At 42.4% G+C, this 60,948-nt stretch overlaps 12 protein-coding genes across 15 annotated transcripts; 6 read left to right on the top strand and 6 right to left on the bottom strand.

Moving 5' to 3' along the window:
• Positions 1 to 793: 793 nt before the first annotated feature.
• On the top strand, positions 794 to 3,642 carry LOC115760344 (ras guanine nucleotide exchange factor Y). Of its 2 annotated transcripts, XM_030701635.1 has the most exons (3): positions 794 to 850; positions 929 to 1,399; positions 1,459 to 3,642. In XM_030701635.1, the coding sequence occupies exons 2-3, from the start codon at positions 960 to 962 to the stop codon at positions 3,620 to 3,622; spliced, it is 2,604 nt and encodes an 867-aa protein (XP_030557495.1). In that variant the 5' UTR covers positions 794 to 850; positions 929 to 959; the 3' UTR covers positions 3,623 to 3,642. The 2 variants fall into 2 exon arrangements, with proteins under 2 accessions (XP_030557495.1, XP_030557486.1); XM_030701626.1 differs by having other exon boundaries at positions 807 to 1,399.
• Positions 3,643 to 3,659: 17 nt separating this feature from the next.
• Positions 3,660 to 6,135, bottom strand: LOC115760352 (tetratricopeptide repeat protein 4). Its single transcript, XM_030701645.1, has 2 exons — positions 5,449 to 6,135; positions 3,660 to 5,386 (listed from the first exon to the last, which is right to left on the bottom strand). Exons 1-2 carry the CDS (start codon positions 6,076 to 6,078, stop codon positions 4,826 to 4,828), a joined length of 1,191 nt encoding a protein of 396 aa, XP_030557505.1. The 5' UTR covers positions 6,079 to 6,135; the 3' UTR covers positions 3,660 to 4,825.
• Positions 6,136 to 6,501: 366 nt separating this feature from the next.
• Positions 6,502 to 7,953, top strand: LOC115761832 (sister chromatid cohesion protein DCC1). The gene is made up of 3 exons (XM_030703780.1): positions 6,502 to 6,563; positions 6,621 to 7,760; positions 7,821 to 7,953. The coding sequence occupies exons 1-3, from the start codon at positions 6,520 to 6,522 to the stop codon at positions 7,918 to 7,920; spliced, it is 1,284 nt and encodes a 427-aa protein (XP_030559640.1). The 5' UTR covers positions 6,502 to 6,519; the 3' UTR covers positions 7,921 to 7,953.
• LOC115761821 (ATP-dependent RNA helicase DDX24) lies at positions 7,929 to 10,762 on the bottom strand. Its single transcript, XM_030703767.1, has 5 exons — positions 9,233 to 10,762; positions 9,048 to 9,167; positions 8,533 to 8,985; positions 8,289 to 8,472; positions 7,929 to 8,235 (listed from the first exon to the last, which is right to left on the bottom strand). Exons 1-5 carry the CDS (start codon positions 10,653 to 10,655, stop codon positions 7,962 to 7,964), a joined length of 2,454 nt encoding a protein of 817 aa, XP_030559627.1. The 5' UTR covers positions 10,656 to 10,762; the 3' UTR covers positions 7,929 to 7,961.
• A 497-nt stretch (positions 10,763 to 11,259) lies between these two features.
• On the bottom strand, positions 11,260 to 11,917 carry LOC115758653 (actin-related protein 2/3 complex subunit 4). Its single transcript, XM_030699394.1, has one exon. The coding sequence runs from the start codon at positions 11,833 to 11,835 to the stop codon at positions 11,329 to 11,331; it is 507 nt and encodes a 168-aa protein (XP_030555254.1). The 5' UTR covers positions 11,836 to 11,917; the 3' UTR covers positions 11,260 to 11,328.
• Positions 11,918 to 12,310: 393 nt separating this feature from the next.
• Positions 12,311 to 17,887, top strand: LOC115761862 (VWFA and cache domain-containing protein CG16868). The gene is made up of 5 exons (XM_030703859.1): positions 12,311 to 12,731; positions 12,788 to 13,556; positions 13,693 to 14,361; positions 14,420 to 15,013; positions 15,293 to 17,887. The coding sequence occupies exons 1-5, from the start codon at positions 12,423 to 12,425 to the stop codon at positions 17,347 to 17,349; spliced, it is 4,398 nt and encodes a 1,465-aa protein (XP_030559719.1). The 5' UTR covers positions 12,311 to 12,422; the 3' UTR covers positions 17,350 to 17,887.
• Positions 17,888 to 18,303: 416 nt separating this feature from the next.
• On the top strand, positions 18,304 to 20,168 carry LOC115761442 (phosphate carrier protein, mitochondrial). The gene is made up of 4 exons (XM_030703212.1): positions 18,304 to 18,438; positions 18,806 to 18,997; positions 19,062 to 19,826; positions 19,888 to 20,168. Exons 2-4 carry the CDS (start codon positions 18,823 to 18,825, stop codon positions 20,052 to 20,054), a joined length of 1,107 nt encoding a protein of 368 aa, XP_030559072.1. The 5' UTR covers positions 18,304 to 18,438; positions 18,806 to 18,822; the 3' UTR covers positions 20,055 to 20,168.
• Positions 20,169 to 21,536: 1,368 nt separating this feature from the next.
• LOC115762106 lies at positions 21,537 to 22,188 on the top strand. The gene is made up of 2 exons (XM_030704211.1): positions 21,537 to 21,549; positions 21,613 to 22,188. The coding sequence occupies exons 1-2, from the start codon at positions 21,538 to 21,540 to the stop codon at positions 22,186 to 22,188; spliced, it is 588 nt and encodes a 195-aa protein (XP_030560071.1). The 5' UTR covers position 21,537.
• A 656-nt stretch (positions 22,189 to 22,844) lies between these two features.
• On the bottom strand, positions 22,845 to 23,555 carry LOC115762685 (pro-resilin). Its single transcript, XM_030705011.1, has one exon. It carries the CDS (start codon positions 23,553 to 23,555, stop codon positions 22,872 to 22,874), a length of 684 nt encoding a protein of 227 aa, XP_030560871.1. The 3' UTR covers positions 22,845 to 22,871.
• A 25-nt stretch (positions 23,556 to 23,580) lies between these two features.
• LOC115758400 (casein kinase II subunit beta') lies at positions 23,581 to 24,499 on the top strand. The gene is made up of 2 exons (XM_030699046.1): positions 23,581 to 24,213; positions 24,280 to 24,499. The coding sequence occupies exons 1-2, from the start codon at positions 23,663 to 23,665 to the stop codon at positions 24,365 to 24,367; spliced, it is 639 nt and encodes a 212-aa protein (XP_030554906.1). The 5' UTR covers positions 23,581 to 23,662; the 3' UTR covers positions 24,368 to 24,499.
• Positions 24,500 to 50,867: 26,368 nt separating this feature from the next.
• LOC115761108 (dehydrogenase/reductase SDR family member on chromosome X) lies at positions 50,868 to 54,474 on the bottom strand. 2 transcript variants are annotated; one of them, XM_030702739.1, is made up of 5 exons: positions 54,227 to 54,474; positions 53,046 to 53,249; positions 52,868 to 52,975; positions 51,455 to 51,836; positions 50,868 to 51,389 (listed from the first exon to the last, which is right to left on the bottom strand). In XM_030702739.1, the coding sequence occupies exons 1-5, from the start codon at positions 54,231 to 54,233 to the stop codon at positions 50,987 to 50,989; spliced, it is 1,104 nt and encodes a 367-aa protein (XP_030558599.1). In that variant the 5' UTR covers positions 54,234 to 54,474; the 3' UTR covers positions 50,868 to 50,986. The 2 variants fall into 2 exon arrangements, with proteins under 2 accessions (XP_030558599.1, XP_030558608.1); XM_030702748.1 differs by having other exon boundaries at positions 54,236 to 54,474.
• Positions 54,475 to 55,296: 822 nt separating this feature from the next.
• On the bottom strand, positions 55,297 to 60,401 carry LOC115758442. Of its 2 annotated transcripts, none has more exons than XM_030699114.1 (4): positions 59,482 to 60,401; positions 56,133 to 57,425; positions 55,696 to 56,066; positions 55,297 to 55,626 (listed from the first exon to the last, which is right to left on the bottom strand). In XM_030699114.1, the coding sequence occupies exons 2-4, from the start codon at positions 57,016 to 57,018 to the stop codon at positions 55,453 to 55,455; spliced, it is 1,431 nt and encodes a 476-aa protein (XP_030554974.1). In that variant the 5' UTR covers positions 57,019 to 57,425; positions 59,482 to 60,401; the 3' UTR covers positions 55,297 to 55,452. The 2 variants fall into 2 exon arrangements, with proteins under 2 accessions (XP_030554974.1, XP_030554965.1); XM_030699105.1 differs by having other exon boundaries at positions 55,297 to 55,629; positions 59,482 to 60,387.
• Between the last annotated feature and the right edge of the window lie 547 nt (positions 60,402 to 60,948).

Raw genomic sequence — 60,948 nt, 5'->3', positions numbered from 1 at the left:
ACAAGTGTGCGTGAATAACAAAAAAAAAAAACAAAGTGCGAAAATTACTACATATATGCAGGCATGATTCACGCCCACGCATGCAGCGTGTGGAGAAGGCGCCGCTGAAAAAAAATTATAAATATGTATATTGTCACCTTTTACTCACCCACAAAATGCAAGGTATTTTAGTTTTTTTTCGCACACTTTATTTGAAATATATGTTGTTTTAATAAAATTAGAAATGTTTCAAGCGCGCCATGTTGATCTATTTTTAGCAAACGGTTTCGAAACTTTTTATCAACTGCGACCAATTACACACTCTCGGCTATTTTTCTATTTTATATATTTTGTTTCTATGCGCAGACTTTGATTTCGCTTTGCGCTGCTGCTTCTTGGACTGTTACCCCGCCTTCTTGCAACTTCTGCCGCTGCCTTCTGTTGTCGACGCAGCTGCTTTCGTTGCGTAAATTGTGCGAAACCGAAATGGCTTTCAAAATGTTTACGAATCTTTGATTTAATGATTGACGAAGACACGTCTTTGATTTATTTATGCAATTATATATCTTTGTTGAGAGACGCGAACTCGTATTCTAACACGAACGTTATGATTGATTCGGAATAAACGACAGAAACGTCAACGTTCCACAGAAAATTCACAAAACTGCTGATAGTGTGACCGCAGTTCAATTCGCTAAAAATACCACTTGTATATTTTTATGGTTTGCCCGGTCACGTATAAGGCAAATATATCGTCCATCACTAGAGCCAATGTATACTCATTATATTTTCTTGGATGTGTTTTTGGGCAACACTTGGCTCCACCCTCGCCGTTATTAGCAGTAAAACGAAAAAAAATCGAAGAAAACATGTAAAGTGATAAAACGCAACCAAAAATCAGTAATTTCATTATCCATTCATCACAAACCAACACCCATACACATCACAGACGCACACACTAACCACTGAGCCCCTAAAAAATGGATCACAATGAAATATCTATGTGCATGGACGTCAAATTGGATACACATGACAAGCGCGCCATTGCGCTGCGGTACAAGACATGGACCAGATGTCTGGTCAAGATCGAGGCCATCAAGTGTGTGCCGTGCTTTCTGCGCCTTAGCTTTCAGAGCCTGGCTACCGATGAGGAGCCCCAACAACAACAGCAACAACAAAAACTGTTGAGCGTTTCGGTCAATGTGCCCGGGGTGAACATCAGCCTGGCCACCTCCCGCACCAAGCAGCACTCGTACGGGCTCTTCTGGACGCAGAATCGTCGCGATTGTTTCATATACTTTGCGCTGGAAACGGAGGTTGCCTGTCGTCGGCATATGAAGTGGATCAAAAAGTCGATCAAAAATCTTGAATTGTTTAGGCAGATCTTTCTGGAGCAGCGCAGATTCAGCCGTGACACAAGGTTAGAGTTCAAGCATATTAGGTTTTAATGTTAAATTATTAAATAACTGACAATTTTAGCGCCCAAAAGGCACTGCGCCCCTTGCCAAACGTGCCCGAATCCTTTTGCTTTGACCTGGACGCAAGTAACTTTTCGTTTTCCGCACGCGTCTCGCAGATCTATGAGGAAATCTTTGACGGGAGCCGCATCTCACGCGCATCAATTGCATCAGGCATTTACGAGGAAATGAACCTGGCGTCCGTTTGTCCGTCTGCAGCCGTCGCGGAGAAGCCACCTGTGGTGCCGCCTCTGCCAGCGCATCGGAAACGCATCAACACGTTTGAATGCCAGCCGGGTGAGATACCGCGCTCTAGCACCAATCCCGAGTCTGAGCTGGCCAAGAAGAAAAAATACAAAAACATGTTGGACAATTTCTTTGGCCAAAAGCGTCGATCGGGCAGCGCCAGCGTCGGTGAGCTCCAGCCATCCGGGCAAGCAGCGGAAGAGCAGGAAGAGCAGCAGCAGCAACAGTTGGCGTTGTACGAAAATGCACCGACACCAGAACCAGCGCCAGCTGTGAAACGAACATCCAACCTTAAGAACGCACATCGTAACAGCTTTTCGAGCCCAGATTTGTCGCAGCTCAACTTTCTGGACACCTTTGGCGAGGCATTGTCCAGCGATGAACTGAATATCAGCCTCGAGGACTCGGCCATTGAGCACGATTCACGCCATGTGCTGCTCGCCCAAATCGCAGGCCAACTGAGCAAGGCCGACTCGCTGGCGAGCCTGAATGTGTCCGAGCAGCTGCCCCACAACTTTAACTTCTCCGCCTGCAATACGTCCACCATTAATCTGATTGGCGCCAACGGCGCCGTCTCACAGATCCAGCAGCGAAATAAGAATGTGTTGGTCGAAGAACTCAATGGCTACTGCGTCATGGCGCCCATCGCTCAGAAGAAAGCCGGCGGCGGCGGCAGCAACGCGGCGATTGAAAAGAAGCCCAGCGGCAGCACAGCATCCACCACATCCGGCTACTCAACGGGTTCCTACTGCTCATCCACGAGCAGCTGCAACACCGACGAACAAGCGGCCAAAACGACAAACGTTGCCGAGCCGCCAATTGCAGCTGAGGCGGCACAAAACGATACAAGCGACATTTATGAGTCCATGCACATCACTTCACTCAATAGCAACAGCGTCTTAGCCGAGCATCTTTATGAGAATCTGCTGGCAGTAAAGGCGTCACAGGAGCTTGAGCAGCACCCGCTCGGGCTGGGCTATGGCCTGAGCACCAGCACACCCACCGAATCGCCGCTGTTGCCAGCGCTGCCGCCGAAGCAACAGACGCCCACCGCCGAGAAGTCTGGACAGGAGGATGAGGACTACTATCAGACACCTCGCAAGTCCATAATAAGCGTCGATGATAAAATACCGTCCTATTATCCGAACAGCTGTGACACGGTCAAGTCCAAGCGCCGTAGTCCCAGCAGCGCCGAGGCAGCGCCGGGAGTTCGTCATTTGGTCAGCGCCAAACTGCGTCGCGAACGCAAGGAGAATCTGTACATATCGTCACCCCAGCAGATTATCGAGCAGCGGCATAAATCAAGCCAGCCTGCAAGCACTTCATCGGCGTTAGCCAAGACTAAAAAAGACTTTAACAAAAAGACTGCCGCCCACAAAATCTCCGAGGGTGTCTATGTCGTCACCCATCCGACAAAGCGCGCCAGCAATGGCATTAGCAACTACAACAACAACAACAACAATAACAATAACGATTTACAGGCCGTGAACGTTGGCGAGGAGGAACTGCTGCAGCTGGTCATGCTGCAAAATATTGATTTCAAGTTTGACGACGGCCAAGCGCCCGAGGCCAGCACCAGCATTAAATCCAAATCGAAATCGAGTCAATTGGAGGACGAGTACGAGCATTGCTATCAGGCAGCAGAGCGTGCAACGCGCATGCTACAAAAATATGCCACGCTGGCCAAGTTTGGCAACTCGCCCACCAAGCAGCAGCAGCTGCAGCTAAAGGCAGCCATGACCCAATCCCAATCGGCGTCCAATACGCCCAACGAATTGCAGCAGCAGCAGCTGCAGCAGTTGGCGCCGCCGTCCAACAGCCTGAAGAAGTTTGCCTCGTTGCCGCGCTTCAAGAAGATTGACTTCTCGCCGCTCAAGATGCGTCTGAATAATGTGCTCCAACGGAATGCGACACCAGCTGCTCCCGCATCGCCTCAGTAGCAATAAGCATGTTTGTTGTTGTTCTTGTTAGTAGGTAGCATTAAGTTAAATGTAAACGCTAGTATTTATGTTCTCGCATGTGATTTGCCGCCTCTAAATGTGTTTTAAGTTTTAGCTTTTACCTAGTACGATTGTATCAAATACGCTCTCAATGCAGCATTAGTCTAGCATTGGTCTGATTTGCCACAAAATATTATTGCTTAGCTTACAAATAAGTACACCTATATATAAGCAAATCATATCATTCATGAAACTAGTATATTCCATATCTGATATCCGATGTTGTGTCTCTTGGTTTTTTGTCTACAAATGCGAACGCGTGTCTATGTCAAAATATCAGATCTAAGAATGCTCAATTATAGAGTTATATTGAAACGCTTTTATTCATATATACACAAACTATTGTTGACTTATTCTACAAACGAAATTAGCTTATTTAGATGTTAAGGCAGCTGCTTTAGGCTTCGGTTGTTCAAATCCTTCAGCTCAATTTTAAAATGTGCGCTAGTATTAAGTCCATATTTGCCGATAAACGCTTTACATTTACAACACATTCATTTATATTCGAACTAATCTAGTTAAATTATTTAAACATAATCCCGGCAAGTGCTTGTCAAAATGTTAACCGCTTTGAGTGGCCGCCCTACGCTTTTTGGCTTTGCAAACATATCAACAAATTGTTAAACTAAATTAGTTAGAATACGCGAAAAGATAATTCGGCCCCTGCCGAAAATGTTCTAATTTTAATATATACACTTATGTAGTACTAGAAGAAATTACCCGGCTTCGTCGGGTCATATGTATCTATGCTGCAAATGCTTCTGTAATTTGCGCCAAGCTCAGATCTTCCAGGATTTTCGAGCTCATAGTGCATTCATTTAGCCCGCCGCGCTACGAAAGCGATATACATGCATCCTACTCCTTAAATACTGGATAAAGAATTGAAAAAGTCCAGATTATACAAAAGAAATGTTTATTATACCATATAAAAATATGTGTCATAGCGACATAAGGCGTTTTAGCTTCTTCTGCAAGGATATTAACTATGGATATTGAAAAAGCTTCTTTATAGCGCAATTAAGGCTCAATTGTACCGTGACTTATATATAATAAACTTTATACAAATGAAAGTTAATAACAATAAAACTTAATCAATGCTTTGTTCACGTACAAGAAACAATAACTAAGATTCTTTCGCTCCACTCAACTGTAGACCAGAGGTCGTCGTTGTTGATGGATAAACTCCTGTTCGATGCGCGTGTCTTTGGGCACCACATAGAAAAGCAAAGCGCCGCCCGAGACGAAGAAGCCCTTCTCGTTTATAATTTCGCGAAGTGTCTTGCTAAGCGTCACCTTGTGCACGCAGCCAGCCTTGCGGTTCTCATAGTAGACATGGACATTGTCTGGGCGATAGCTTAACGTCTTATCACAGGGCAGCGGCTCGGCAAAGAGCGTGTTAAGGCAATCCAGCATGGTGGCCGTCTCTGGCAGTTGCTGTTGGAAATCGCTGAGTAGAAACTCTGGATAGGAGAAGGCGGCGGGCCAAATCAGGGTACTGCCATCATCATCCAAATGCACTGGATAATCCTCGAGTGGCAGAAACTTGGGACGCAACAGATCCTCGGTAATATTTGGACGTTTATTAATTGGCTGATCATCGAATTTAGTGGCACGCTGCTCCAAGGCATCTCTCAGTTTGAGGAAACGTGTCAAACGGCGCTTGGATTCGGCAGCTTCCTTGCGCTGATTGCGCTCTGCATCAAGCTGGTGTGGGTGAGTGTACAATGTTATGCATTTCTTTGTGGCCCTTCACTATTGAAACTCACCTTTCTCATTTTGTTCTTGTGTAGCAGCGCCTTGGCATCCTTGTGATCAATGTCCACTTCGAGCAACTCCTCGCAGAGCTGGGTGCACACATCGAACTTCTCGAGCTCATAGGCACATTGTGCGGCGCGCCAGCGCGCCTTGGTGTAGTCCGGCTTGTAGAATAGGGCACGCTGTGCATCGCTTAGCGCGGAACGATGATTCTTGATGAAGTAGTGGGCCGCCGAGCGATTGTTGTACAGCACGGCCAGGACATCGGGATTCTCGCACTTTGTTTTGATGCCCTCGCTAAAAGAGTATACGGCCATGCGGAATTTCTTGTGCTTCATGTAAAAGTTTCCATCCTCTTTGTAATTGAGTGCTAGCTCTTCCAGTGTGTTCTCCTCCGGATCATATTTGAGCTTTTGTAGGCCCTCAAACATCGGGTGCACCTCATCACCTGGCTGTGGAGTTCGTTTCATGAAAAACGGATGCTTGTCCATTTCCTCCTGCCAGCGATCTTCCGGCCATCCCTCCTCATAGCGTTTCTTCTCCAAGCCATCAATAAATTCATCAAGCTGAGCATCCAACTGCGCAGCGAGCTCTAGCCTTTCCTCATCTGTCCAGTTCTTTTTCGTCGCCAGGTTCTCCATTTCTCTCTCTTACTAACCAATTGCACATGCTGTGCGCGTATAAGGGCTGTCGATAATCTATCAAAATATATCGAAATGATGCGGTATTTTTCCGCATATCGAATATCGTTGTTTTTGGCGTTCTTTCCTTCGGTCACACTAATTTGCGCTTACCAGTGGCGATTAATTTAAAATGTTGTAGAAGTGACTAGTAAAAAACCTCAACGATGCTAATTTATCTTAAGTTAATAACAATGTACCAAATTATTATTTATTTTTCCAATTGTACAATTGATTTTTTTTGTTATTTAATAGTAATTTTGTTTTTATATGAAAATACTTTATACATATATTTGTATGGGTTTTAAAAAAGGCAAAAATTGCCACGAAAGTATAAAACAGTGTGGCAACGCTTTATTGCAACTGCAATGAATGAAGAATTTTTGGCGCGCAACAGCTGAGATGGAATTGGAAGACATGGAAGTGGATGAAAATGCTCCGCAGCGGTAAGTTTATAAACAAAGACAAATCTCATGATATCATTCGATCATGTCTGTTTCCAGCTATGTGCGGACCGCGGAAGACGTTAAGGCTATTGTTAAGCATGCGAAAATGGACGAACGTCAGCTCACACAACTCACACAGGCTTTGTACTATCCCGGCGCCGAGGTGGTCAGCGATAATTTGCGGCTACTGGAGCTAGACGAGCACATGCTGCAACAGATCCGCACCGGTCAGACGCTGCATTTCAAAGGCGGCCTGCATGAAAAAGTTGTGCTTTGCACGGACGAGCGCACATACGATGTTAAAGGCGCCGAGATCTCAAATAGCCTGTTGTTGGTGCCGGAATTAAAGTTTGCAGCAGCTACAAGTACCTCCCCACTGAAGAGTCCGCGTACGGGCAATGCCAATACGTCACTAGAGCGCAGCCTCAACGACAGCGCCGATGATGATTTGGATGTGCCGCGCACTTTGGAACAGAGACAGGTGCTCACGATATTCCACGAATACTTCGAATGCCGCGAAATACGCCCACGTTACCGCAAGCTAGGTGAACTGCTCCAGCTAACACGCTACTCCGGGCCAGAGAACGAGTACTGCATTGAGCGCAAGCTGCTGTTCAGTTTCCAGCAGCTGTTGGACACAGTCCAGTGCAGTCGTGCCCAGTTTGTTGAAGGGCTAAACCAGTACAGGGCTCTGGAATTCGATGGCCACATACGTATACTGGACTACGAGTACGAATATCGCATTATCAATTTAATGCTTGGCGTGATAAGCGAGAATTCCTGGGCTCTGGATGAGGTGGAACGTGAAGAGACAATTTACGCACTGCAAGGCATTGCTCCGGAACCCATTGTGGCTGGGCTTTTTGATGTGTACACAAAACCAAGTGATCGATGCCCTAACAAGTTCAGATACCAGGAGTCGCTTGTGGCACGCATTGTGGCACAGAACATTCTACAGCCAGGCCTGCGTTTTCGCAGCGAGGAGTTCATGTGCACCTGGCAGGATGCATTGCCCGAAGGAATGACCTGTAAGCTAGAGTATCTGCGGGGCTTAGGCATCTTGGACAGGGAAGGTGTACAACCATGCGTTCGTTCCCTAGCCGAGGAGCAGCTGCCATCCAATATTAACGATCGCATGCGTGCCTTGTTTAAAACAAAACGCAAGTGGACAATGGATGAGATGGAGCCGTACATAGAGTAAGCAGATGATCTTTCCGTGTCAGCCGCCATCTAATGCTTGTCAATTTTTTTCTGCAGCTGCTTTACCACGCCTACATTATCTGTGTCCACATTACTGGCCAAACACGCTCGCTCTCTTACCGAGGGTGGCATACGATACTTTGTTTCAAAGCATTGAATACATCAATTTATTTGTACAGTAAACTAAGTTATATTAGTTTATACATTGCGTTTGCGTTTGTTGCGCTGTTTCTTGGCAAGCTTCATGTCCTCGATGGCCGCCTTCATTGTTTCGACAGCACTCTTCCCATTGCTGGTAGCCATATCTGAGCCTGAGAGAAGCTGACCCGTGCTGGTGGGATATTTAAAGCTGAAACCCTTGGGGAAAATAGGCTTCGATAGCAGGGCGGCTAGTTGTGCACGTACTGTATCCACATGCACGCGATTGCGTCTCCTCTCAATGATAAACGGATCCTCGTCTTGATCGCTGCCACTGTAAGGTAAGCGGATTAGAGTATTGGCTAATATCAAAACAGATTTACATACGACTCATCGTTATAGCCATCAATAATCATGTCCATTTCCTCGGCGTGCTTTTTCATCCAACCCTCCTCGCTTTGTGTGCGTCGCAGCTTTAATTCCTCTTTGTCCAGTTCACGTGCTAGATTAACCCGCTCCTTGACCGATCCCATAAAGCGCTCAGAGATTGGAAAAAGAGGTAGATCCTCGGCTGCAAGAAACAGGTTTTGTTGAATCAACATACCGACCACACTCAATGTCAGCCACCTACTTCTTTCCAAGGTTTTGTATAACCTTACATATGTCTTGACCTCGCCAGGTTCCATAAACATGACCGTTATACCATGTTTATTGGCACGCGCCGTGCGACCCGACCGATGCACATAATTCTCGCTGGTGCGTGGCACTTGGTAGTGTATCACATGCTCAACATTGGGTATGTCCAAACCACGGGCAGCCACATCGGTGGCTATCAGCAAACCCATCGGACTATCACGAAAGCGTTCCAGATTTTTTAGGCGCTGCTTCTGTATCATGTTGGCGTGCAGTGGCAATGGATTGCAATCCAGCAAACCGAACAGCGTGGCCAGACGCTTAACGCAGTCAATGGAGTTGCAGAAGACAATGGTTCGACCAGGATGACGTTGCACAAAATAGTACAGATAATAGTCCTTCTCATCAATTGCACACAGCAGCCTACTTTCGGTGAGTGTTTGTGCCGTTTCTGTAAGATAAGTTTTAAGTGATACTGAAAGAAATTTTTTGGAAACGGCGCTGGCCACTTACGTTGACTGCTGGTAATGTCCACAATCTTGGGCTGCGATATGCCCAACTCTTCAATTAAGCTCTCAATCTTTTGATCCACCGTTTGCTTGACAAACTTGGGACGTTTAGCCAGATTACGTTCTACAAGTATAAAGCCATTGATGAATTAAAAATATACTTTGGAATTTCAGTTCTTTTCTGCCTACTTTGCATATGCTCGGGTAGATCGTGTACGAGCGTTAATGTGGCGGAGAACACAAAGTTCTGGCGCAGCTTTTGGCGGTCCCCATCCGCGTTGAGTACCTTGAGCAGGCTGCGCAGCTCCTCAAAGTGACCCTTCTCCACCATGCGATCGGTTTCGTCTATGCACAGAAAGTTAACATTTTCAATCTTGTTCAGGTGCTGATTGCCCTGCGCATACAGTTCCCAGAGACGACCCGGCGTGGCTACCACAATTTCGGGGCACTGGCGCAGCACGCGCTCTTGCTTGGCCACAGATAGGCCACCAAAAATGGCTGCCACACGAATGCCCGTATATTTGGCCGCTGCGACAAGATGATTCTTCACCTGCACGGCCAATTCACGGGTGGGCGTCAGCACCACAGCGTAGAGTGGACGACCCATGCCCTGGTTGTGCTCCTCAGCATCGCTTTCTTCGTCACTGGCACCAGACACATAGTCCAGCTCCTCTGGCGGCGGTGTCAGCTCGTGGTTGTGATTGTCCTTAGACTGTGGCGGCCCTTCCACTTGTTGAGTCCCTTTAACCTTCGGCGCCTTGCGAATACCTGAGCCGTCGTTGCGCTGCTTCAGCTCCATAATGCCCGAAAGTATGGGTATGCCAAAGGCAAGTGTTTTGCCGCTTCCAGTTTCAGCAGCGCCAAGTATATCCTTCTTGCCATGTATAGCAGCAGGCAGGGTCATGGCCTGAATTTGGGTGGGCGCCTCGTAGCCTTGCTCCGCCAAGGCGCGCATAATTGGTGCCGGCACGCCCATGCCATTCCATTTCGTCATATCTTTCTCATCTTGCGGGTTGCAGGGTATAAGTTGTGGCACTTCCTCGTCTCCGGAGCTTGCCTGCTCCAAGTCGTCGCCATCCGGCGCCGGCGGTCGAAGCAGCGCAAAGCGATCAGGCGCATACTCTTCATTTGGTGTGAATTTTGAATTGGTTGACTTGGGCTCTGAATTAGGTACAGCCTTTTTTTGTTTTCGCAGTTCCTTACGCTTTTCACGCTTCTCCCGCTGCTTCTGAATGCGCTGTGCACGGTGCTCTGCCATGCGAGCTTTCTTACTAGACTTTGATGATCTACTAGTCTCATCCTCAGCTTCGCTATCGCTTTCGTCATCGGTAGTGGAAGGTTCTGAATCATCCTCGGGTTTTGATTGCTTGCGTTTTTTGTTCTTTTCATTACCCCTCGTGCCACTCTGTTTCTGTGTTGATTTCACAAGCGCCGCATCGTAATCCTTCAGCACCTCAAGGCCAATCAGGCCCTCGTAACCGGTAAAGTCGTTGGATATCACGTGGCCCTTGATTTTCACCTTCTGCCAGCCTTTTGCTTTCGTAGCTGGGTTATCTATTTTGACTTTCTTTTGCTTTGCATTTGAGTTACTTTTACCTTTTATCGTTACCATTTTTACATGAAATGAATTTGAGCCCAGAGTTCGATCTGGCGCAGTCCGCGTGTTTCGTTTGTTGATATTCTATTGGACAGGGCTGTTATGTGCTATGTGAGTGTTGAACAACGTGTATAGCATAAAAAGGCGCAAATTTTGAAAGCTGTGAATTGTAAATGTTTAACAAATATTAACAGAAAATAAATAAGCTTTTAGGCTTAAATCCGAGATGTATTTTTGTCTTTGTCGAAAACCAAGGTTAGTTTGCTGATATTTATGACCTTTACTTATAACAATACTTCGGTTTTTTATGACCGTGGGAGGTCTTCATGTTTTCATATAACCTTTAATATAATATTGATCTAAATACAATTTTCGTTTACCTATTACAACGCCATAAAGACATACTCCTTTATGTTATAATTAATAAACTACCCACATATTTATTATAAACTGAATGTGTCCGTCAACCCGACATAGTTTGGGGCGGGGTCCTATCTATATCAAGATACCATTTTCATATCTCAAACTTTCCAGCTGCCTGCAACTGCCGAAAGATACCATGTATGAGTGACTTATACAGAATTGACTTAAACAATTGTTAAAACAGCTTATCGAGAGCTACAGGAAAACACATTTATTTATTAAATCAGTTATGGAATACTATTGTGATATATTGCTCAGCTTAACATTAAAAACGTTTCAGGAATTCCTCAGCACATGTGCGTGCTCGCGCATTCACCGCCAGCTTCATTTCGCTGATTTCCTTGTCGATTTCCTCCATGAAACTGATGACAAAGTCCACCAACTTGTGTTTGTACATTTGCTCCGTATGGAAATTTGTTATCAGAAAGCTAATGTCATATCCCTCGATTGGCTTGCGTCGCAGTATGATGAAGGATTCTGCGCGACGCATCATGAAGCGTGTAAACTTGTGGCACAGAATGCGCTCTATTTCATCTGCCTGCTTGACGGCAATGCTGACCCGCACCGAGTTGATGGACGGCTCAATTCGCACCTTTTCCCTCTCATTACGCGACACGACGATGGGCGTGAGCACCAGTTCTTTGCTGGAACAAATTTCCACCTCCGGCTTGTTGTGCCGTTCCACAACTTGCGATGGAAAATCCTGCAGACACATTGCAGCAGTTAACGAATGCCGTACAGCGGTCAAATACGGTTTAAGGGTGGCGGCCATGGCGTGTTACAAGTCTTAATGCTCCGTTTAAAGTTTTAATGTTTGTGTTGAGGTATATTAACCTTCTTCTTTTATTATGAATCACACGACGATAGTATCGAGTCGCCATCGATAGAAAATTCCTTATCGATATCGGTTCCATCTATTTTAATAAATACCAAACTATACATATGTGCATAAATACTTTGCATGGTAAATATTCATTTTATAAATTTTATAAGAGTGCAGATTGTGTGTAAAAGGAATTTGTTTATTAATTTTTAAATGCAGCTTATATATCATGAAGTAGTTCTTTTCATCAGTCATATAAGTGTGACAACGGTAAATTGTAAGTCGATGGTAAATAACATGTGCGAACTATACATAAAAATACCATAGTTCGAATTATTGTTTTGCAATCGATAAATACCACACTTCGAATTATTGTCTTGCAATCGATAACATTTATGCGAGGCTTTCGATGCGACTTATCGACCGAGTACACTGCATATCGGGAAGCAGCAGATGCGTAAAATTATAACAAGAAACATTTTTACCTAAATGACGCGGTAATCGTTGCTAATTCAGCCTACCAGGAAAGCAGCAAGATGTGGAGCAGCATCGCGTGGCTCCTGCTCCTGGCGGCAACTGCACACACATCGCCAAACAGTGAACATGTTCCTCCTCTACCTCTAAACATAAGCAAAAACACAAACATAACAAATGAAACCTTAACTAGCAATAATAACAAAGTGCCTACTTCCAACGCTGCCGCCGGCTACATGCCGCTTCAGCAGACATCAGCAGGTGTTTTCTTCGTTAACTATAATCAGCAAAACTTCGTGCAACTGAGGCACAATGTGGAGAATAAGTTGCACAGTATACGTAATGTGGAGATGCTCGTTACCAAGATACAGGTAAGTCCCATGATTTTCAATGATTTCCTGCTGTAATGCGTATTGAATTCTTGCAGGAAATCTTCGACTCGATACATTTTGCCAGTTCTGTAACTACCCGGCTGTCGTCTGGTAACGGCAACGAGACCGTGCAGCAGGATCTGCAAGCATTCAGCCAGCGTCTGGGACGCAAGCTGCAAAGGGCCACACATGTTGTACTGGAGCTGCGTGATTTATTGCGTTTTAATCTAAGCAATGTGCTCCTACAGCAGCACAGCTATGACGACGAAGGGGACGATGACCTAGAAAGTGAATTTGACTTTGAAGTGGAGGATGGGGATAGCAACAATGCGGCCGTCAACAACGAGCACATGCATCTCTACTTGAACACGCAAATCGAAAACTGTCAACTATACTATGAGACCAATATGGATACCGTATCCTCGGGCTCTGCTCATTACAATAAACAGCAAATACAAATCTTAAACTATCTCAAGTCGGATGAGGCGTCACGCGCCACATTCCTCAACGAGAACAGTGGACGCTCCCTTGCCGCCAATAGCTACATAGCTGATCAGCTAACCATGCTGAGGCAGCGCCTAAGCAGTAGCCCAGGCGACAACGAGCCAAGCAGCAGCAGCAGCAACAAAAACAAACCCAGCAGCAGCAGCGTCAGCGTCAGCCACTTTAAGCACATCTATTTCCTCTCCAGCAGCGATGGTGCCTCAGGCAGTGCACATTTTCGTCGCCTGTACGTTTCGGCTATAAAGCGCAAGTTTGTGATGCTACTCATCGATGTGGGATCTGCATTGAATGCCGAGCTGTTTGAGATCACCAAAAGCTTTGGTAAGTGAATGCCCAAAAAAAGGGAAAGAGAGAAAATCTAGGTTATTCAGGTCGCTTACAAAGAATGATAGCTAAGATTTCATATTTCATATTTATATTATAAATTATTAAATTATTTGTACTATTTCCCACACAGTTCAGGAGGTTCTGCTGTTGTTGGAGGACACCGACTATGTGTCGTTCGTGACTGTTTCCAGCGAGGCCGACTTTATGTATCTGGATGCGTTTCCTGCGGAAGCCGTACACGGCATATATAGCGCTACACGTGCTCATAAGGACGAGATTCTTAGCTATGTGAATAACCTGAGCCTGGGACGTGGAATGACCAATCATACGCTGGGCTTCGAATATTCATTCGAGCTGCTGCATCGACTGCAGCAAGCACGGCTGATTAATGTTTCCGAGCAACCCATTGAGTTTGTTTATGTGACGCGTGGACTGCTAACAAATCTATCGGATGCCATGCACGTGCTACGTGTCTTGGCCCAGGGCCAGAGTCGTCTGCTGTCGCCAGTTATCATCAATACCTGTGCCGTGGTGCTAGACGAGAAGCGCATAATGTACGAAAAACAGTTTCTGAGCGATATAGCTACGCAAAACTATACCAAGTTCGACATTGATGTGCGCGCCTGGCTGCCCGCCGGCCAGGAGGCGCAATTGGCAGGACGCTTCTTTGTGCTGAATAAGATGCGTGCGGAAACAATACCTCGGGCGAGCAGTCGTGTCTTTGGTCAGCTCTTCACAGAGCGCTTTCTCACGGATACACTGGAAGTGCACCAGCCCGTTGTGGATGTGGACAGCGGAGGTTAGTCTATTGCATTTGATGATGTTTTATTCCTAAATTAAATTCGTTAATTTGCTAGACGTTCTGGTTGCCATTACACATGCCGTGCCGCCCTACGGCGTTGTGGGCGTCAATTTGTACTTGGCTGATTTATTGGAGGACCTGCTGAACTACCCAAATGCCTCGCCGGCTGCCAAACAGGGCTTCAGCTATGCCTTTCTGTTGGATCGCGACAACGGAAATACGTTGGCCCATCCAGCTTTTCCTCGCCCACTCATACAGCGCGAAACAGCATTTCCAGTAAGTATTGCTTACCTCGAGAACGCGACAGACTTTGCCAGCATTCTTAAGCGTCTGCTGCATGAGGAGCGCGGCAACGCCAGCACTGCCATCTACCTGGGTCGCCAACAGTTGTTGCGAACCTATCACTGGCAATCCGTGCTGGGCATTTATGTACTGTGCCTGGTTAGTACCGCAAGCATCAGCGGCTCTGCCGCCCACAATGCAACCGCTCCGCTCCAGCGCTACAATCGAATGGATGCGGTGTCTACCTATGAGTCTGGATACTATGGGGACATCAAGGACCTGTTGTATCATCGGTTGGATTTGATGCAAAACGGTGGCAGTGGCACGCCCACAACCTGCCGCTACTTCAGGCAGCTGGCCACAATGGGTGAGTGTATATCGAGTCGTCAAACTCAAAAATGTTTCCCATCAAGATTCGGTTCATCCCCCTAGTGTCAATTGTAGAAACCCAGGTTTTGATTCGTTTTTTTCACTGAAAACTTCTTTTTTATTAACTTGATTGCATCTAAAAATGATTTATCGCATGATATAGTGCACATCTAATTGACTTGAAACCTGTTGGCCTATAACCCATAGCCACCCATTTTAAAGGTTTTTTAATTAATAAATTTGTTCCTTAAATAATTTAGTTTTTCTGTTTCTGCAGATGCACCCACTCTTTTCCTGAGTGCTGCCGCCTTTAATTCGCCCTTTGCATTTCTGCACAACAATCGACCACGTACGCAGCTGCGGCACGTGGAGTCCATTATGGCGTATCTGCGCGACTCGAGTGGCCTGCTGGCTAATCCCGGCCTGCGTGCTCGCATACGGCATGAGGTTGGCGTCTTGTATCAAGCCATGCAACTGTTGCGACGGCGGCATCAGGATCCGGCTGGATCGTTGCGTAGTCACATAATCAGACGCTACGTAGCCAGTGTCAGTGGCGTGCTGCAACTGTATCCGGGCTGCCTGTTGAGCAGCAGCTATGATGCAACACGACGTCCTTGGTTCCGGCAGGCGATGGCACAGCCGGGGCGCATTGTGAGCACGGCGCCGTATCTGGACGCAGGCGGCGCAGGCTATATTGTGACCATAGCGCATACAATATTCGAGGGCAAGGCGGATGCACTGCACTCGGCCCAGCAGGATCGGCCGGTGGCTGTGGTCGCACTGGATGTACCCTACGCCTTCTACTATCGCCTCATATTGGACAGCACGCCGCTTTGCCAGCTGCCGCACATGAAGTGCCTACTTTTCGAGCACGAAGGCTATTTGCTGGCGCATCCCAGCATGCTGCAGGTGTCGACATCGACACGCAATCAACGCCGCCCGCACGAGCACTTGACGCACAAGGAATCCTATCTGGCCAACGATATGCTAAACCATGGACAGCTGGTGCGCAAACTGGGCTGTGCCAGCTATCAGAATCGCACGCTGCAACGCTACTACGCCTTCAACACATCCTTGGCTACAATTCTGGGCAATGTGGTGCATGGAGAGCGCACCAAGTACGCCATTGGCCTGATACGGGGCAGCAATCTGTTCGCGGCGGTGCTCAACTCTAGCTGCGATGGCGGCGCCTTTTGTCCGTGCAGCACCATCGATCGCGTTTGCCTGAACTGCAAGCGTATGGATCAAACGGACTGTGAGTGTCCCTGCGAGTGTCCCATGCTGCCAAGCTCTGGTGCCAGCGATCCGCACGATTATGCAAACTATACGAGACAATTTCCCTACTGTTCACCGCCCAGCGAGCATTTCCTTGCACTGCCGCCTACAACACAACTCTTAACCAGTCTACCAAGCTGTGCCGCTGCTGCTGCTGGAGGCGGCTGCGAGGCGTATGCTACTCAGCGGGAATGCCTCGGCGTGATGGGCTGCGAGTGGTGCCAGCAGGATGTGGAGGGAAACGGCTTCGGTGCGGCCTTCTGCTCGACACAAGCGGGATGCTTTAATGGCGTGCTAGCCTCTCTGACGCCCTATGGGGAACTGGATGAATTGGAGATGTTGGCCGCGCACAATCCACAGCGGGAGCAGCATGCGTACTCCGCCTTTGGACCACTTGGTGGCGCCATTGTTGTGCTTGCCGTGGTAATTGGCTTTGCCATATATTGCTACAGGCACAATTTGGACACACAAGCACAGGAGCAGTTCTACGTGGATTCGGTGCAGGAGGAGAATTACGGGCTGCCGTTGTCGCGTTTCAATTTCGATGATTGCCAGGCGCACGATGAGCCGCCCATGGGTGGATACGATCATGCTGCTGCCCAGCGTCAGCTGATGCATGCCGCTGACATTTCGCCATATCATATGTCGAGTGGCAGCAGCTACTATCGCCGGCCGCCGAATGGTGAATCGGATCATGGCTATAGCACCATGACACCACACGAGGATAGCTCCGATCAGCAGTGCTTTACGTTGGCGGAGCCACTGCTGCTGCACGACAAGCGGCACAGCAAATCGGACACCATGTCCATATCAACATCCATATCGAGCCCAACCAACCGTCAACAGTCCACAACGCATCCCTATTTAAGCAATCAGCCGGCTTCCAAAACGGAGCGCTATAAACAGCAGCAGCAGCCACAGGCGACGCCATCGCCATGTCGCGGCGCAGCTGCTGTTTACGGCCAGACGACACTCCCGCTGGATGCGGAGGAGCCACGTTCCCACTACATACTGGCGCCGGTGACGGTGCATCGGCATATGGAAACCGCCGAAACATAGTCCCAGCTAGTTTGTTAGTTTGCAATACTATTAAGACGTCCGCTTGTTTGCCAATTTGGTTATTTTGTACTAAGGTCTGGGGGAAGTTCAACTGCCCCAGTGCAGCGCGGTTTGAGCAGCGCTGCTACAGTTTGAGCAGCATAGGTCGAAGCCTATCACATTCACACATACAAAATGCCAGCCAATTTAGTATTTAAGTCGTTTATGTCGTTAATAACTTTGCCATTTTTGTCCATATACACGTTTGCGTGTACTGTAATTTATTGCAAAAAGTATTATTATGCAGCTACTTCCAATATTTTTAGCATTTATTGTTAAGCACTAAATCAACTAATTGTACTTATTGTCAACCGTGACAAACGACTCGAAGCAAGAGTATGCATTTTTGTAATAGTTTTTAAGTCTATAAAGTTACTAACTATCGATTTTAGTAAATAAACACACACAAATTGTGTTTCCAATAAAATGTTTAAATTTTACAGAACAAAAATGAAAAGAACAAAAAAATCCCTCAGCCTTGATTTAGAGCGAATTGTCAATTGTCTGTTCGCACGCCCAGCTGTCGGCGTGTTAATGAATTTATTTTTACACTAAACAAAAAAAGAATAGAAGAATAGAGAATTTCCAATAGACATTGGCCAAAATGCTGTGTGTTTATAAATAACGAGATGTGTTCGAGTTGCCAGAGAAATTCGAAGAGTATTTAACTTAACTATATTTAATGATTGGTCAAATATTATCTTAAAATTATGTTAGATTGGTTAGAAAATGTAATTAATAAGTTCTTTATGTTCGTAAATCTAATAATCGCTATAAGAGTCTTGATTCTGTTCTGTTTAATTACCAACCGTTTTCATAACCGATTATAACCGATACGTTTGCGATAAACTCGACAACCCTATTGCAAAATTTGTGCTCAATCTTTCGTTTTGCGGTTGAGACTGTTGCATTTGGTTTTCTGGTTTGGCGCACGACGAACGTTGTTTTTTGGGTTTTATTTCCAAACCCAACAACGAAAACTTGCTACTTCAGCTAGACTTCAGGTTCATCCGTTCTATACACCCCGCACTTTCTTCCTCGCACTTTGAAGTGAGTCTTTTCGGATTGAGTATACAAAAGATCTATTCATATGGGTACCAATATTTTCCTTGGGCTCTTCACACAAAACCATTACGTAATGCACAATAAGTGTACAAACGGGGAAAGAGACGAAAATTATGTAAAAAACTGTGGCATGTGCTCAATTTGCTGCAAGATCAATGCCAATTGCGGGAATAAGTGATCGATATTAATTTGAAAAACAGTTGAAGGAGTATTTTAAAAAAATTGTATGTGCCTGTTAAATTTTGTAAAGCGTGAAGCGTTCTTAAAGGCAGCTCTAAATATTTGCTTCAATGTGTCAATTCGGTTACATCATGACCCGCTAACCTCAACCTTGTCGTCGTCTATTCCACAGCATCCTCGCTAGCCAACATGTTCAAATCTTTGTTCGAGGCCGCTCAGAACTCAACGTTCAAGTCGCCGTTCACCAGTGCTAACTGCCAGGCTGCCACGCCCTCACCTTCAGCCTACTCCTCGGCCAGCGATGGAGCCGCCCGTCAGCTGAGCCCCAATCACAATTTCGCCGCCGCAGCTGCCGTGCAGGGAGGTGAGTCGGAGTTGGAATTCTGTTGGCTTGAATTGAATATAAATGTGTTTCTATATTCTTTCAGATTCCTGTGAGTTTGGCTCCAATCATTACTTCTTGCTGTGTGGTCTGGGTGGTATTATCTCGTGCGGTACTACGCACACCATGGTGGTGCCTCTGGATTTGGTCAAGTGCCGTCTCCAGGTGGATCCGGCCAAGTATAAGAGTGTTGTCAACGGCTTCCGTGTCAGCTTGGCGGAGGAGGGCGTGAGGGGTTTGGCTAAGGGCTGGGCGCCCACTTTCATTGGCTACTCCATGCAGGGTCTGTGCAAATTCGGTCTATATGAGGTCTTCAAAGTTATATACTCCAATGCCATTGGCGAGGAGAACGCCTTCCTGTATAGAACTGGCCTCTATCTGGCCGCTTCTGCCTCGGCTGAGTTCTTTGCGGATATCGCGCTGGCGCCCATGGAAGCCGCTAAGGTCAAAATTCAGACTACACCCGGATTTGCTAAGACGCTGCGCGAGGCGCTGCCTAAGATGACCGCACAGGAGGGCATTTCGGCCTTCTACAAGGGTCTGGTGCCACTCTGGATGCGACAGATTCCATACACCATGATGAAGTTCGCCTGCTTTGAGCGCACGCTGGAGCTGCTCTACAAGTACGTGGTGCCCAAGCCACGCGCGGATTGCACTAAGGGCGAGCAGCTGATTGTCACCTTTGCCGCTGGTTACATTGCTGGCGTCTTCTGTGCCATTGTCTCCCATCCCGCTGACACAGTCGTGTCCAAGCTGAACCAGGCCAAGGGCGCCAGCGCTCTTGATATTGCCAAGCAACTTGGCTGGGTTGGTAAGTGAACCATCAATCCGTTTACTTACAATCCTTACAATCTCTTGACATTTTCCAACAGGACTGTGGGGCGGTCTGATGCCTAGGATTGTCATGATTGGCACACTCACTGCCGCTCAGTGGTTCATTTATGATGCAGTCAAGGTCTTCCTGCGCATGCCACGCCCACCACCACCAGAGATGCCCGAGTCGCTGAAGAAGAAGCTGGGCGTGACTGGGCAGCAGTAAGGGGCATATATAGAAGTTAACCGGTTTAAATATACATAAATAGAGTGCAAACAGATATTGAACGAATAAATGCAAAATGTGTAGAAAACAAGATAAATAAAAACATACCAAACATTTAAAACTCTTGAGATGTGATCTCTATGAATGTTTACTCCTGGAGTAAAAGTCGAATTGTTCAAATAAGAAATTTAAATTTCTCAGCATGGAACTTTTAGTGCGCACTCAAGAAAATTCTTCTACGGAATTAAACTGATTTTAACGAACTAAATTTAAATTTGATATTTTGAAGAAAGAGTTTAGAAATATCCCATATCACATTTGTTAAAACCCAAGTAATATCCGTTTTGTCAACCTACTTTGTATGTAATGCGCGCGCAATGCATTCAAAAATTCTTTTCATTTTATGCATTGCTTTTCGCCCAGGGCTGCACAAAATTGATGAACTCTGGTCACCCTGGCAGTCGGCTGTAAATGGCGCGCGTTTGAATTAATCTGGCTGAATGCTATTGACTGAAAACGTTACAATGCAGCTAATTCTCAAATATTTCATCATCATAAACGATAAATCTTACTATTTGCCGCAGAATCACATTTTTATTAAAAATGGCTTGGCTCAAAATAAAATACTTTTAAGCTAGACCCAGCACCAAAGCTTGGATCTTAACCATGTCATTAATGTTAGCTAATTTGGATACTGATTATTATTATAATTCAGAATGGACATTTGTTAATTAACATTTTTTTAAAATTATTTCTTTAAAATTTTAATTTTTACGACAATTTGATGTATGTTTGCAGCCCTGCTTCATATACATGCATACATATGTTACATACATGTGCACGCAATGAGCAGGCTTTCGGATAATCATTAATCAAAGGCTAGCACAAATAATTTATGATTTTGTTAAGTTAATTTAAGGCAAAACAAGCGCATCGAAGCATCACAATTCTTTTGTCGCCACCTGCTGTTAGATATATTTTATAAGACCCTGATCAGACACGTGGAGTACTTTGCTACTTAGCTTCACAAAGGTGTTCTTCCGTTAAAGAATGTATTTATTTGCTCTCATATAATATCATAATCAGGAAACAATGACCAACTAATTATATATATATTCTACTTAGCCTAATGTGCAGCTTTGAACTTGACTATTTCGGGGAACATTTTGTAAATGTTAACCCTTGGACATATACAGTTAGACAACTGACTTAACAAACCGTATTGAAAATATTTGAATCTTTGCCAAATATGTGCTCATCCGATTTCAAGGTCATCAAGCATGCGAATCGTCGTGCTTTATTTTTGATGGATTACGTGACTCTTGGAACCGAGATGCACCAGATGTGGCCTATGTGTGTCAAACGAGGGAGGGAGTTACGTGCATGGCATGCCAAATATTTGCTGCATATGTTTAATAATTTGATATAAAAATGCGTGAGCCCGAAGACTTGTATTGCAGTTTGAGGCCCAGCTTTGATCAAAATGCTGCTAAAGGTGGGTTGCATTTGCAGACAGTCTCCGGAGAGAGAGAGAGCTTACACTTTTTTATCATTCAAGGTAATACTTCTTATCGCCGCCATTGCTGGCATCCATGCCGAGTCACCTGCGAGAGCTCCATATGCTCCGGCAGGCTGGCGTCCACGTGTGCCATTTGATTTGCCCAGCCAGAATCTGCCGCCAGTGGGCTCCAGCTTTGAGATCAGCAGAGAACGCGTTGAGCACGCTGCCACCTTTAATGCACCCCAGGCAAATTCCAATTACTTGCCCCCAAATGCCGAGGTACCCAACCAAGGAGATATATTGGAGAGGGAGAGGGAGCGACAGGCGACTCAGCTACCAAGTCCGGCAGCCCAATACGGAGCCCCAGTTGATGGCAGCTTTAGAATAGACTATCCTGATGAGGAAAACCCAGCGCCGTCCACTGATTTGCAGTCAAGAATCGAGGAGGGCCGTTATTATATAGTTTCCGCCGATAACAAACTGCAACGTGTTCTATATCGGACTGTGAAGAATGCAGAGGATGCTGCTGGCGATGGCTTCACGGCACAGCTGAGATACTCCTCGGTGGGTGAGTTGCAGGATCCGATTTATAAATATAATAGTCAGGGACAATTGGAGCGCGTGCTCAAGTAACTATTCTCAGTTTAGGGAAGCAATAAAATGAAAAGCTTTCACTTTTCGTCGAATATATGTGCAATTAAAAAACTTGATGCTCTATTTTTTCTTTACTTTGTTTTATACAAAAATGCTTCTTTATTCATTATTATTATCATTATACACAAAAAATCTCATATGTCTTCGTACACATTTTTCCATTTAAAGAGTGTGGCTCCAATGCATTTTTCATCGGAATTCATTAAAATTAAATACAATGCTTATGTATATGTATATGTATGTATGAATGCGTGTGATGGTCACAATATGTATGCATGTATGTGTGTGTGTGTGTGTGTCTGTGTGTGTGTCCGCAACTGTGTGGAACAACACAAAATGAAGGCGCTTAACAAAACAAACGGCATAATACAGGGAACACGAGGCATAGGCGGAACAGTGGAACAGTGGAAAATGGAACGCGCCTGGCTATGGCAAAATGGCGGCGTTCCATTAAAATGTGACAGCGGGAGGGTGACAGGGGGTGACAGTAGAGATGACAAGCATGACAAGCCAGTGCATGTCAAACTGGGCTCGCTGCGGCGGCAGCAGATGCTTTTAATACTCAGCTCGGTTAGCGATAGAAACAAAAAAACAACAACATTATAGACAAGTATAGTTACAGGGTCGAAACACTAGAAGGTAACGCCTTACTGGCACTCTCCTTACTGATAGCCATTGAATTTGCCCTGCTGCGCATTGCTGTCATAGCCGCCGCCGTTGCGTCCATTGCCATTGCCATTGCCGTTGCCCACCTGCTCGTAACGGATGGTTGGACGGTAACCATTTTGATCGGCCTCGTATTCGACGATCTGCTTGCGTCCGTCGGGCAGCAGCACGTAGTAGCGACCGATGGCCAGGTCACCGTCGCGCGATTCCATGTGGCCAAAGTCATTGCCGGACTCGTAATCCTGCACGTCGTATTTGAACTCATACTTCGCCGGGCCGTACTGCTCCTCGTCGCGCTGACCATAGCCGCTGCCGCCGTTGCCGCCGCTGCCATAGCCGCCGGCACCGCCGCCATTCTGTCCCTTAAAGATCGCTCCGGTCAAGGCAGGTGCGCCGTACTGGCTCTGGGGCAGGGGCGCGCCGTAGCTGTTGCTGGGCGCCGCGCCACCAGCCTGGCCGCCACGCTGAGGAGGCAAGTAGTTGTTGGCGGGCGACTGATAGCTCTGTGTGGGCGGCAGATAGTTGTTCGACGGCGCCTGCGGCGACTGATTGGGCGGCAGATACTGGTTCTGGGGCACCGGCGGCTCCGCTTGCGTCCAGGCGGCAAGGCAGACGAGCAGCGCGATCGTTGTAAAGCACTGCAAATGGAAATGGAAAATGGAATTGGATCGATTGATCATTTAAGTAGGAAGCAGGGCAGGCTTGGAGCTTGCAGTCAACCAAATTAAGTTGTTTATTATATTATCAGTTATTTGTTAGTATTTGGAAACCGTTTTATTTGGTAACCATGACCGATTCGGATGAGGGCGCCTGGATACCCTGGTTCTGCAAGCAGCGCGGCAACGAGTTCTTCTGTGCAATAGACGAGGACTACATTCACGACAAGTTCAATCTAAACTTTCTCGACTCGAATGTGAGCAACTATCGGCGCGCCTTGGAAGTTATACTGGATCTGGACACGGGCTCCGGCTCGGATGCACCGCCCGAAATTGAGCTGGAGCAGTGCGCCGAGAAGCTATACGGGCTCATTCACGCACGATTCATATTGACGAATCGCGGCATTGAGCTCATGTTGGAGAAGTATCAGAAGAGCGCCTTTGGCATATGTCCTCGTGTTTTTTGTCAGCGCCAGCCAGTGCTGCCCATCGGCCTGAGCGATAATCCCGGAGAGGATATGGTGCGCATCTTTTGCCCCAAGTGCAACGATGTCTATGTGCCCAAGTCGGCGCGGCACGCGGCCATAGATGGCGCCTTCTTTGGCACCGGCTTCCCCCACATGCTCTTCATGGTCAAGCCCGAAGTGCGCCCCAAACGCACCAAGCAGAGGTTTGTGCCAAGGTTTGTGTTTTTGTTAAACTTCAATTAAACTGGCAAAAATAGCGCTTATTTATCGCTCCTTCATAGATTATATGGGTTCAAGATTCATCAGTTGGCGTATCGATCGGTCGATCCCAGCATCAAGATGCCACAAGGTGATCTCGACAGCAACTAAGTGTTCCGTCCTACAGGCCACATCTTCGATCCCATGAACAAATTATATATATATAGCATATATACATGAACTACAGTTTATTGTCCTCTGTTTCCATTTGTTTTTCTCGCCCTTTTCTAAGAATCTCATTAAAATATCATAATCATAATTAGCTATGCACCACTCCATTTGAGCAATTGCCCATGCACATTGTTAATAATAATAATAATTATGCTTTGTTTTGGCGTTTAGGCGTGTAATATGCAAATTTGTGGAAATTGGGTCGCCGATGGATGACACTGGCTGATCAGCTAAATGCCGAAGTCCGCTCTCGGGTGACTTGGCATGTTAAGTATACGACCAGCCGGAGTGATATAGCAGGCAGCTTAATGACACATGCGCAAACTAAAGACTTAGGCAACACACGTGCGTTTTTGGCTTACAAGAACTCGAAGATTGCTTTTCCGATTGCTTGGCGCTTGGCTTCTTTTTCGCGCACACAAATTGTGAAGGGCCTGCTCTCGGATGACTTGGCATGTTGAGTATACGACCAGTTGACGGTGCAACCCGGAGTGCTATAGCAGGCAGCTTAATGTTACATGCGACAAAACTAAAGACTTAGGCAGCAAACGTGCGTTTTTTGCCCAAAGGAACTTGAAGATTGTTTTTCCGATTGCTTGGCGCTTTGCTTCTTTTTCGCGCACAAATTGTGCAACATTTTTCTTATCCAAATTATTTTGATTGCGAGCGCAAGACCTCCACTGACTTTCATGCCTCATTGGCTTTTCAAATACTTAAAGCAGAGAAACATCTTATATTGTTTTGTTGCTTTTGCCAGTCGCTGTTTGTTTTTAATCGTCCCTTGCTCATCTCTTGTGCACTCCAAATTTGGGCATGGACTCAGCACAAGTCTTTTAATTTATGCATTGCAACATGAACCAACAACTGCGTTGCCTCCAACAGCTACTAATACCTTTTCTATATATAAACTGTTTTACTAATTTACGAACACGATTTAAACAGAAGCCGCCTCAAGTTCGTGTCGAATTTCGTTTGCTGCAGAGCTATATTTATTCAAATGTGCTAAATTTATGCGAACGAGCTGTTAAATTATTTATTGATTGTCTTTTTGAACTTGACTCCTTTTTTACATCGCTTTTTTGTAGGTTGCCTTTTAAAATTCCTAAATAAATGTAACCATTGTATTTTAGCTAAGAATGTCAAAGTTAAACAGAAGCACAATTAAGAACTAAACTAAAAACCCGAATTATTTATAAAATATCTTGAATTGGAACTTCAACTTAAGCTTTGTTATTAAACAGCAATAAGAAGCTTTAATTTTCTGTAAAGTCTAATATTTGTTCCCTAAATCTGAGCACATTCTTCGATCTGTTCGCACTCGTTGCTCCGTTGGCAGGACCTTTCACACCACTTTGCACTGACAGTCCATATGCTTGGCATATTGGATATTAATGTGGACGCGTTTTATTTGTATTTGTTCTATACCTTCATTTTGTGTAGTCACTTGCTTGGTTTTGGTACAAAACACACACGAAACTTTTTACTGCAAACTCGGCGCTGGTAGCTGAGATTTAACTGGGATTTATGTTTGGTGTTCTTCTTGCGAAGATGGTTGACTTGATTGTGATACTGAAACAATTTCGTAGGCCAGTATTTATATTTGAAATGTGCTGCATTCGCTGTCGCAGTCGCAGTCGCTGCCGCGGTCGCAGTCGCAGTCGACGTCGCTAGCAGAAGCAACACAAAAAATAGCGCGCCAAATTTTCGTATCTTTTTTTGTTGTTGTTGTTTTACTCATTTCAATTTTTTTGTTTAGAGTTTCAAAGAGCGCAAAGTAAGTAGCAATGCAAAGCAACACACAAAAAACATTACAAAATAATGCAAAGCAACATCAGCAACAACAATGGCTACAGCATCGAGTGCTCTCCGCGCTGATTCGTGAGCAGATCCCACAGCAAAGCGGACGCTTTAGTGTTATAGTAAACTAGTTAGTTTTAAATTGAAGCGCCAAACACACATTTGACGACTTGGCTGGAGCGAAGATGAGCGCCGCACATTCAACTGAACGAGCAGCGCGGGAGTAATACGCTCCTTGTCCAGGTCCCAAACCCAAACCCATGCCCCTATGCCATAAACATTTGTGTTGTTGTTGTTGTTGCTGTTGTCATGTAATAGCAAAAACACTTATTTGTAATGGGATTAGTCATGCGGCTGCTCATCGTAGCGAGGGCCGCAGGTGAGCGGAACTGGAGCTGCCACCGGTTGACTGTGCTCCACGCATCTTCTGTGCTTCGGCTCTGGCCGAGTCAGTCGTGTGGCAGTCACCACAGCAGCAGCAGCAGCAGTCGCAGTAGCGCGGCTGAAACGAAAGACTTAAGGCGCGAACTTGCGCTTACGTTTTAGAAATGTGTTGCGAAGGAAAAAACAAAAAACAAATTATATTTTTTCAGTAACTTTTTTTGCTCTGCAATTTGACAAGAAATTAACTTATTTTAGTTCAGCTTTATGTGTGGGCGTGGGAACTGTTTGCGTTTTGTTGGCTTGTCAGCTACTTGAAAATGTTAATGAGCAGCACTTCGCTGGGCTGGGAGAGATATGCAAAAATGATCAGGTGACGAAATGGGATTAGGTTTGTAATGTGAATGCTAGAATGTTGCAAAAATTGTTGGCTTGGAGTCAACCAAAGCTTGTTGATCAAGATGCTAATAAGCATGTTTATGGCCGCATTTTGATGTGAATCATATCGCGACTAATGCAATTTTTCAGAAATGTCAGAAATGGATTAAAAAACAGCTGAAGAGATAATGCACACATTCTACATCTTGATTAGAATTAAGGTGTGTAGTAAAAGTATAACTGCTTTAACTATGGATAGGAGTTGGGTGTGGAAATGAAGGTCATTTGTTTTTATTTATTAGCCAATTTATGGCAATTTTAAATTGCATAAAACAAAAGTAATTAAAAAAAAGAGAAAAACAAAGAAACCTAACGAGCACTTCGGAAATTGTAACAAACTCCAAAAAAAAGACCATTGTACAGCAATATTATTGCCATATTTATTCAGACAGTGGGCGTAACATTTATCACGATCTGCAAATACTTTAAATGCCGTTGAGTTGCAAATTGCGTTCGTTTTGAATTTTTTGCCTCGCCATTGTTTAATGTGAATGCGTAAATATCATTATTGACATTTTACCAAAAATGTTGTTGTTGTTGTCGTTGTTGTTGCATATTATGTTTTTGCTGTCGGCACGAGCCGTCTGTCAGACTTTCACATTTTGAATGTTAAGGTCCATTTTGATAGTAACGAGTTAATAATCATGAGCTGTACCGCAGCGCGCCCTGTTTATGGAAAGTTGATTGAAATAAAGAAACTGCCACATTTCCCAGATATGGATATAACAATAACTATTTGCATTTTGGCAGAACTTTAACATGACGAATGCGTTTGAAGGAGACCAATAAAACAAATAATGGCTGACTGGCTCAAGGCTCATTTGTTAAATGCTTAGAAAATGCCAAAACCTGAACGGGCGGGCCATCAAAATGTGCTATACGTGAATATATAATCCATCAATGCTGAACTGCAGAAATTGCAAGTAATAGCCCGGCCTTGTTAATGGCCAAAATCTGCCTAAAAAGCTATAAACAAATCTTATAATTACAAAATTAACACGGCAAACATGCCAAAACTATAACATTAAAAAGCTAAAAACACAGCACAGAGCAATAAAATGCATATTAAGTCGAATTAAAGGCACAACAATTAAGCTCCAAACAAAATCGGATTCAATAGCAAATGCAAACATTTGTCTAATCATTTTCGAGCACATCAAAATATCATTTAATTTCCTGCATATATCTTTAGAAATAACAAATAACGCATTTTGCCGGCTAATTTACATTGAACGTGCCCGCAATGCTGATCCCCCCCGCCCAACTCCGAGCTGAAGAGACATCCAAATTGTAATTTCTGTTTGTATTTAGAGAGGTTACCTTGAGATGAGGTGTGTGTGTGGCTTGTAGTGTTTGTTTTGTAACCTAGAACGCAGACGAGTGGAACGTATAATTTATATTAAACTACTATAATTTTGGATGCACTGCCCGCACAGCGAGCTGTAAATCAATTAAGGCATTTCCATGTAAATTGCGGCGCACTTCAATATGGATGATGATTATGATGATTCGTTGACAGCGGGAGGGCAGCGGTAACTGCGAAGGGGGGGGGGGGGGGGGGTGGGTAGTAAATGCGGCATTAGTCAAGGGCATTTTACATTTTACAATTGGACAAGTCTAACCTGATAGAAGGCTACAGCTGTATTCTTAAGATCGACTCTAAGCTACCCTGTAACAAGTTTTAACTCTAACTGATATAAACATAATTTTCTTCCTATATGATATAGTGATCCGATGCTGATCAAGAATGTATATGCTTAATTTGGTAAAACATATCTTAGGCAAAATTAAATAATCTAGAAGGGTATAAAAAGAGTTCATACACAGTTTTTCACACATTTGTTCGCCTGGTGGGCGGAAATTTAAATAAAAAAAGTTAAATATTATCTGAGTATGGTATAAAAGACTTCTAATCCAAACTTAGATCTTTGAGATCCACGTGCCTTTTTTTAATCAAATGGAAAGACAGATGAACTAATCGAATGACATGGCTGCTGATAATTGATAAAAATATATTTTTGTATGTAAATTGAAAAATAAAATGTATTAAAATTGAAATAAGTTTGGGTGGATAACTAATTTTAATTTTTGTACTAACATAAATCTCTTTATGAATTATTCACATCAAGAATTTTTTTCGTATTCTTTTCATCAAAACTAATTTGTGCGGTTCGCAGAGATAATGGTATTAAGATTGTTCTTTTAAACGTTTATTGTTGATTTTTTTAAAAGTAAGAAATAAAATGTATTTTTCTCATAACTCTTATGTGTAGTCGAGGCACAATTTGGCTTAAGCAACAGCAGCATAAACGTGTACTTTGAAATCATGGCATAAAGCTGACTTTATGTTATATGGATGCTGTTTTTGAGAGTTTCGGCTGATGTGCGCATTCTGACGGCATTCTTTAGCCGCTCGAAGGTCGCTGCTGCCTTTTGGCAGAATCAGAGTAAAAGCTGCTCGACTTGAGAGCCTGGACCTATGGCATTTGAAGCCGACTCGAGCAGTCAGCCAAATCATAAATGCACTCCATAAAGTAATTACATGTACTCTGGCAAAATGCAACTGCGAAATTAGTTGGCTGGCAAAGTGCTCGGCATCGATAATTAAAATGTGTACATCAATTCAAATTGAAAGCCAGAACAGTTTTGGTTAAGTCAACTATTTGGGTAGCGCATCCGTCAGTTGTCGGCGATGATTGATGTGCCACTCAACACACACACACACACACACACACACACACACACACACACACACACACAGTTTGAAAGCCATTGGTGTGACAATGCACTGCAATTTGTGGGCGCTGCAAGCGTCCTAGATTTATTTATGGCCCAGCTACTCATAAAAATAGTTCCCACTCGAAAAAAAAAGAAACCAACAAAAATGTCAATGAGGGGCGCTTCGGCAAGAAGTGCCAGCCAAGGCAATGTGAGGCAGTCAAGTTGGCTAAATTGAAATGATTATGTTTTTTGGGCTGCCTTTTGTTGCAGTCTGATGCTGATGTTGCAAGAGCAGAGGCCGAGGAAGCCGCAACAGTTTTGAGCAACATTAGAAGGTGCTGCGTGTTGCGCCGGTTAAACCTAATTGAATTTCGCCTTTGGGCCGGCAATTTGTTAGGCTGTAGTTCAATGAATGGTCCATTGTCTCGGCCAGGCTGGCAAGTTCTTTAGAGTAACCGCAGTTGCATGGCCTGCCCCACCGAATCCGTTCCAAGACTGGCTAATCCGCTTGCCCAAACACGTACTCAGACGCTCATGTGTTTGCGCTCGCAACTTGAAGCCACTTGTGAGAATAACTTGAACTCCAAGCCGGAGCTTTGTACACATCCTACTTGCCACGCTGCGTGGGGGTCACACACACACACACACACACACACAACAGCCAGAGCTCGAGTTTTTGATTGGCATTTAACGGCCTACCCACATCCATATCGAAGATTCCAAAACAAATCAACACATGCTCATGCACAAGCACAGATGTATAAATAATTATTACGATACTTGCGTCAGTCATTAATATATTGATAAACACTTTGCTCTGCGCTTTGGCTCTGGCTCTGGCATCAACCACTTCCGCCTTGACGACGCCAGACAAAAGATCTGCCAAACCGAATACGAGCACTCGCCTCATTCTCCAGCTCGACCCGCCGTCCAATGTAGTTACTTAAGAAAAGGTTACGATGCTAACCATAACCACAACGGCCTCATCCTTAACAAATTGACATTGAAAACGACAGCGAACAAGTCAACAAGAAGGCATAGGCCATACATTTGTTCGTTTTCTACTTCAATTGAACTGAACCTCATACCCCATGCACAGTGGTATAAGTTGATATATTCATAATGAAAACGATAAGTATAATATAATAAGAAATACGAATGGCTTTATCAGCGCGCAGAGAAATACATATCCTAGTGGGCTTTTGGCTTAGGGCGTAAGGGGATTGCATCGGTATTTATTGTCCGATCTTTAGAACATTTTTAGCGCTTTTTTACATCTAAAAATAGAAAAATTGCATTTTCTTTCCAACTGTTAGGAAAAAGCGGATTGGCATCCAAAAAGTAAAGTATACTGTGTACAATCGGATAGTTGTTCGGCTCAAGGTTCGAAGCAGCTCCCATCCTTAGATTCGGTTATTGAACATAGTTTTCCACACACATTAACCCTATGGCTCCATATATATTTATTTTTTCATGGAACCTTTACATGTTTAATGCATATAAAGGTCTGCCTCAAAAGTGCTTCTATTATAAACTAAGCATTTTTGAAGAATTTTATATCTTGGTTTTGGGTAGTTCAATATGAAATCCCTGATTGGAACCTGTTCGGCTTGCAGCCTTGGCTTAAATCTAGATCTACATATAGGAACATTTTTATTTATTTGTGCACAAACATCTGCATAATTTGAAAAAATATCATCATTAATTATGGTGCAGTTTTTCACATTGTCTGATTCATTAACTCTTACAATTTTCGCAGCGAACTCTTAATTTAATTTAATTTTTGCCCCACGGTATTAAAACAGCATGAGGTGCGGGCTCGATTTCGTATGCAATTGTTCGTAAAACAATTAACAAATCATAATTAAGCAAAGAATGTGTTCATATTTGACTTGGTAGGTTTCTGTAATGGAATCTGATGTGCCTCAGCTGAATGAGTTCATGCCCCGCATAGTTTTTGTTATTGTTGTTGTGGAAAACACTTTCGATTTTTCCTCCAAATTTGATGATTGTGCAAGAGCTGTGCACAAGATTGCGTCAGCAGCCAGCGAGCCAGTGAGCCAGTGAGCCAGTGGGTCGAGCTGAAGTTGAGTCCGACTTTTACCTAATAGAACACGTCTCGTTATGCGCATTAACAGTGCCTGCAAAACTATTGTGAGAGACGCGCAACAGTTGAAGATTCGTGTCATTTGCATATGGAAGCCCATAATCGCCCGATGATCAGCTGAGATCAGCTGCGACCGCTTGTGGAGCAACACGGTCCGGCCAGTCACCTGGCTTGGATCGCAACGAGGTTGGGTTTATCACGAAAGCAATTTGCTGCCGACGCCGACGACGACGGCCGATCAATCATTATCAGCTGGCGATGGCAAATGTCAAGGCACATCCTTCCATCCATCCATCCAATTACCAATTTTACCCCCCATAGAATGCCGCACAGTCGACGATATGCTATATGTACCATATACCATAATGAGCTAGCAAATGTTGAAAGTCCAAGTGTTGTCGCTTTAGACATGCCAAAAACAGCTGCCGGGCATTGTTAAAAGATGCAAATGTGTTGGCTTACACGATAAATAATTAACTCTGATGTGTTCATAAACTGTGTGCATTTGATTTTTAAGGGATCGCCATATATATTTTCGCTTATAAAAATTGTTTACAAATTATGTTAAATATATTCTATTAAAATATTGTGATAATATAAAAACTGATTTTACTTTCCAAAAGCGTTAAGCTTCTTGAAGAGCCAAAGTATGGCTAAGAAATGTGTGCATATACCAAAGTCTGAGGAAATACTAAATAATAATGAAATAATAAATAATAATGAAGAGAATGTGGAATAATGTATTAAAAAAGATATCAATTTGAGTTAGTGCTTGGTATACGAGAAATAATATTCAAAAACGGACGTACAGGCAGATGGATATAAATAGATCGACTCAGCTTGTCGTCATGATATATATTATTTATAGGGTCTGAGATGTTTCCTTCTGTCTGTTCAATTTCGTACGACAAACATTTCTAAAAAATACAATATCAATTCCTTATAAATCTGATCTTAAAAATATTACACGTGCTGCAGCTTCCACACATCGTCTTAAATTAATATATATTGTTTGACAAACAATCCTGTCAAGTTTTATTATATCCTTGCTTGCTAAGCAATTTGTTTATTGTCCTGTGACAGATTAAGAAACAATATATCAGATTTAAAAAATAATAACAATTCCTGAATTCTGGCTGCGCATAAACCTTGCCTTGCAGGTTGGCAGTCGCCTTTCTTTCCGTGGAGCAATAGCATCAAATCAATTTAAATTGAATTGTGTGCTCCGTCGGAGATCGGTCGCCCTCATCTGTTGGCATATGGTATGGCAATTGTTGAACAAAATTAATTGTTTGGCCTTTAGTGTGGAGCGCCAACTCATTCGCAAGGCACGGCCGCATGTATCTGGCAGATACTTTAAACCGATTAGTTTTGGCTCTAATTTCATTTCAGTTGCTAAATTCGATAACAGCTCGCAGTTTGTTAGCCTTGAAATCGGATACGTTGCCAAATATAACATATATATATAACTATTCGATGTAATGTGTGTTAATGTGCTATCGTTAGTTTTGGCCAAATTCGATGTGGCTTAAGGTTTTACTGCCATTTTGATGCCTTTTGCACAGCAGTCATTTTCGGCCCAAAGTACCAGAGAGAAGCGGCAGCTCGAAAAGCTTGTTGAGCGTACATTATTATGGTATTTGTATACCCTGTAATTTAGTGCAGGCATTTCCGCTTATCTTCGATTTTTGCACAGCTTAACGAAGGCAATCCTGAACGCATAAAATTAATGATCAGGTCGATGTGCCAGATGCTTTTGTCTGTCAGTCTTTATGAATATGTCGATGTCGGAAACTGTAAGAGTTACTGTCTTCGAATATATACTATCTATCGTATACGATGGGTTTCTCTTATTTTTTATATATTACCAAAGCTATAGATATCAATCTTGCATCTGTAAGTTTCTGTATAGAATAGATTGAGAACACATTATTTTTGATGCCACCCCAAGACGAATTTCTTTTATATTTAAAAACTCTCCCAATAAATACAAATTTTGATATAGGCCATTATTTAATACTGAGACATTATAAGAGTCATACACACATATATATACATATAATTATAAATATATATAGTACAGTATAGTATGTAGTATATATACAGAGTAAGAAGGCTTCATTTTTGGATACTGCTTCTCGTTCTACCTTGGCATATGCACATATTTGGGTACCATATTTAATCCCATGAAATTCCAGAACGATCGAACAATAAACATCGAAGCTATTCAAGAAATGACGTGTTGACGGCAGAAGAAGCATAGCATGAAATAGCCTCTAGGCGGGGGTGTCTTCTAGTAGGTCATGCTCCACTAGATCAACTTTACTTATTTAATTTTGATTTTGTAATGATTTTACAGTAAACAGGACTGATTTTGAGGCATGAATCAAAAGCAGGCTTGTCGCTTCCTTGAAGATGTTGCAGAAAGTGGCCGCTGGAAGATGCGAGTTGGGAGCTGCAAGTTGGGAATATGTGTTGTAACATAACGCATAGCTGTTGCCCTGGTGGGCTAGAGAGTAGCATCACGATTCGCGGGCTGAAATTTATGTTTCTCCTTCTGATGTAATAATAATCACGTGCAGCTCAGGCTTAGCACAGACGACAGGTGAAAAATTGTTACAATTTGATGGCAACGTTGCAGCCAACGTGATCCGCGTTGCAGCAGTTGCAAGGTGGTTTACAATGCGGTGGGGCGGGCTGCCTCTGCTCTGTGGGATGTGCCGTGTTAGCTGTATGTTTTTTATTTTTGTTATTTTATGTGACACTAAATTGTGTTTTATTGTTGTTTTACTGCTTTTAGAATGTAATTTTTCGGTATAGTTAATTATATATTCACGTATTAGCCGGCTAACATGATTTACGAACGTGCTGCCGTTGCCCCAAGCAGCTTACCGAGCTTTGTGCTATTACAACGTTGTAAATCTGGTTCAAGAATTTCAATTAAATGAGTTGGACTTAGCCGAGCTCAGACGTTTCAGACGTTACGATCGCCGCTTTTAAGAGAACAACCAAGAAGTATGTCTGCGTCCATCTGTAAGCTCGTCTTCACTGAACTGCATTAAAAGTTTGCGTTTATTTTTGAGTGCCGACCTTCATGCTGCTCTTGTTTTATTTTCTAATTTAATATAATGAAGATAGTACATTTAAAATGCATAGTTTAAATTTATTTCATATATAACCTCCAACGCAAAAGCTGAAAGATATTCTGGAAAGACGCGTTTCTTCAATGAATCCAGAAGGTTCCCAACTAGAATTCTCATAATAGATCAAATAGAACTGCAGCTTTAATCTAATGCAAAGTTAAAAGTAGTATAATATAGATATGTCTGCTAACACAGATTTTGAAAAGAGTTTGAAAGCTGCATAAATGAAGGAAATATAATATAAGCTAGTAACTAGTTAGAACATCTGATTAGGCGCTGATAATATCATAAATAAAATGGGTAAGTTCGTAAAAGGCGCATATCTAGGCTAAACGTTAGCAAATTCTAGTGCGAGGTTCAGGTTCGGCTTCGGTTTGAAGGTCTCCGTGTCTGGTGTGAAACGGCGTCAGATGAGGGACATTTAATCAACACGTTTGGTTGGAATGCCCGACTCTGACGCGACTCTGACGACCCTGTAGACCTCAACTTGAAACCCTAAACTTGTTAGCTACTGTGTGCGAATGTTAAACAATTGTTTAACATTGTTGCCTGTCTGTCAGATTTCAGATTGAATTACGAGAGAAGCGAGAGCTTCAGAATTCTAATTCTTTGGCAGCAGCTGGTGCTGCAGACTCGAGCCTTCCACTTGGAGCCAGCCCCCGCAGCAGTGCCAAAAGCCATGTCGAATCTGTAATGATGCCAAATCTAACCCAAATTTGTGGCGTCTATTTTGTTATTGCTGTTGTTGTGGCTGTCGCTGGGGCGCCGCTCAAGTGGCATGCCACCAAAAAAACAAAATAAACTGCGACTCAGCCATTTGAAAGTATCTATCAAAGCAACATTGAATGCATCAACGGCGTTGTCTTAGAGTTCGACTAGCAAATCAAAAGCCGGGGACTCCACTTTAAATTGCTGCAACACGCAGAAACGCCGAAGCAGATTAATTATGACTAGAGAAGTTGAGGAGGAGGAAGAAGCTTTGGAAGCTTTGCCAGCTGAGTGAATGTGTTGATGGCTGAGTTGGACAGAGTTTATTTCTTATGTTTTATTTGGGGGGCGGAATGCGGCGTCAACTGCTGCTGCAACTGCCTGGCAGAGTAACGTATTTTTTTCTGAAGTGTTTGACATATGATTTTCGGCTTAAAAAAGTTTTCGAGTTTCCAGTTTGAGTTTGCAGAATTTTCGTAATGATGAGCGCATTAAAATATGTATTTTCGGCTGGGTTTACTCGCGATTGCGAAAAACCTTTGCGACTCAGTTATTGCGAATTCTTTCACAACTGTGCTACGAGTGGCAGAGTTTCTGTCTGAAGTTTCTTCCACCTGCTGCTGCTGCTGCTGTTGCTGCCGTCAAACTGACAATAAAAGCCACAAACTCAATGAGCATAAATAAGATTAGAGCGTTTTCGATCTCTCTTAATATTCGGCACTAAATAGCAGTTTAATTGGCAGCACCCCAGCTCCACAATATTGCAACAATAGCCGTGCAGCTACGACACCTGATTGCAGGAGGAGCCGCCGCACCAGAAGACCCGAAGACGATTTTATGCCATTGGCACATCGCACATAATTGTGGCCATGATGCGGCAAAATTGAGCAACTGCATCAGCACCAACATCCAAGTGCTGGGTGTGTGCTGTCTGTCTAACCGAATCTCGGTGCGAGTGTTCCTATAGCTACAAATAAGTATATTCTATAATGTGCTTATCATGCTTAGATGTCTTTTTTTTAATGCATTTTTATTATATTTAATGCACGTACTTTATATACATATAAATATATGTATATTTAAGAAGGTACCAAGAGTTCTGCAATTGAGACACTACGACATAAAATAATTTGTTCAGATTAGTCAAAATATTTTGACTTCAATAGATATCGATTAATGTAGGTGAAAAGATTTATGAAAATGTTGAGAAGCACTTTTGACACATTGTTTCTGTGAAAGAAGCCCCATTAAGATGGAAGTTAAAATAGTTATAGAAATCCGATTCGGCCGGCAATAACAATAAACTACCCGGATATAAAGTATTTACAGGGTATGTGTGCAGCCAAGAGACAAGATATGTCATCATTTTTTTATTATATTTAGCTTGAGCTTAAAACTGTATGAATTTCTTATTTTTTACATTTAAATCTGAAGAGAAAAAGAAATATGAACATTAATATTTCTGAACTGTATAAAGTAAATCTTAAAAATATAAAGTTTTGCTTAATTGTTAATGAGTCGAGTTTCTTACCTTTCGCCAGCTGAATGTTTGGGCACAGCTTCATTTTAACAACTCCGACGAATTTTAATTGATTCAAAGATTTAATTACAATGCCTCTGGCAAGGGGTATGCCAGTTAATTCAATTGTTGACATTTCAATCAATTTGTTGCCACCAATAACAACAATTGCGGCCATCCACACAATACAATAGGGCGTACGTAAACCATTTCGTTGCATAACACGCAGTTACTTAATTACACATAATTAAAGTATCTAAATCAGTCGAGGCCCCCATAAATGCCGTTGCCGTTGTCGGCCAGTGGGAGTAGTGCAAAGGGTCTGTCTCTCCGTCTGCGAGTCGAGTCTCCCAATCTTCCAGTCGACTATATTTATGACATCCGTCAGCCGTTTGACTTTCTAACACAGTTTCGGTTCAGTGTTGACAGCTAAAAAAAAAGCTAAAAAATAGCTGAATTTATCCCAAACAAGAAACGAGCTCTCTTAAATAGTTTCCTTTCAAGCAGTTGTTAACTTGTTCACAAATTTAGCCTTTTAATCAAATAGTTTATCTTTCATTCAAGTAGATATATAATTTTAATGAAGTCTGGATTATCCATGTCAACAGTTTGACTCTTCTGCTTATATTCTTTTGAATCTATTTCCGACATTAAATCACAACACGACGCTTTTCTATTGTTGACAAAAACCCGAAGTTTCTCTTTGGTAGAAGATAATTATAATTACGAAAACAAAAATCAATAATATACCACATAATATAAAAAAGTGTAGGAAATATAATACACGCGATAAGTCCCATCGCGGGGATTTCAAAGGCTTCTTTAATAGCCAAATCTAGCTCGAAAATGGCTAAATTGGCAACACTGTTTCGATTCGATGTACTCGATTTTAGGTTTTCAGTTTTCGGTTTTCTGTTTTCGATGTTCGATTTGGATATATTTTGGATGCTCTCCCAGTTGCTCGAGTACTTGTGCTGCGTAATCGGGGCCATCTGCCAGACGGCGGCAGGCGGAGGAGGCGAACCGAGGAGCGATGATGCTTTGGGAATTTGTTGCCACAATGACTCGCAACTGAAGTATCATAAACATTCACTTTTACGTGTGTGAGTGTGTGTGCGAGTGCAGTCGTCAACCAATTTCCTGCTACTTGATACAGTTTTATGTGTCAGGCCCGCAAGGTCGTCGCATGGCTTTCGGCGTTATGCCTGTCTATACATATTGTTTGTTTGTTTGTTGATTTATGCAATAAACAAATAACATTTAAACGGGCGCACAATTGTGCCGCGCTCTGGTTATTGAAGTTGTTCCCGTCCAAATGCCAAAGCAATTGCCACTGCAGCTGTCGAAGAGCTGCTGCTGCAGTTTGGGATCTGGAGCTGTCAAGTTATCAATATGTCTCACCTTCGAGTCGACACTTTTACTTTTGTTGCCGCGTTGTGCCAAAATCACGCAATCAATCCACTTGGAATGTGGCCACAGCCAACGGAGGCGCCGCCGCCGCCGCCTCAAGTTGAACTCCACAGTGTGTAAATACTTACGATTAATTACATCGGAGCACTCTTTGACAAGCTCAATAGCTTGGATGAGAAATTTCTATGGTCATTATGGTTGCCGATTTGTGGGGCAGCCTTTAGCTGTCCGGCCTTTGTGTGCGATAATCGAGCGTAAAATGGGCCAGACACCACATCAAAGCAGCGCAGCAACAATACAAACAACAACAACAACAACAACCACAACAACAACAAAAGCAATTCCAATGGCCAAAGGCAACAGATGCGAATTTGTTGGCCGTGTTTGGATTTCTTTTACAAGTCGCCGATGGGCCTCGCAAAAATAAACTGAAGAGCACTTCAAGGGATCCCAAGCGCTGAGGCGTCAATATGCAAATTGTTAATAGCTAAGGCCAAAAACAATAAGCCAAGCTGGACCCAGAGCCAAAGATGCTCAATTGCTTGATTAATTGACTCCAAAATTAATTATTATAATTTATGCAAATTTGATATGCGACTCGTTTAATATTTGCTAATGGGACAATGCGGCGTATGCGTAACGAGAAGTGCATTTGAAACTAGCTAACGTTAATAATGATTGTATTTAGTTCATTTCAAATAAAAATAAACTAAACTAATAAATTCTGTTTAGTTAGTTATTTAAAATAATATTATATAATTTAAGATTATCTGAAAGCTAACAGCATTGGTTAGTAAATAACTAAATAAATAAATAAATAAATAAAAAAATAAATAAATTAAATAAAATTAAACTAAGACAAATAAGTATACTAATTTCTCCTTGCATAACCTATATTTTATATTTGCTTTCAACAATTTGTAAAGATGATGTTTAGAGTAAAGCTTTGTAAATTGGCGGTTGATTTGAAGCAAAGGCTACTTGCAAATAACCATCTGGTCACACTTAACCCAACGCAATTGCCTGTCGTCGATGCGCATCGAATTCAATATCATTTAGTTAGTTTAGGTATAAGCATTCACATTCCTTTTAAGTGTCTGCCCATGTTGACTTAAAAATTCTTTACGGGCAACTGCTTATCGTGCAACGACTGCTAACTGCAATTGCTGCCACAATCCAATTAACCTTTTGACATTTGCGACAGGCCGCAGATGCCGCGGCTACTTTTGGCTAATGGCTGCGCGTAAATCAAACAATACACACACACACACACACACCATAAAGCATCTGCCAGATACGACTACTGAGCATTCGATAGCTGGTCGTGGTCACTTGCAATGCACACTTCTGCGCTTCTGTTGCGGATGTCTCTCAGGCGGATGCGGCTGTAATTAAAACACTCAACGCGCAACAAGTGGTCGCATCTTGTCAAGTTTTGGGCGCCAGCCGTTGCAGTTTAATAAACTCATCAGCAGCAAAAAACTAGTCAGAATGTTACAGGCTGCAGCCGACTGCATTTTACTCAGCCTCATCAATTCTCATTTGGCGACCCTATGCCTTAAATGTTATAGTGCTGTTATAGTTGTAGTAGGATAGTGACGTCACATTATCAATAGCATGTATTAACAGAAGTACACACGGTCACTCTGGCAGCAGGTCCCATTTAGATAACAGAGTATGTTAAGCATTAGTTATAATGGCGGCCGGTGACCAGCTTTGAAAACAAAAAGAACTGTGATTTAATAAAACAAGATACAAACAAACGAATATACTCTTCTCACATTTTGTGAACGCGCATAAAACAAAAAGCCATAACAAAACCAAAAAACTGCCGCAAGTACAATGTGCAACATGTGTCTGGCTTGTTAACACCAATGAGTTTTGGATTTCTCTGTGTGCAGCTTGTTGACCATGTGCCTTTGACACCTGGCTTGGAAAACGGAACTCAACTAAGAAAGCGTTAAGTCAGTGGCTCAATACTTCGAACTTAACCGCAGGGAAGAGGCAAACGGTAAGTCAAATTGATGATGCCAATTCAGGGAAGAGGGGACAGCAAAATTATATTGCTCCATTCAAATTTGGATAACATTTGCATGAACAATCCAGGGCTTCAGCACGGCTCACGAGCACGTTTGAACTAGATTAACGACAGCTTTTGCAGCCCTAGTCAAAAGAATACCCACACAATAAGGTTTCTTTCCAATTGTGTGTGAGTGTGTGTGTGTGTGTTTGCAATAACCGTTTTGCTGAGTGTTACCAAATTTAGTTTCTACACGCGTCTAATCGTCGGCTAACTGTTAACAAGCTGGCAGCCTGCAACAATGGAATAGAAGGGGTGGGCGTTGTGCATCTTGCAAGATTAGGGGAGGCGGATTCGCCCACATGCTCTCTGAGCACGCGCGTCGGCGGAGGCGGCGTGTGGGCCGTGCGTGGCCATAAATCTTGGCACATGATTAATGTGGACGCGCTTGGCTAGAAGATGTTGTTATAGTAGCTGCTGGAGGCTTTAATTGGAGCAGCAAATTGTTGCAAAGAATTTGCCGCCAGTTAAATGCAACCAAATTGTTTTCAAGCATGCTGAAGAGAGACAAATTTAAATAAAAAGCACATTAACTGAATGCTGCAGGGGTCGGCGGGGGCAGATGGGCACTACGAGTTGTATGTAGAAACTCTGGAGAATTAATGGCATACCGTGGCCCAGGAATGGCCTGTGCTTTATTGCAATATCGCCACATGAATTAACAATTACCAACGGATATACGCATCACAGAACTCTCAAGAGCTAAGCTCAAGCCCAGCTCTTAGCTAGAAATTACTCAGACGCGTCTGCGCATTGCAGGTAGAAATATCAGAAATTAGAAAGGGTTCGGGCATTTAGCTGATTGCATTGTTTGTATTATCTCTAATTAAAAGTGAGCACTATTTTCTTGTCAAGCAATGTCAATTCATTTTTATACCCTGAACCCATTAAAATTGGGTATACGGGTATAGTGTATTTGTGCGAAAGCCAAATGTATGTAACAGGCAGAAGGAAGCAAACTTCGTGAAAATCGGATGAGATTTGGCCAAGATATGGGGGTGGTAACTTTTGACCCATGTCTATATACGAATCTTGGGGTAAGATTTGGACATGCATTTCGACTAAAAAATCTGTGTCGAGATTTGAATGCCACATTAATATAGAGAGAAAACCATGAAGAAAAAGCCAAACTTCGTGACAATCGGATGAAATTTGGCCAAGATATGGGGGTGGTAATTTTTGACCCATGGGTATATACGAATCTTGGGGTAAGATTTGGACATGCATGTCGACTAAAAAATCGGTGTCGAGATTTGAATGCCACATTAATATAGAGGGAAAACCATGAAGAAAAAGCCAAACTTCGTGAAAATCGGATGAGATTTGGCCTAGATATGGGGGTGGTAATTTTTGACCCATGTCTATATACGAATCTTGGGGTAAGATTTGGACATGAATTTCGACAAAAAAATCGGTTTCGAGATTTGAATGCCACATTAATATAGAGGGAAAACCATGAAGAAAAAGCCAAACTTCGTGAAAATCGGATGAGATTTGGCCAAGATATGGGGGTGGTAACTTTTGACCCATGTCTATATACGAATCTTGGGGTAAGATTTGGACATGCATTTCGACTAAAAAATCTGTGTCGAGATTTGAATGCCACATTAATATAGAGAGAAAACCATGAAGAAAAAGCCAAACTTCGTGACAATCGGATGAAATTTGGCCAAGATATGGGGGTGGTAATTTTTGACCCATGGGTATATACGAATCTTGGGGTAAGATTTGGACATGCATGTCGACTAAAAAATCGGTGTCGAGATTTGAATGCCACATTAATATAGAGGGAAAACCATGAAGAAAAAGCCAAACTTCGTGGAAATCGGATGAGATTTGGCCGAGATATGGGGGTGGTAATTTTTGACCCATGTCTATATACGAATCTTGGGGTAAGATTTGGACATGAATTTCGACAAAAAAATCGGTTTCGAGATTTGAATGCCACATTAATATAGAGGGAAAACCATGAAGAAAAAGCCAAACTTCGTGGAAATCGGATGAGATTTGGCCGAGATATGGGGGTGGTAATTTTTGACCCATGTCTATATACGAATCTTGGGGTAAGATTTGGACATGAATTTCGACAAAAAATCGGTTTCGAGATTTGAATGCCACATTAATATAGAGGGAAAACCATGAAGAAAAAGCCAAACTTCGTGGAAATCGGATGAGATTTGGCCGAGATATGGGGGTGGTAATTTTTGACCCATGTCTATATACGAATCTTGGGGTAAGATTTGGACATGAATTTCGACTAAAAAATCGGTGTCGAGATTTGAATGCCACATTAATATAGAGAGAAAACCATGAAGAAAAAGCCAAACTTCGTGACAATCGGATGAAATTTGGCCAAGATATGGGGGTGGTAATTTTTGACCCATGGGTATATACGAATCTTGGGGTAAGATTTGGACATGCATGTCGACTAAAAAATCGGTTTCGAGATTTGAATGCCACATTAATATAGAGGGAAAACCATGAAGAAAAAGCCAAACTTCGTGGAAATCGGATGAGATTTGGCCGAGATATGGGGGTGGTAATTTTTGACCCATGTCTATATACGAATCTTGGGGTAAGATTTGGACATGAATTTCGACTAAAAAATCGGTGTCGAGATTTGAATGCCACATTAATATAGAGAGAAAACCATGAAGAAAAAGCCAAACTTCGTGGAAATCGGATGAGATTTGGCCGAGATATGGGGGTGGTAATTTTTGACCCATGTCTATATACGAATCTTGGGGTAAGATTTGGACATGAATTTCGACAAAAAAATCGGTTTCGAGATTTGAATGCCACATTAATATAGAGGGAAAACCATGAAGAAAAAGCCAAACTTCGTGGAAATCGGATGAGATTTGGCCGAGATATGGGGGTGGTAATTTTTGACCCATGTCTATATACGAATCTTGGGGTAAGATTTGGACATGAATTTCGACCAAAAAATCGGTGTCGAGATTTGAATGCCACATTAATATAGAGGGAAAACCATGAAGAAAAAGCCAAACTTCGTGGAAATCGGATGAGATTTGGCCGAGATATGGGGGTGGTAATTTTTGACCCATGTCTATATACGAATCTTGGGGTAAGATTTGGACATGAATTTCGACAAAAAAATCGGTTTCGAGATTTGAATGCCACATTAATATAGAGGGAAAACCATGAAGAAAAAGCCAAACTTCGTGAAAATCGGATGAGATTTGGCCAAGATATGGGGGTGGTAACTTTTGACCCATGTCTATATACGAATCTTGGGGTAAGATTTGGACATGCATTTCGACTAAAAAATCTGTGTCGAGATTTGAATGCCACATTAATATAGAGAGAAAACCATGAAGAAAAAGCCAAACTTCGTGACAATCGGATGAAATTTGGCCAAGATATGGGGGTGGTAATTTTTGACCCATGGGTATATACGAATCTTGGGGTAAGATTTGGACATGCATGTCGACTAAAAAATCGGTGTCGAGATTTGAATGCCACATTAATATAGAGGGAAAACCATGAAGAAAAAGCCAAACTTCGTGGAAATCGGATGAGATTTGGCCGAGATATGGGGGTGGTAATTTTTGACCCATGTCTATATACGAATCTTGGGGTAAGATTTGGACATGAATTTCGACAAAAAAATCGGTTTCGAGATTTGAATGCCACATTAATATAGAGGGAAAACCATGAAGAAAAAGCCAAACTTCGTGAAAATCGGATGAGATTTGGCCAAGATATGGGGGTGGTAACTTTTGACCCATGTCTATATACGAATCTTGGGGTAAGATTTGGACATGCATTTCGACTAAAAAATCTGTGTCGAGATTTGAATGCCACATTAATATAGAGAGAAAACCATGAAGAAAAAGCCAAACTTCGTGACAATCGGATGAAATTTGGCCAAGATATGGGGGTGGTAATTTTTGACCCATGGGTATATACGAATCTTGGGGTAAGATTTGGACATGCATGTCGACTAAAAAATCGGTGTCGAGATTTGAATGCCACATTAATATAGAGGGAAAACCATGAAGAAAAAGCCAAACTTCGTGGAAATCGGATGAGATTTGGCCGAGATATGGGGGTGGTAATTTTTGACCCATGTCTATATACGAATCTTGGGGTAAGATTTGGACATGAATTTCGACAAAAAAATCGGTTTCGAGATTTGAATGCCACATTAATATAGAGGGAAAACCATGAAGAAAAAGCCAAACTTCGTGGAAATCGGATGAGATTTGGCCGAGATATGGGGGTGGTAATTTTTGACCCATGTCTATATACGAATCTTGGGGTAAGATTTGGACATGAATTTCGACAAAAAATCGGTTTCGAGATTTGAATGCCACATTAATATAGAGGGAAAACCATGAAGAAAAAGCCAAACTTCGTGGAAATCGGATGAGATTTGGCCGAGATATGGGGGTGGTAATTTTTGACCCATGTCTATATACGAATCTTGGGGTAAGATTTGGACATGAATTTCGACTAAAAAATCGGTGTCGAGATTTGAATGCCACATTAATATAGAGAGAAAACCATGAAGAAAAAGCCAAACTTCGTGACAATCGGATGAAATTTGGCCAAGATATGGGGGTGGTAATTTTTGACCCATGGGTATATACGAATCTTGGGGTAAGATTTGGACATGCATGTCGACTAAAAAATCGGTTTCGAGATTTGAATGCCACATTAATATAGAGGGAAAACCATGAAGAAAAAGCCAAACTTCGTGGAAATCGGATGAGATTTGGCCGAGATATGGGGGTGGTAATTTTTGACCCATGTCTATATACGAATCTTGGGGTAAGATTTGGACATGAATTTCGACTAAAAAATCGGTGTCGAGATTTGAATGCCACATTAATATAGAGAGAAAACCATGAAGAAAAAGCCAAACTTCGTGGAAATCGGATGAGATTTGGCCGAGATATGGGGGTGGTAATTTTTGACCCATGTCTATATACGAATCTTGGGGTAAGATTTGGACATGAATTTCGACAAAAAAATCGGTTTCGAGATTTGAATGCCACATTAATATAGAGGGAAAACCATGAAGAAAAAGCCAAACTTCGTGGAAATCGGATGAGATTTGGCCGAGATATGGGGGTGGTAATTTTTGACCCATGTCTATATACGAATCTTGGGGTAAGATTTGGACATGAATTTCGACCAAAAAATCGGTGTCGAGATTTGAATGCCACATTAATATAGAGGGAAAACCATGAAGAATAAGCCAAACTTCGTGAAAATCGGATGAGATTTGGCCGAGATATGGGGGTGGTAATTTTTAACCCATGTCTATATACGAAACTTGGGGTAAGATTTGGACATGAATTTCGACCAAAAAATCGGTGTCGAGATTTGAATGCCACATTAATATAGAGGGAAAACCATGAAGAATAAGCCAAACTTCGTGAAAATCGGATGAGATTTGGCCGAGATATGGGGGTGGTAATTTTTGACCCATGTCTATATACGAAACTTGGGGTAAGATTTGGACATGAATTTCGACCAAAAAATCGGTGTCGAGATTTGAATGCCACATTAATATAGAGGGAAAACCATGAAGAAAAAGCCAAACTTCGTGGAAATCGGATGAGATTTGGCCGAGATATGGGGGTGGTAATTTTTGACCCATGTCTATATACGAATCTTGGGGTAAGATTTGGACATGAATTTCGACCAAAAAATCGGTGTCGAGATTTGAATGCCACATTAATATAGAGGGAAACCCATGAAGAATAAGCCAAACTTCGTGAAAATCGGATGAGATTTGGCCGAGATATGGGGGTGGTAATTTTTAACCCATGTCTATATACGAAACTTGGGGTAAGATTTGGACATGAATTTCGACCAAAAAATCGGTGTCGAGATTTGAATGCCACATTAATATAGAGGGAAAACCATGAAGAATAAGCCAAACTTCGTGAAAATCGGATGAGATTTGGCCGAGATATGGGGGTGGTAATTTTTGACCCATGTCTATATACGAAACTTGGGGTAAGATTTGGACATGAATTTCGACCAAAAAATCGGTGTCGAGATTTGAATGCCACATTAATATAGAGGGAAAACCATAAAGAAAAAGCCAAACTTCGTGAAAATCGGATGAGATTTGGCCGAGATATGGGGGGGGTAATTTTTGACCCATGTCTATATACGAATATTGGGGTAAGATTTGAACATGAATTTCGACCAAAAAATCGGTGTCGAGATTTGAATGCCACATTAATATAGAGAGAAAACCATGAAGAAAAAGCCAAACTTCGTGACAATCGGATGAGATTTGGCCGAGATATGGGGGTGGTAATTTTTGACCCATGTCTATATACGAATCTTGGGGTAAGATTTGGACATGCATGTCGACTAAAAAATCGGTGTCGAGATTTGAATGCCACATTAATATAGAGGGAAAACCATGAAGAAAAAGCCAAACTTCGTGAAAATCGGATGAGATTTGGCCGTGATATGGGGGGGGGTAATTTTTGACCCATGTCTATATACGAATATTGGGGTAAGATTTGAACATGAATTTCGACCAAAAAATCGGTGTCGAGATTTGAATGCCACATTAATATAGAGAGAAAACCATGAAGAAAAAGCCAAACTTCGTGACAATCGGATGAGATTTGGCCGAGATATGGGGGTGGTAATTTTTGACCCATGTCTATATACGAATCTTGGGGTAAGATTTGGACATGCATGTCGACTAAAAAATCGGTGTCGAGATTTGAATGCCACATTAATATAGAGGGAAAACCATGAAGAAAAAGCCAAACTTCGTGGAAATCGGATGAGATTTGGCCGAGATATGGGGGTGGTAATTTTTGACCCATGTCTATATACGAATCTTGGGGTAAGATTTGGACATGAATTTCGACAAAAAAATCGGTTTCGAGATTTGAATGCCACATTAATATAGAGGGAAAACCATGAAGAAAAAGCCAAACTTCGTGGAAATCGGATGAGATTTGGCCGAGATATGGGGGTGGTAATTTTTGACCCATGTCTATATACGAATTTTGGGGTAAGATTTGGACATGAATTTCGACCAAAAAATCGGTGTCGAGATTTGAATGCCACATTAATATAGAGGGAAAACCATGAAGAATAAGCCAAACTTCGTGAAAATCGGATGAGATTTGGCCGAGATATGGGGGTGGTAATTTTTGACCCATGTCTATATACGAAACTTGGGGTAAGATTTGGACATGAATTTCGACCAAAAAATCGGTGTCGAGATTTGAATGCCACATTAATATAGAGGGAAAACCATGAAGAATAAGCCAAACTTCGTGAAAATCGGATGAGATTTGGCCGAGATATGGGGGTGGTAATTTTTGACCCATGTCTATATGCGAAACTTGGGGTAAGATTTGGACATGAATTTCGACCAAAAAATCGGTGTCGAGATTTGAATGCCACATTAATATAGAGGGAAAACCATGAAGAAAAAGCCAAACTTCGTGAAAATCGGATGAGATTTGGCCGAGATATGGGGGTGGTAATTTTTGACCCATGTCTATATACGAATATTGGGGTAAGATTTGAACATGAATTTCGACCAAAAAATCGGTGTCGAGATTTGAATGCCACATTAATATAGAGAGAAAACCATGAAGAAAAATCCAAACTTCGTGAAAATCGGATGAGATTTGGCCGAGATATGGGGGTGGTAATTTTTGACCGATGTCTATATACGAATTTTGGGCTAAGATTTGGACATGAATTTCGACCAAAAAAATCGCTGTTCAGATTTTAATGCCAGATTAATCTAGAGGGAAACCCATGAAGAAAAATCCAAACTTCGTGAAAATCGGATGAGATTTGGCCGAGATATGGGGGTGGTAATTTTTGACCCATGTCTATATACGAATCTTGGGGTAAGATTTGGACATGAATTTCGACAAAAAAATCGGTTTCGAGATTTGAATGCCACATTAATATAGAGGGAAAACCATGAAGAAAAAGCCAAACTTCGTGGAAATCGGATGAGATTTGGCCGAGATATGGGGGTGGTAATTTTTGACCCATGTCTATATACGAATCTTGGGGTAAGATTTGGACATGAATTTCGACCAAAAAATCGGTGTCGAGATTTGAATGCCACATTAATATAGAGGGAAAACCATGAAGAATAAGCCAAACTTCGTGAAAATCGGATGAGATTTGGCCGAGATATGGGGGTGGTAATTTTTGACCCATGTCTATATACGAATCTTGGGGTAAGATTTGGACATGAATTTCGAGCAAAAAATCGGTGTCGAGATTTGAATGCCACATTAATATAGAGGGAAAACCATGAAGAAAAAGCCAAACTTCGTGAAAATCGGATGAGATTTGGCCGAGATATGGGGGTGGTAATTTTTGACCCATGTCTATATACGAATCTTGGGGTAAGATTTAGACATGAATTTCGAGCAAAAAATCGGTGTCGAGATTTGAATGACACATTAATATAGAGGGAAAACCATGAAGTACTGGAATACAAATAGCCCGAACCCGAATAACTCTTTTTCTCTATGTGAACAGAGTACAATTGTTCACACGTTTGGGCTTACATTATTAAAATGCTATAAGTTATATCTATCCATCTTTCTATCTGTCTATCTCTTGATAATATCTCTTGATAGCATATCAGAAAATATGCCATTTAACTCGTTTCCTGGCTTCGTATTTAGCTGATGATTTAATAACCACAGTTTTCAAGCCCACAAAACCTGTTTCAAACCACGTTGTGCCTTGTAAATAATGCATAAATGACTATCTTTTTGCCTTATTATAAATAGCCCCAGCCTTAAGCCTCAAACCCAAATCCAATCAACACTTTTAATGTCCGATAAACACGCACATTTTAATCCCAACCTGGCAGATGACTTCATTTGAGCTGCCGGCAGACAAGGGTCTGGGAATCCGTGCTCATTCATGTGTGCTTTGATTGATGACTGCGCCCACGAAACTGATCAAATTTATTCAACAGCAACTTCACACATTCGACAGCGTTGGGATTGTGTCTCTATCTTGGGGACAGAAGACGCGGCGATATGCACGAATCCGAGATATACTTTGAAGCGCGAGGCTGCTTAAATGACAGGCAACTGAAGTATTTATACCCTTGCAGGAGGGTATTATATTTATGTTACGAAGTTTGTTACGCACAGAAAGAGACATATTCGATCCCATAGAGAATTAAAGCATTATCTTGATCTTATAGCTGTCATAAGCTTAATCGAAAATTAAGTTCTTCAATATAATACTGCTAAGTTTTTCAAGATATCCTGATATTGTCTAGTTTCCCTTTCAATATCGGACTAAATCATGGGCAGAATATAACGCAAAATGTGTTTTTTGTGCAAAATACTTTTTTATTTTTCAGAATAACTTGACTAAATTCAGTAGACTACTCAGATTAGAAACCTATATAATATGATTTCAATCCTGCATTAACAAATGTTTCTGTATAACAATATTTAACATATGTGGGTATTTAATGTTCGGCGTACCGAAGACATTTGTTCTTTCTTGACTTATCGTATATTTTTTTCTGCTTGTCGTTGCATTAGTTGTTTTTGTTGTTGTTGTAATTGCTGGTTTCAGTGCTGGATCCACCCATCTGCCCACCTGGCTGGATGCCTGCCTCTCTACTCGTAACTCGAGTCGATTAAAATTCCGCATAAATGTTGAACGTTAATCGCTCATTGTTTGAGGAGGAGCACAAATTAAATTGTTTGCTTTTGTAAATTTGACATATAATAGTTGTTGTTGTTGTTGCTGTTGTTGAGCGGCTTTTAAGCTGCCGCCACAAATATCGAAGTGGATTTCGCGTGCTGCACTTCTAATTGCAATTTTTTGGGCTGCTGATGGCAATCAACGCAGACAAGTTAATTAAAATCCAATCCAAAGACAGATAAATGTGTATGCGTGTTAAATGTACTTACATCTATTTACATTTTAAACGGAACGAATATGCTGAGCAGCGTAAGGCATATGTTTTGGGGTTTATCTGAAGCAATTTAGAATTGATTTCAAATTGATTTTACACATATTTTAGGTATTATGTGGTTATTATCCGACTTTGCCTGAAAGCATCTGGCCAAGCTACTTTGAAATAGTTAAATAAGCCCAAGTAAAAAACGTGTCCATCTTAGTCAATCCGATTGTGTTATTTTAATATAAGATGACTATTAGAAGAATATCTTATTAGAAAAAGTACGTTGCACCAGTTGAGGAGTGTTAAGAACAGGCTTTGATTAATTGACAATTAGAGAGTATATTCGCCATTTCCGTACTGTTTGATTTTGAGCAGATCGCAGGAATGTTGAAAGAGCTTTTCGCACTTCTCCGGCTGCTTGGCGTCCGCATGGAAAGGACCCTTGCCGCCATTGCTCAGATATGTGCCGCCCAGTCCCTCGATCGATGGATCTATGGCCGCAAAGACAACCGTGCGTGAGCCACGCTCTGGAGTCTTGAAGAAGATCTTCTTAAAGAACGGCACGGCCGTGGTGGCCGAGTGCTCGAATAGATCCGTGTCCACAATGCCGGGATGCACCACATTCACCTGCACATGGGCCTTCTCCGCGTCAAGCAGCGTTTGCAGGTGACGTGTGAAGAGAATCTGCGCTAATTTCGACTGACTGTACGCAGTTCCGGGATAATAGTTCTTGCTGCGAGGTGAAAACAGAAACAGAGTGAGCTCAAGTAGGGTAAACCCAGTCAATAGCTAACTCACAGTCCATTGATGTCCTTGTAGTTGATGCGGCCAATGAGATTTACGCAGGAGCTCACGTTTACAATGCGCGCATTCTTACCCTTCTGTCCGGCCGCGCGCAGCTTCGGCAGCAGCAGGTGCGTGAGCATAAAGTGGCCCAGGTAGTTGATGGCAAAGTGCGACTCGTAGCCATCGGCCGTGAGCTTGAACGGCGCAAACATAATTCCCGCATTGTTCAGCAGCAAATCGATTTTTTGATATTTCTGCGAGATACGCTCCGCGAAGGCGCGCACCGACTTCAGATCCCCCACATCGAGTTGCTCACAGATAAGCTTGCCCTTCGTCTGGCTTAGATCCACAATGCCGCCAACGGCGACCTCGGCACTGCGAGGATCACGAACGCCTGCAAGATGAATAGTATATGTTGATTCAAAATATCATAAAGATCGGTTTAAGTTTGCTTTCTGGTTTATTTTTAAATCTAAAATTCAAGGTACTTTCTGCCCATTAAAGTATGCAATCATCTTACTGCTGCCTTTATTTTTAAGATTTATATTTGGTATTTTTAAAAATAGCAACAAAAAACAAAGCAAATTTCTTTACTAAAGCGGGTTATACAAGCCGTTTACACACATTTGTCAATATAATATCGCGTTTTAATTCACATTCCTTCAATACCTAGTTTCGTATTATTTAAATACTGCATAAAAGCAAAATATCCCCTTTTATATACTCCACACAAAATGTCCCCTTTTTATGCAACACTAAAAACGCGAAGAGGTAAATATTTTTCAGTATGCCCAGAGGTATGCAATATTTTCCCGCCTGTTATTGCTGATGTTTTTGCTGTTTTGGCAGCATTTTGAATGTGTGGACGGACTTTAAAGGTGTAGAAGATTTAAAAATGTTATATTTGATTTCATTTCTCATTTTTTAACACGTACTAAGCTTGGAATGGTAGACAAAGGTGTATTACGCAACCTGAGGGATCTACTTAACATAAAAAGCAACTTAACACTTTCTTAAGCATATTATTATTCGAAAATATCCCGCGTCAAAATGTGCCATTTAGCATTTTACAACACTGACTAATATGAAGCGAATCTTTTTCATTAAGCCCTGAGATATGCATTAATTACACGCAAAAAATTGGGGTTTTTTTTTTGTTGCTAGCAACATTTGTACGGTGCGGGGCAACTTGTTGAATGCGTGGACCGTAAGTGCGGGTGTGAACAGATTTGAAAATGAAAAAATAAATTGTTTGACTTTGATCTCATTGTTAAGGCAATGCACGCGCCAAGTCAACCTTTTTTCTTTTACCAGCATTACGTGTGTTTGCTGAATAAATAATTGAGTGCGCTGATTTATATATTTAGCTGATGCAAGACGGCCATTTAACCGAGTTCAATTGGTCAAGAACGAGAATCCACTCACCCATTACGACAGTCATATCGCATGCCAGCAATTTCTCCACAATGCGCAGCCCGATGCCGCGATTGCCGCCCGTAATTACAGCAATGCGATCCGGTTGCTTGTAGAGTACTATAAAATTGTGATAAATACCTTGTAAATCGAAAGTAATTGCATTTAATAAGCAGCTCGGCTAACATACCTACACGATCCCTCGACGCGTACCGTGCATCGTGTAGAAGGCCCACAATACCCAAATACTGGTAACGGAACTCTGTCTTCCATTCGAACCACGACTTGGGTATACCCTTGGTAGTCTTGCTGAATATAAAGCCGCACACAACAATACCGATGACAAATAGCAAAATCAACATTGTTAACATTAACGTTTGGATGTCTGCCGAAACTGTGAAGATAAGGAATCAGAACATAGTAATCGAGTCTGTTACGTGTAGGTGCAAAGATCGCCGAGGAGACTCTGATAAGGGAGCGTTCCATTAGCCAACGTCACATTTCATTTCAGATTGAATGTTAATAATAGTAAATGGGGCTAATATTTGTATGCATATATCATGTATGGGCAGCATTAAATTGCTTTTGGCGACGCCAGCAAAGTGCACTTTTTGCGACACTTGACTCGAGTCAGCAACCATTTATAATTTTCCCATTGTTGGTTTTGTTTTTTTTTTTTATTTAATTTGCACTACCATTTTTGTTGAGGGCTAGAAACAGGTATTGCTAATAATATGCATAGGTGTATATATTATAATCAATTAAGAACTGCACTTTGATTCCAGCATTTGCCTCGCTTCGCCAATTAGTGTTTGATTTAATTGCTAAACTCTGACTCTGTAGGGCTATTTAAAACAATCATTGAGCTATAATAATCTTCTAGAGCCATGGAATTATGGCCCAGTTACCAGTTGGTTTCTAAAAAACAACAACGAAAACGACTCATAAAATGCAAATTAATGAAAGAGAGCCAAGCCAAGGAATGAAAGTTGAAGAGCCAAAAAAAAAACAGCAGCAAAAGAATGGCCCAAAAGCTAAAAACATGCTCGTAGAAAAGACAAACATATGAAAAGTTACTAATGGTAGCTGCGCACAGGTGCGAAGAGGGCTTCCAACATAACCCACTAAATTGTTCACGCGCGCGCATGTGTGTGTGTGTGTATGTTGTGTGTCTATGTTTGCCCTAGTGTGCATGTGTTTGTGTGCCTTTTTGCGTTGTCAACACTGTGCGGCGTCTTCGACTTCCGTCAACAAAAACTAACTAGCTGCTTGCATTTTGTTAACTTTCTTTTTCAAGACCTTGTGTATACTCTAACTATGCATGCACACACACACACACACACACACACACACACACACACATTTACTTACTGCACATACACTTAATTATGTGGGCTGATGCGTTTTCTATGCACTCGCGTGGCGAAACTTTTGTCTATGCTAATATTTGACAACCTTATTCAGTTAAAAGGTAAATAGTTTCAATTTCTGTCTGCGTTTGGCGCAGCACGTCACGTTTACAAATTCAATAGCACGGCAAACCGGTTCCAAAGAAACACAACCACACCGCTGGAAATTCAAAAGACAACTGAATCGTTTAAGTTTCGCGCGCTCGTTTTCTGTTTAGAACCTGATTTTAGTTTTCAATTTAGTTTTTTTTTTTTTTTGCTTTTGCTTTTGATCTGCAGCTCCGAACAACAGGTGTCAACGCCGGCAAATGATTTAACACTGAGATAGCAACCCACCTGTAGTAATAAATAAAATTGTTGCAAATTGTTGGCGCACTTAAAACTGGTACTCGGTATAATTAAATCTAAAATTGTATTTTTTAAAAATAGAAACCTGCTTACGAGCCGTTAAGCTGAAAAAAATATCTAATTTGCACTAACAACTTTAGCTAACAGCTGTTAGGCAGCCGGCTTTCAGTGTGCCCGTGCTGTATAAGCTCATAAATGTTAGGCTCTGAATTATAAAAATACCAAAAAGACCATTACGGGATTACGCTACAAAATACTGACTATTTTTTCCCCGTTGATCTGTTTTTTTAAATATTGTAATTTTTTGTTAATGTTGACGAAAACTCCAATTATTTTTTAGCTAGCTGATTTGAATTTATTTATTAAACAAAAATTGTACAGTGCATTGAACGAAAGTATTATGTCAACTAATGTTTTGCATAGCTTAAATTGATTATTATAATTAGAACAAATCGAAAATTGAAAAAAGCTTAGCACAACACAAAATCTAAATATAGGTTTTACTCGTACTTACATTGTTTATATATTTGTGTTTTTTTGTTGTTTCTTTTCTTTTAATAAAATTTCAATTTGTTAAACAATACAAGGGATTCAAAAGTGTTATTATGTGAGTGTTTTGTGTCTATATAATTGTATATATTTTTATGCGTTAGATATATATTACTAAATTGAAATATATTTTTGTAGGTGCGCCTAAATACTATAAAATAAATTTGTTTTGAAAGGGAAAATGGATTTTAAAATTTTGAAACTCCTCGTCTAAGTTGCAGCTGCTTCGTTGTTGTGCTCCTCGATCGCCTTCATGGACAACGCAGCGGCATTCTTAGGCTGCTTTAACTGTCAATTCTCCGTGGACATAACACCGATATCGTCATTAATGGCCAGCACCTGGCTAATGAAATTTTGATCGGAAACTACCTCGCACAGGGATTTGCACAGCTCCGTCAGCTCGTGCTGAGACATATTCAGCTGTGGCGATAGCTTCATCAGATGCTGCGACACATAATCGGGCAGCTGCTGTAATTTATGAAATGGGATTATAAATTTGTGCTCAAATTGCGGTAGGAATTGATTGGAGCTTACCTTGCCCTTGCCCACTTTAAAGGCGCTAAACATCAGCTTGGTTTTGACGCGCTGCTCACTGGGCCCATCGTAGAAGAGTGTTAGATGTGCCTCCTGCACATTGGATACCAGCGGGAAGTAGAGTCCGGCATAGACACGACCCTTGGCGTCGCGTGAGAGCAGCGACCGGAAATTGTACACCAGATTACGGCGAACAGTCACATCCACGGCGGTCATGTACTCCTGGGCAATGTAAATCAGTGACGTCTTGAAACTGGCCTCGTCACCGCGTATTTCACGCTCCTTCCATTCCACAAACTTGTCGCTATACTGGCTGAAGCTATAGCAGTAATCCCGCTGCAGATGCGGCTCCTTCGATTGGTTGAACCAGCCTGTTCGCAGAGAGAAAGAAGTTGTATCAAGCTGTGTTTACATGTATTTGAGCGTGTTTGTCTTACCTGTGTGTGGATAGCTCTGGTCGCACATGACCGTTACGGCGCGTCCCACATGATAGCCCGGATCCAGGATCATGACACCACGACGCTCGCCAATGGCGAAACGCATGGCAACCATCACGTGCTCCTTCTCGACACCGGCATCTGCCGAATTCATGCCGTACTCCTCGTCCATTTGCACATAATCGTTGCAGTCGACCACCTGCTCCTCGCAGGACACCACATACAGATACTGGCCCAGCTCCGGAAACATTTGCACCAGTCGCGCCATGATCTCAAAGGCCAACGAGACGCACATGTGATGGCGACGATTGATGGGCACATCGTAGAACTGAAAGAAACTACGCAAATCGGAGCGGCGAGTGCGTTTAAAGCTGCGATAGAAGTCCACAAAGAGATTAACCGTATTGTAGTGGGTCTCCTCCAGCATGCGCTGCAGTGCCGTCTCCACAATGCCATTTAGCTCCTCGTACTGCCACACGTTCTCGAAAACCAAGGTGCCCTTCGCGGGCTCCTCGGCGCTGCCCCAGTCGGGCAGCGGCAACGGGTGGCCCAGCGGCCAGACACCGTTGATCTGATTGTAGGCGCTCAGATCGTAGCCATCAGCCATTGCCCAGTTGGCGCCTGGGTGTCGCTGCTGTTGCTGCTGCTGCGTTGGTGACTTCTGCCTGGCCAGCAGCTGGATGATGTCGGAGTAGCGCTCCGAAGGGGCTGCCACCGATGTCAGGTCGGTGTTAGGCGTCCACTGCGGCTCCTCAACATCATCATCGTAGTCCTCACTTGATGTCGAGGGCGTCCGTATGGGCGTGGCTCGGGAAGCGCAACTGCTTGACTTATCAGCTTGCACATGGGCGTAGTCAACCTTCGTAGTCAATCCCATTCCGCGCATCGCATCCGCCAGCTGCTGCTCCTGCGTGGAGCTAAAGCCGCCGGCGGCTCCTCCAGCAGCAGCATCGCCGCAAATGCCATCTTCATCGCTGGCATAGCTCGGCGGCGGCGCCGCTCCATCCCGGCCATGGCCAACTCCTGCGGCGAGTCAGCTTGGCCATTCGGCTCCCCAGCGGCCCACGGTGGGCACGTAGCCACTTTCACAGTCATTGAATGTTGCTTCTAGTTGAATGTTGGCGAATTGTCGCGCTGCGTTGACGCTTGGACTCAAAGATGCTTGGGCGGCTGCGGCTGCAACTGCGGCTGCGGCAGAGCAAGCTCCAAGACTCTGCAGACTATTCCGGCCCTGCGCTCGGTTGAACAGGAGGTCCGGCTCGTCTCCAAATTTCGTTGATGGTTTAGACTGATCTGTTTAATGCAAACGTAAGCAAGCCACAAAATTAAATTAATATTAGTTATTGATAGAATTTTTTTAAAAATTTATTTTTGAATATTTTTTTCTAAATTGGTTTTCCTGTTAATCTGAACCTATTCAAGAGTCAACTTTGGTAGTCCTTCGAGTTTCTTTCTTATAAATTTTCCTGTGATTAATATATTTTTTTAATAACTTTTTTCTTGTCCCGATTATATCGTAAAGCTAGCAAAAATAGAGTTCTTGTATCTATAAATTTTTTATTTTTTTTCAAAGGATAATATCCTTTATATCTTAACATTGCGGAAAACAACATTTTATCAGCATCTGACTAATGACTAATGACTAATGACCAATGAGCACAATGAGTCGTTCATAAAATTCTTGTTTTTAAACCAGGAACATTAAAAATTGAATATTATTCATTCTTTGAACATCCTTTTAGATAATCTGTCACAATTACCTGAGTTTAAGTGAAATAATATTACTCAGCACTAATTATTACTTTGTGAATAATGTAATAATTACTCAAAAAAAGAATTTACGTGTCATCTTTATAAGAAAACTTTTGAGTACAGTCCTCAATTAAAAAGCCTGCCAAGTCATTTGCCCTTTTCTTCTTCTGGGTTTTCTCAACAATTTGGCCAAATCAATGTCGGACAATCTTTGCTGCCTGCGTACAGGTAGCACAGGTAGATCAGAGTCATGACCCTTGAACTCCACTAATTACTACTTCGCTTGTTTTTCGCCCGTTTTCTCCTTGGCACAACTGTACGGACGTCAATCATAATCATCTCAGGCTGATAAAAAATTGCCAACCAAACAAGTAAATCGCTTATCAAGCGCGACAGGAAACACGACGGGGCACCCTAATAATAATAAGTACATTTGTTTAAGTACATACTATTATTGTGTATGTACGTAATACGTAGTTAGTATATGCAATTGCCCTCAACTGCTGATAAAGCGCGGCCCAGCTGATTAGGTGACGAGTTTATAAAACACACCACTTGGAAACTAAGCGGCGGAGCAGCAGCAGCAGCAGCAGCTGGTGCCATGTGAGTTTACGGCGGGGAGCACGGGCACGGGTGCCACGCACACGGGGAGCAAGGCACGTGTCTAGGCCATGTGAGGCCGCCCCCTCGAGTCGGGCAAGCGAGAGTTGATTTGCAGGCAGGGTTCAACGTCATCCTGCTCTCGTCTAATTCATTCGAAGGCTGTTTTATTTTTTTTATTTTGATTTGTTAAGGCGTATATTGCGTCACAGTTTTTTTCTTTGTTTGTAAAACACATGAGTCAAAATTGCTATCTGGAATTTAATGAATTAACGCCTTTCTTTTAATGCACATTCGCAATTACAAATGAATCATCATTTGCTGAGGGGCTATTCGGGTCTCTGTGCTAAAAATAAGAAGTCTGCTAGCATAAAAAGGTGCCCATCAATGATTTCCAAACTGTTAACAGTTTTACAGTCATTTTGTTAAGCTTTCAGTTAACTATTCTGAAAATTGTTCAAAAGAAAAGTCTAAAAATGAGAAAACCAGAGTCTTAAATTGTTCAGCTCTAGATATTGTTAATCGAAAGGTGCACATCAATGACTCCCAAACTGTGAACAGTTTCACAGTCACTTCGTTTAGCTTTCAGTTAACTATTCTGTAAGCTTTTCTAAAGAAAAGTCTAAAAATAAGAAAACCAGAGTCTTAAATTGTTCAGCTCTAGATAGTGTTAATCGAAAGGTGCCCATCAATGACTCCCAAACTGTTGACAGTCACTTCGTTTAGCTTTCAGTTAACTATTCTGTAAATTGTTGTCTAAAAAATAAGAAAACAAGACTCTAAAATTGTTCAACTGCACATCAATGGCTGCCAAACAGTTTTAAAGTCATTCTGTTTAGCTTTCAATAAGCTATTTCTTAATCAGTCCAGCTACAAGTTATTACAGTTCAGCTGTTGAATGTTCTAGTAGATATAGTTGTAGCACTTGTATACCGGGAATGGACATACATATATGTAGTTATAGTTAGGTATATAGTTAAAGCAATTATAAACTTACCCATACAATGGCCTAAGCCCAATAAACAATGTTGCGGTTCTTGTTGTAGTGTAGTGTTTTGTTGTTGTTTTCTTGTGAATGTTCTACACTACACACGCGAGTTTTTGCCTTGTCTCGAATAACAAAATTGAAGGTTCTTCTTTTTTTTTTTTTGATCGATTTGCTGTTTGGGGCCTGCCAGTTGCTCCCAAACTGTATACACTTAGTTGTTTTGTTTTGGTAGTTTTATCAAAAAACCCAAAGAAATGAAAAAAGAACGTAACGCGAACTAAAAAGCAAACAACTTATTGTTGCCAGCCGCTTTTTACAGAATTATTTTCGATTGTGTTCTAATTAGTATTTTGCTTTTTTTATAATGTTTTATTTGCTATTTGTTTTAGCAAATTAGCAGGGGTTTCTTTTTGAGCGTATTGTTGCCTTTCGCTTTTGCCTGTTCAATGCAGGTCAGAGTTTTTTAAGAGTATTGGCGAATTAATCGACATCGAAGTGGATTTTGTTTAACACCTTGTCAGCTTTGATGGTCGCAATATAATCCGTTAAATATGCACTGCACTTTGGCTACTTTCGCACAGATGGCGCTGCGTACTTGTTTGCTCCGAGCTGCTGCTGTTCCGTGGCCTGATCCGTTTGCTGCGAGCGGCGAGATACGACTGAAAATTGAGCTCTTCTCTGGCAACGATTGTTTCGAAGTCGAATGCTGAATGCACACCGTTACGCTGATACGAACGCTCTTATATACACTGGCCGATGCCCGATGCCCGATGGCCGATGGCCGATGGCTGTTGGGCTGTTTGTTGTTGTGGCTGATGAGAGGGTGCCGGATCGCAATTGTTATTGTCTTTGATATCCGGCAAGGGCAGAGCGACGGCGACGGCGACGGCGTTGGCACAGTTTCGCCGCCTCTGCGTTTGCTTCTTAGTTTCTTTTTGTTTTCGCTTTATTCGCAATAAACGGTGCACGGCAGCACGAACAAATATTTCAATTTATGACGCAAAAAAAGCTTGAAAAATATTCCACAAGCCAGTAGCGGAACGAGGGGAAACGACACGAGTGTGTTTAACGCGACGTTTGTTTTGCTACGCACAATCGTGCCAATAATGTTTACAGTTTTGTTTAGTAAACATAAACAATGTGTGAAGAGGTTTCTGTTGTGGACAGCAAATGAGGCTTCTTAAGTGGGATGGGGCACGGTCGGATTTGCGCTTTTGTAGAAAATACAGTTACTGAAAAGAGAGGAAGTCACACAGATTACGCTTAAATATATTAATTTTGAAAAAGCGAGTGTCCAGAAAAAGGCCGCAATTTACTGTGCATTTACATATATTCTATATATATGTGCATATGTATGCATGTGTGTATGTATTTGTGTATGTTAATTGTGTAAAAGTCCATTGGAGAATGAGTTCACAAATAGATACAGAGTGAGAGCTCGCTTTTAATGGTGAAATCTTTCGTATACTCTGATTG

Source organism: Drosophila novamexicana, unplaced genomic scaffold, assembly GCF_003285875.2.
Source record: "Drosophila novamexicana strain 15010-1031.04,08,12 unplaced genomic scaffold, DnovRS2.1 tig00000008-arrow-pilon, whole genome shotgun sequence".
NCBI lineage: Eukaryota > Metazoa > Arthropoda > Insecta > Diptera > Drosophilidae > Drosophila > Drosophila novamexicana.
Note: the sequence above shows the minus strand (reverse complement) of the source record. Positions and strands in the feature narration are given on the sequence as shown.

What these genes read in the sequence shown, in the direction of transcription:
- LOC115760344 (XM_030701635.1), top strand. Translation starts at nt 960, where the DNA reads ATGGATCACAATGAAATATCTATGTGCATGGACGTCAAATTGGATACA. An exon ending in AGATTCAGCCGTGACACAAG is followed by an intron (nt 1,400 to 1,458) that starts GTTAGAGTTCAA and finishes TGACAATTTTAG; the next exon opens with CGCCCAAAAGGCACTGCGCC.
- LOC115760352 (XM_030701645.1), bottom strand. Translation starts at nt 6,078, where the DNA reads ATGGAGAACCTGGCGACGAAAAAGAACTGGACAGATGAGGAAAGGCTA. An exon ending in ACAAGAACAAAATGAGAAAG is followed by an intron (nt 5,387 to 5,448) that starts GTGAGTTTCAAT and finishes CACCCACACCAG; the next exon opens with CTTGATGCAGAGCGCAATCA.
- LOC115761832 (XM_030703780.1), top strand. Translation starts at nt 6,520, where the DNA reads ATGGAATTGGAAGACATGGAAGTGGATGAAAATGCTCCGCAGCG. An exon ending in GATGAAAATGCTCCGCAGCG is followed by an intron (nt 6,564 to 6,620) that starts GTAAGTTTATAA and finishes GTCTGTTTCCAG; the next exon opens with CTATGTGCGGACCGCGGAAG. An exon ending in GAGATGGAGCCGTACATAGA is followed by an intron (nt 7,761 to 7,820) that starts GTAAGCAGATGA and finishes TTTTTTCTGCAG; the next exon opens with CTGCTTTACCACGCCTACAT.
- LOC115761821 (XM_030703767.1), bottom strand. Translation starts at nt 10,655, where the DNA reads ATGGTAACGATAAAAGGTAAAAGTAACTCAAATGCAAAGCAAAAGAAA. An exon ending in TCTACCCGAGCATATGCAAA is followed by an intron (nt 9,168 to 9,232) that starts GTAGGCAGAAAA and finishes TTATACTTGTAG; the next exon opens with AACGTAATCTGGCTAAACGT. An exon ending in GGACATTACCAGCAGTCAAC is followed by an intron (nt 8,986 to 9,047) that starts GTAAGTGGCCAG and finishes CTTATCTTACAG; the next exon opens with AAACGGCACAAACACTCACC.
- LOC115758653 (XM_030699394.1), bottom strand. Translation starts at nt 11,835, where the DNA reads ATGGCCGCCACCCTTAAACCGTATTTGACCGCTGTACGGCATTCGTTA.
- LOC115761862 (XM_030703859.1), top strand. Translation starts at nt 12,423, where the DNA reads ATGTGGAGCAGCATCGCGTGGCTCCTGCTCCTGGCGGCAACTGCACAC. An exon ending in TGAGATCACCAAAAGCTTTG is followed by an intron (nt 13,557 to 13,692) that starts GTAAGTGAATGC and finishes TTTCCCACACAG; the next exon opens with TTCAGGAGGTTCTGCTGTTG. An exon ending in CAGGCAGCTGGCCACAATGG is followed by an intron (nt 15,014 to 15,292) that starts GTGAGTGTATAT and finishes CTGTTTCTGCAG; the next exon opens with ATGCACCCACTCTTTTCCTG.
- LOC115761442 (XM_030703212.1), top strand. Translation starts at nt 18,823, where the DNA reads ATGTTCAAATCTTTGTTCGAGGCCGCTCAGAACTCAACGTTCAAGTCG. An exon ending in CGCAGCTGCCGTGCAGGGAG is followed by an intron (nt 18,998 to 19,061) that starts GTGAGTCGGAGT and finishes ATATTCTTTCAG; the next exon opens with ATTCCTGTGAGTTTGGCTCC. An exon ending in CAAGCAACTTGGCTGGGTTG is followed by an intron (nt 19,827 to 19,887) that starts GTAAGTGAACCA and finishes ATTTTCCAACAG; the next exon opens with GACTGTGGGGCGGTCTGATG.
- LOC115762685 (XM_030705011.1), bottom strand. Translation starts at nt 23,555, where the DNA reads ATGATCAATCGATCCAATTCCATTTTCCATTTCCATTTGCAGTGCTTT.
- LOC115758400 (XM_030699046.1), top strand. Translation starts at nt 23,663, where the DNA reads ATGACCGATTCGGATGAGGGCGCCTGGATACCCTGGTTCTGCAAGCAG. An exon ending in AAGCAGAGGTTTGTGCCAAG is followed by an intron (nt 24,214 to 24,279) that starts GTTTGTGTTTTT and finishes GCTCCTTCATAG; the next exon opens with ATTATATGGGTTCAAGATTC.
- LOC115761108 (XM_030702739.1), bottom strand. An exon ending in CGATATGACTGTCGTAATGG is followed by an intron (nt 51,837 to 52,867) that starts GTGAGTGGATTC and finishes TTCATCTTGCAG; the next exon opens with GCGTTCGTGATCCTCGCAGT. An exon ending in TACAAGGACATCAATGGACT is followed by an intron (nt 51,390 to 51,454) that starts GTGAGTTAGCTA and finishes TTCACCTCGCAG; the next exon opens with CAAGAACTATTATCCCGGAA.
- LOC115758442 (XM_030699105.1), bottom strand. Translation starts at nt 57,018, where the DNA reads ATGCGCGGAATGGGATTGACTACGAAGGTTGACTACGCCCATGTGCAA. An exon ending in CCAGAGCTATCCACACACAG is followed by an intron (nt 56,067 to 56,132) that starts GTAAGACAAACA and finishes CTCTGCGAACAG; the next exon opens with GCTGGTTCAACCAATCGAAG. An exon ending in TTAAAGTGGGCAAGGGCAAG is followed by an intron (nt 55,630 to 55,695) that starts GTAAGCTCCAAT and finishes CATAAATTACAG; the next exon opens with CAGCTGCCCGATTATGTGTC.